At 37.3% G+C, this 72089-nt stretch overlaps 1 protein-coding gene and 1 long non-coding RNA gene across 2 annotated transcripts; one reads left to right on the top strand and one right to left on the bottom strand.

Annotated features, from left to right (window-relative positions):
• Positions 1–18229: 18229 nt before the first annotated feature.
• Positions 18230–22106, bottom strand: LOC149227374 (uncharacterized). Its single transcript, XM_089380476.1, has 5 exons — positions 21321–22106; positions 20665–21213; positions 20417–20425; positions 18483–20319; positions 18230–18348 (listed from the first exon to the last, which is right to left on the bottom strand). The coding sequence occupies exons 1-5, from the start codon at positions 22104–22106 to the stop codon at positions 18230–18232; spliced, it is 3300 nt and encodes a 1099-aa protein (XP_089236602.1).
• Positions 22107–48642: 26536 nt separating this feature from the next.
• Positions 48643–50367, top strand: LOC149227373 (uncharacterized). The gene is made up of 3 exons (XR_016247786.1): positions 48643–49264; positions 49361–49478; positions 49679–50367. It is a non-coding gene; the product is annotated as an uncharacterized LOC149227373 (long non-coding RNA).
• Positions 50368–72089: the final 21722 nt, after the last annotated feature.

Genomic DNA, 72089 nt, shown 5'->3' with positions numbered 1-72089 from the left:
TTGGTTGCATATGTGTTCCTTATGCATGTAGTCCATGTGCATGTTGCATTTGCATGGTGCTCATCATGGTTGTAGTGATGTCGCCATGTGAAGGTTGAAGGTGTTGTCGTGGAGTATGTATTCATGTGTGTATGGTTGGTTATGCATTGTTATGAATGTGAGTGTTCACATGTTATCAAATGCACGTGAAGTGGTTTTTGTTGTCATGCATGAGGTCATGGTTTGTGTAGTTGATATGGGCATGCATTAATGACTAGACTCAAGCTAGAATGGTGTGTATATGGTTTTTCACTCGTGTTACATGTCTATATGTAGTTGTTATGCATGTATAGTTTTGGTTATAGTTATGCATGAATAGTAGGTCAAAAATACCTTGTGCAGTCATTCTATGAAAATTTAGGTCATCATTGTGCTATTGGTTGTTATGATGCTAATGTGTTAGCTAAAATAGAATAGGAGATGCATATCATTAAAGTGAAGTTACAAAATTGGACCTCGAGGCAAGAGCATATCGTCATACAGGTATTGTATGTTTGGCAGGCGGGTATGTAAGTTAAGGGTTGTCATATTCATTAGGTTTATATACATTAGGTTATGTATGTGTTTTTGATGTTATGGTTACATACATGATAGATGATAGTTGATTAGTATAGTCACATGCACATGTGTCATGAATGATAGTAACTTGTGGTTGTATGCATTGCTATTTTTTATTTATGTTGATAACTTGATGATCATATTATATGTTGTTGATGAGTATGCTATAGGTTAACTTGTTATTGTTATATGATAGTTATCTTGATGATTAGGTTATATGTTGTTGATGAGCATGTTATATGTTAATTGCTTATTGTTATATGCTAGTTAACTTGATGATTAATGTTATAACATTAATATCTTGATGTTATATGTATCATGCTAAATTGGATTGGACTATGTAGATGGTTATGGTTACGATATTCAGGTATGAGCTGACATATTTGTGATGAATTTGCACATGTGGTTGTTCTACATGAACGATAAATGGTTATGATTTTATGATGAGAACATGATTAGTCAGTTAGTGTTATGGATATCATCATCTTATTTATGTTTGAGTTGGCATGTTGTAAAGTTATATCTTTCTAACTAGATTGATTGTGCAAACAAGATAGCGTCCCTTGAGGTACACTAAGGTATGAATTTTGTTATGTAGTATACTTGGTGCTTTATTCTTGATTATGTTGCCTATTTGATGTTGAGTGTTTGGTGTATATCATGTCATCTAGTTGATTTATTTAACATGGCATGTTTGCAAGTTGGTTGAATCTTTGATGAGTTGCATAATACGAGTATGTGTTCCAATGATCTTGTTTTGAGATGATTGTACTAACACATATGTGTTGAGACAGTTGATATGTACTTGAGTATAGTAGGTGAAAATTATAGCATTATGTCTGATGATTATGAGTTGAATATGGATTATGACATGATTATTTGTAAAGGTTGATTTCAAATTGATAGATATGATTGCCTTGATATTTGGAATGCGTGATTGATATGGGTAAATGAACATGATTGGTAATAGTATGAAAAGGTAATAGTTGATATGTTTATATAACTAATAGTTGGGTGATATGACAATGCATAGTAAGAACCAATTGCAACAAAGTAAAAAGGTAAAAGAAATGAATTGGGCAAGATTTCCTTTGGCTATGTTTGGAAACCCCAATTCCAAATGAATGGGTGCCTTACATACAACAAGTCTTCTTAACCTTGATTTTGTCTGACATTATGTGGATATGTGCTATAGTCATGAACATGTACTTGACAGGTATATCACCAGTCTCTAGTTGCAGGTGGTATTAGAGCTGAAGTTTGTATCGAGCAGATTTGTAATCTGTAAGGAGAAATTTTGAAGTTTTGGAAGACTGTATCATTCCAGCATAGGCTTGGAGTAAATAGGAACAGAGAATTCCTTAAAGGAAAGAAAAAGCAAGATTGCTTAATGGAAGTTCTAAAGGAAAGAGGACTTGGAAACCAAATAGAGGACAATCCATTCAAAGTGCAGAAGAATGGGTGAAACAAGATTGTGCTAAGATCTTGAGGGTGAGGTAATATTTTCTGTTTTAAATTGAGAATGTGTGTTTTTATACTAATGCACAGGTGACAGCAAGAGAAGCTGTGAGAAGAGAACATATGAGTTCTTGAAGACAAAGTAAGGAGAATACTCTAAAGAAGAAGTGGCAATGAACTTGAAGAATCCAATAAGAGATTGGACAGAGAGGACAGCTGAAGTGTTCTCAAGAGGAAGTGAGAGATTGCAGAAGCCTAGAAGGAGCAAAGGTGTTGCTCAAGGGGAGGCTCCAGACAGAGGACGTATGCTTACCAAAAGACTGAGTGAGGAGAGCTTAGTGAGGTAAGATTGCAGCCAGGAGGACTAGTTGTTGCAAAGGTTGTTGCAAAGGATCTCATGAAGAAAGAAGAGAAGAAGATGACTATTGATAGTCATAGCAGAGGTTCAGAGAGAAGCCACGGCAGAGGATATAAGAAAGAGGATGTCAAAGCAAACGGAAAGAGGATGAGTCAAGAAGAAATTGACAAGGAAGTTGCTGAATTAAAAGAAAAACTCAATGCATTAAGGAGAATGCTTGAGGAAAGCCAGAGACTAGGTTGGGTCTTGAGGAAGAAGCTAGTGGAATGGCATGAGATGCAGAGAAGGCTACAACAAAAGCAAGTGAATTGGTTGAAGGAAAAACTCAAGGAAGTTGAGTTAGAAATGGAAGAATCCATTTGTGAACCAGAACAAGGAGAATTTTTGGGAGAAAGTGAAGATAAAGACTTGAAGACTGAAACTTCAAGTGAGACCAAAAGGTCTGATGATTTTAAATCTGACAATTTGTGTATGTTTGCAGGTGAAGGACAATTGGATGATATTGTCATGAAGAAGGAAAAAGACCAACAGAATCAAAATTCTGTTCTGGAAGAAGATGAGGTAGATAGATCTCATATACAGCTGGAGAAAGATGTCAAGCAACCAAGTGAAGGGCTTAAGGAGATTGAAGAAGAGACTATCAAAGAATTTTTGAATCATATAAATGATTTAGAACAACAAGGAGATATGATGGCTGAACCATCAAGTGAGACCATAGGGTCTTATATTTTTAAAACTGATAGTTTGTGTATGATGGCAGATATTGCAAGAGAAAAACAACCATTTGAAGATATCTTCAGTGGAGATAAACAACAAGGGACTGAAGGCAAACTTGAGGAAGAGACTATGTTAGCTGAAAACATAGTAAAGGATCATCAATTCACTATGATGATAGGCACAATGGAGATAGCCATGGAAACTGTTGAGACAGACAGTAGGGAAGAAGGATATCTACTGAAAGATGTTAAGAAGGAGGAACCCTATGCAAAGGATTTAACCTTGGGGAAAGGAACACTAACAAAGGAGTGTTTTGAAGAGGATGGACAGTCTTTTGAAGATGTCGAAAGTCTGGAGGAATACTCTAGGAGAACAGAGTATGATGGAGAAGACCTCTTGAGTGAGGGAAGTAGTGATTTTCTACAGTAGAAAGACCTTGAGATTACAAGGGTCGAAGGAAGATAATATTTTAATACTGTAACACAGCATGTAAAGGATCAAGCTGGAAGAAGAGATCATTGTGATGAAGTCCTTGCTAAGTGTGAAGAGGAGATTAAACTGCTGGAGAAATTGATGAGAGAACTTGACGGTATAACAGAAGCTGCAGTTACAGTTTCTGAAGAAGAAGATGTGTCTCAAATAGCCATGGAGACAGGAAGATGCAATAATTTGTTTGCAGGTTCATTAAAAAACATGAATGAGTATGAGTATGTGATCAGAGAGATTGAGCAGAGGTTGTTTGAAGATGGTAAAGAGGCGGTGGGAATCAAACAATTTCAAAGTGAAGATAACCAACAACAGGTTAAAGGAGGAGAAGTTCACTACTGTGAATGCAAGCAGGAAGACATCATTAGAACAGATGGTGTGAAAAAGAGACTAAATAATAATTTCATGAATTCTCCTGAGAATTCGAATCAGCATACTGATGTGGCGACAGAGGAAAAGGAAGAAACTAAGCAGCAAACTGAATTGTTGCCAAAGGGAAATAAGGCACAACAACCTTATGTTTTTTATTTTAACAAGTGTTTTGAGTGTGCAGGTTTCGTTGCAAATGCTGGAGGAGATTTGGCACAAGTGAACAACCAAATAAAGATGGAAGAAGGAGATTCTGTGGAAGAATTCAATCCGTGGAATGGAGAAATTAATTTGCTGGAAAGAATGTTTAATAGTCATGATTTAATCATGAAAGAGGGTAAGGATGATAGGGAGGCAGCAAGTAAACCAAAGAATGAAGCAGGTAAACCAAAAGTTGGAGCAAGCAAAGAAAAATTCAGCATAGAAGACATCAACAGTAACCTGAAACAAAGAGAAAGAGACAGAAATACAAAGCAGAAAATGGACCAGTTCAAAGATATGCTGGACATAGAAATTGAAGAAATGTGGGATTTGATGATGAAGCAGACCAAATGGAGAAAAATGGTAACAACAACAAGCAAGATCAATCAGAAGTTGAACCTGATTGACAGGAAGAAGAAGAACATGGAGCAAAAGACAGCAGACATACAACAGCAACAAAGGAACAAAGCATTTGGACAGTTACAGAACAAAGTATGGGATCCAGGAAGACCAAGATCAGAAGACACATGATCAAGAGATCATGAATATTTTCTACTTTGGGAGTCTAATGCAGGAGCATTCAGCCCAAGGAAAATCGTTGTAAATAGTAGACATAGGGGGTCATGCATTTTAGGAAATAGTTTTCCTAAGTCTCAAGTCAATGTAAAAATGTAGGCTTTTAAGTGTGATTAGATAATGGGAGAATATGTAAATGCTCTCAAAATAAATAAATGAGAACACGAGTGGTAGAAGTCAAATCCAACTCTCTAGGAGCAAGAGAGATCTTTTAGGAATTAATAGAGTAGATATGGACCATTGAGATGATAAGGAGACTTTTTTGCTTTAAAACAAAGGGAAAATATGGAGTGGATAAATTCTGCCACATATGTATGCATGCAGAGAGCTTTAGGGATTTTCTTAGAGTGGTGATCGTATCCTCCAATGATCCAATCCAATGCATTCTTATAAATAAGTGAGCCCGCGCGTTCATTAAGGGGAGGCCACGAATAGTAGAAATTAGTCCTGTGTGTGTGTGTGAGATCGAGGTGTCTTGGGTGTATCTGTGCCTTTATATTAATGTATGCAAAGTTTTCCTGACTATGTCAGAACGTATGAAATGAATGTTCTATAATTGTTTATGATGTGAAATTGTAGGTTTGCAATAATTGTAATCAATCACAGTCGAGGCGAAGCATAGAGAGAGAGGAGAATGATTCAGAAGAATCGAAATGGACCATCGAGTCTAATTGAAGTAACAGAGCGAAGCTATAGAGAAGCAACGAAACAGAGAGTTATAATGGACCTTTGAATCCATTCAAGGGAGCGATTAAAGTCCCAAAGGACAGTGATTGAAGTATTCCGCAGAGCTAAGCTCAATCAAGAATGAATTGAGCAGCAGAAGAACAGAAAGTTGGAACCTCGTGAAAGCCCAGAAACCACAAGAACCATTGGAAATGGCGGAGAATTTCTAAGTAAAAGGAATTTTAGAGAAGTGAAGTATGGACGCTCAGTAACCGTTGGATCAGTTAGATCAATGATTGAGAATCAATCGCATCGGCGGGAATCCCTTTTAAGTTAGCAGAATAAGAGTGAGTAGCGATTAATCGTGGATCGTTGGATCGTGGCCAGATCAATGGTCACGATTTAATCGCATATCGGCAATCAGAGGTGCCAAGGGTCAATTGCTTATGAATGTTGCAATATCACCGATAACAATATATCGGCGATCGGCGTCGAGGCTTATCGGCGTTTGGCGTGGGGGCTTATCAGCGATCGAAAGTGGATGGTAAGGGCGGACCCGATATTAATATAGACGCAATTGTATATGTCTTGAAATCTGGTATTGCGTTAATCGCATATCGAAGCAGAGGAGGCATGTGTTAACAATACCCGTGACAAAGTGAGGAGCGAATGCTGGTAGCGATCAAGGTAGCCTCGAAAGATGTGAAAAGGTTGTATTAAGGCAAAACGGGTTGTTTGCGGAGTTTCCCTTGTAAATGTATGTTTCCTTTGTAAATGAGTTAATAAGGGAAAAAACGCCAATAGTACAATTCGTGAGATATAGCATATATTAACCAAGATTTAGAGGGGGGAGGTTATATATGCGTGGATAAAAGGATTTAAAAGGTTTTGAAGGGTTTTAATTTTGATAGGAGGTTTCAAGTGCGGTGGTTGAAGTTCCGTTACAAAGGTTTCAGCCAGGGTGATTGAAGTTTCGTTACAAAGGAACTGTATAAGAGGGCCACTTGACCATTTATGGTCTGAAGATTTAACTCCATTGTAGAGTTAAATGACCTAGGACAGTTGTGGATGCATTACTGATAAATGCATACTGTGGGTATGTGCGGGTGGTTTACCCTGCACCACTTGCCCACCATTTAGCTTGGAATACGTGTCCCATCAATAGTGGTCATATATATTTTTACATGGAATTTTTACCAGGGCTGTTACAAGCGTAATGAAAGCAATGTGCTTTGCGGCATGCTAGGACAAGCATGAATAAGACAATAGAAGCAGGGTGTTGTGTACATGTAGCATATGTAGTATTGTGTACATATGATGTTGTGTGTCTATTGCATATATGGTGTTGTGTGTATATTGCATATGCAGTGTTGGGTATAGATGGTACTATGTACATGTTGTACATGTGGTATTAGTGTATATGTGTTATTGTGTGCATGTCATACATGATGTGTTGTGTACATGCATTACTACGTATGTGTATCGTGTAGTCGTTGTATCATGACATGTATTCGTTGTGTTGTGCTCTGTGTACGTATATGTATTGTGTTGTACACCAGGTGTAAGTGTATGTATTGTGTTGTGTTGTACATCGAGTGTAGGTGTATGTATGGTGTGGTGTTGTATGCTATGTGTGAGTGTAAGTATTTTGATGTATACTGTGTGTATGTGTACGTGATTGAAGAGGAGAGAATGCACTAGGTGCTTTCTAGGTGTGGCAACCAATATGGTGTGTGTACAAAAGAACAAAGGACAAAGGTAGAAGAAAAGGACCAATTAAAGGATAAGTATGAATATTTCATTTCATTTTTATTATGTATGTAATCTATGATTTTGATTTATGATGGTTACATGTGATCTATGATTCTGGATTATGATAATTGCATGTGATTCATGATTTTGATCGTTATATTTTGAGCTAACCGGAGGTGATATGTTTACACATGATGATTTGGTAAAGAGCTACTTTGGCTTGTTGTGACAAGAAGTGAACATAAGTGCAAGTGTACCTTATTGACGGGCCACCAATGAGGTATGATTTGGATTTATTCCAATTCGTTTTGAATCTAATGGGAATTATGTGCTTGGTATAAGAAAGCATGGAAATGCCTGGATTTGGTGGTTGAAACCAACTGCACGAATTACCAAAAAAAACAAAAGGAATTAGAATAGACAATAGTATGCTGGTAAATCACTTAAGGAGAAGGGCCATTATGGGACACTGGTACCCAATAGTGTCCATTGATTGCCATGAGCATGCTATGACCAGTATGATGGTTTTGAGGCAGGGATATGCCTTGGTTTTTGGATCTGCTGATGCGAGGAAACCTTGCCAAGGGAGGGGTCGACCGAGGGACTGTGTAGCAGAGAAGGGGATACCCGCGGATTCACTTGGAAGGTGTGTGATTGCACGAAAGGGGGTGACCAGATTGCCCAAGGGAACGTGTAGCAGAGAAGGGAAGGGTGAGGAATGAAATTGTTTTGGTCATTAGCATTGCCAGACGGAATCATAAGCATATTGGGAGTGTGCCCTGAAACAATGAGCTGGTAACTGTTCACTGAAAGGATAGTAGCAGGGGATTGTAGCGTTGGACATTGGATGCAGATTTTAATTTTGCATTGGATTCTGGACTTCCAGGGAAGGAGGTGAATCTTGGTACTACTTTTGAGGGTGGAGGTGTGAGCCTTTGGATTCCGTTGTTGTGGATGCAGACATCGTATCCTTTTATTTTCTGGTTGAAGCAAATGTGTATAAGAGTATATGTGGTTGTTATTGTAAATACTGTAATGAGTTCTTTTATAAAGCTCTAATAAACGGTATTTTTGTCATGTTTTCAGCAAGGTGTCATTGTAAATACTGCAACAAGCTATGTCATAAAGCTCCATGGGTAGTATGTTTTGGTTTTCAACAGTCTTGTTGGTTGTAGGTGTAATTGAACATCGAGGACAGTGTTCCCCCAAGGGGGAGGGTTCTGTAATAGCCATGGTTAAACATTCATGTAAAATAATATAAGACCAAGGTCATGAGACATATATTCCAAGCTGAATGGTGGGAAAAAAATCCTAGTGGGTGTTCATTTGGATTATGATGGCTAAGAAAATTGGCAAAGGCAAAGGCTTTGGAAAGGCATGAGGCATTAATTGACATTTTATTTATGAAATTAATGGAAATTAGAAGAAAATGAAGTTGAAAGGTCACATGTTGCATGTGAGGAGGAAAATGAAGGAAAATAATGGAAAATGAAGAAAATAGAGGCCTCAATGATAAAAATGCTTCTAAGGATCAGTTTAAGGACTTTTTTTAGTTTTAGCTTAGACCTCTCTTTCTATTCTCTCTCTCTCATACTCTTGGACACTTAGAGTTTTATTGGAGCACTCTTGTAGGAGTGTGGCATACTTGGGATTTGGAGCAAGAAGGAAAAAGAAGAATAGGAAAACACAAGAGGACATCGAGATCAACAACTACAACTATTTTTGCTTGTAGTTACCAAGTTGCATGTATGATTTCCTTGCTAGTTTTGGCATGCATGACACATGCATATGGTTTCTTGGTTATGATATGTCATTGGCATGGAGGATTTCCTGGATTGACGATATATTTTCCTAGCCTTGCCATTTCGTGGATATCCATGGTGTTGTGGGTGTCTTTCCTTTTATTTTCTGGTTGGTTCTCATGCTCTTTATGGTTGTGGGTTGAGTTACTAGTTCCTAGAAGCCTTGGTTGGACAAACCCTACGAAATCCCTGTAACAGCTTGGGTTGAGTTACTAATCCTAGAAGCCTTGGTTGGACAAATTCTCTAGAAGCCCTTGGTGGGTTGAGTTACTAGTCCTGAAAGCCCCTGTTGGACAAACACTCTGAAAGCCCTACAAGAGTTGTGGGTTGAATTAATAGTCCTTGAAGCCCTGGTTGGAACAAACGTTAAGGAGTGTTGGATAGCTTGGGTAGAGACCAATCTAGTGATGTTTAGTGATGTCTAACCATGAGGTGGAATCATTGGTTGAGGATTGAGGTGGTTTGGCCTCTGAAATCCCTAGTTTGGTTTTGTTTGATTTGTTCCATGAGATCCCACATTCATGCTTGGAATATGACACGAGGGTGATTGGCTGAAAGAAATATTTGGTTCAGCCAATCTATGGTTGGGTGGTACATGGAAGTCCCAGACCTAGTTGCATTTTTCATATGTTAATAAGAGCTCATTTCCTCTTGTATTTTATGGGTAAACATACTTATTCATATGAAGATTTTATTGTTGTTATCTCTTTGTTATTTCTGTTGAATATATGTTGGTTAAGAGGATGTTTTATGACAATCTTGATGTATGGCTTTCATCATGTTTTGATTTGAAAATGAATGTACAGTGAACATATGACCTAATAGATGATAATGCATCTATTGTGATAAGGCATCAATGCTTCCTTACGAATCTTAGATAAGTCTGAGACCCCAGTGCTCAGATAGGTTGTTATGACTTGTAGATTTCATATTTGTGACATGTTTGACTAAATGCATGTCATGGCTAGTAGGGGTAAAATCACATACTTGTACCAATGATTGCATTAGTAGCCTTATTCCATTGTTATTTATCATCTCTAAAAATTTCAATAAGTTCATGGTAGTGGCCTGAGCCTTGTTCCTGAAAAAGTGGCACATAATTTGGGGTCGTTGGCTCAGAACTAGCTGGAAAAGTCCACAGTTGTTGGCATACCTTTTTGTGGGAGCGACTAGAAGGCATCATTTGCATGTAGGGCTTGTCATGGGAGTTGTTGAGGGTCCATATCAGTGAAATGTCAAGTTGTCTCATGGGTTGGTCACCTGGAAGCGTTGGTTGGCTCTTGAAGATTCTGTATCATGTGTGGAAGGTCAGAATGGTTTTGTTTTTTTGGTTCCACTTCCTTAACTATACACGGGGAGTTGAATCATGTCATATTAGCCTCTTGTCACATGTTTAGCCCAGCGGACCCGTTAACTTGGGTAAATGTGGGAGGAAGGGTGGTTACACCACATAAGAATACATCATCTTAATTAATCATCAATTTTAATCCCAATAACTAAATCAATAAATGGGACTACATTAAACTTCATATGGACAGTAAATAACAACCTTTTTTTGGCATTACAGGCATTAAACGATTATGTGATTCCTTGAGAAGCACTTTCATTCTTCAACTTTCAAAGCGTAACTTTTGTAGGGAAATGCACACTTGCAGTTTAAAGGCATGTGAATAATTCAAGAACTTAAATGACAACAATTGAAATAATAATCTATGAAGAAAAATAGAGGTATAAATCTATCTAATATAACTAATCTAACTAAGAAAGGAAATAGTTGCAATGCAAACCAGATAGGGGGGATTTCCTAACTAAAATGTGATACAACGAAAGAGATACAACACCACTAATCTACTCCATAATAAATCTCATAATAGTGTCACTTATATTAAAATTAAATATAAAATTTCACATTAAAATCATGAAGAGGATTTGCACAAACTCAGTATGGACCTACATAAGCTTTGTCTTTGAGCTAAAACATGCACTACTATACAACCATCACATAAAATCGATTAACCAACTTTGAGATAAACAAACTAACTATTTCATTGAACGATCTCTTACTCTCACAAACACCAATTCACTTCCTTTTACATTACATGAAGTTTAAATAAAATAGAGGAGAGCATGGTAAGCCACAACAAGCTCCCTATTTCTGCAAACATATAGACTCCCAAAAAATCCCAATTGATCCCTTTCTTTACATTATGCACCATTTATATAAGATGCGGGGAGGTTGTATTGCAACCACAACCAACTCCCTATTTTGGAGAGTCATTTGAAGCATTTCCATTATAAACAAATATATGGTGTTACCTCATAAGAAGACAATCCCTTGTTTCTCAATTCTAACAGAATGACCATGACCAATGAATATAACACAAATTTCATTTTTGTGATGTTCTCATGACATGAAATGCATGAGAATATAGTCATCACTAAGCCACAATATCTTTTGTTGTTGGATGACTATTGTTTCATTGTATGTGTATAATAGCCTACATTTAACCAAGGCATTGACCACGAGCTCATATCTTCTTCATTTGACCTGGGAGGTATCCAACTAACTTTGATCCATATTGGGCCACCTAGCAACAAAACCCATATGGTGGATTTCACCTAGGATGCACACAGATATGACAACAAATGATTTGGGTTACTAAATTTGCATAGAGGTTATCAAATCTATGTTAACATAACTATCATTAGCAATAATCAAGATTAATTATATTAATTCATTAGAAACAATGAAAATCATTAAAATTTAGCAAATTAATACCTTATAAGCTTGAAATGACATTTCTCTTGAAGAATCGAGAGAATACTATGGTAAAAAGGATAATAGAGAGCTGAAATGAAGGGGTAAAATGGTGAAAAAGGGATGTTTTTGATAGTGGACAAGGCATCAAAGTGAAGGCCCAACAATTTCCCTCATTGTATGTCTTGAAGACTTTCCAGTGAGATGCACCAAAGGTTTGGCAATGGGTTCACCCACATTTTTTTCATGTTGTTGTCTCAATTCTACTTATCTTTGTCTCATCCTCTCTTTATCCTTCTCTTGTACCTCATCTTTGTCAACTAGTTGGTGTTCGTAGTCCCTTTTGTAGTTTGTCATATTCCCCATCTTGATCATTGATTGACGCAAATTGATTTTAGATTTCACATAAATTTCTTGTTTTTTGCCTTTTGACAATGACAATAATATAGCCAGGTGTGACTTAGTTCACATATATTTTCCTTTTTTATTTCATTTTTTTTGAAGATTTATTTTTGATGATTACAACAATACATTGATCAAGTCATTTCATAAACTCAAAATAAACCTTGATCCAAGGTTTACTAAACTATCATCGAGGTTTTCTAAAATCCTATAAGAGGTTGTCAATTAAGAGCCTAAATACCATAAATCACAACCCCTTTCTATAAGAGCTTTTGCGACTGAAACTTTCATGGTGTGAAACCCTTTCAAGTCTTCCATCTCATGTGGTGGACTTGATGCCAATAAAATCATAATTGAATACTCTATCCAATGTTATAACATTTTTACACTTCTAGTCTCACATGATATTTTAAATTTATTTTCTTTTAAACTTATATTTTAAAAAAAAATCCCATTAGTATGATATCATTCAGAGAAAAAATAACAGTCTAAAAACTATACAACGAAATAATTATAAAACATGTGTGTTCTATTAGGATGTTTCCAATTCAAAAGCGTATTTTAGTTTTTCAATTTACATAAGCAAGAGGAAAAATTATGTTGGGAACATGAAGGTGTATAAAATGAGATTTAAATATTAATTTATCGCCTTCAAAAAATAATAAAAGATATAATTTTACCAAAAAAAAATCTTTTAAAAGATAGGTCGAATAAACTACATCTTTTATAGATAGAGCTCATTTTATTTTATTTTTTGAAAAATATGCATTGAGCACTCAATTAATTGATGAGAACAAGTCACTTGTTAACTTTCTCCAAAAGAATGCAGAGACAAACATATAATTAAATGCAAATTTGACACATAACACACACACAGATGTTAGAAAGATAACATAATTTTTTACAAATTTATTTTTTGTTACATTTCAAAATCCACAAGGTGTATAAGAGTTTTGAGGGCTTCAATTTAAAAAATATGTTAAATGTCAAATTTTTTGCCACATGTTATTAAGAAGCGGGATACATCTTCGTGGATTCACCCTCTTGCATTACAATTAGGGAACATATCTTACATGCCTTCTTTTATCAATGACAGTACAAGGAATCCTCAACTTGGACTTCACCATCAATAGGCTACAACTTTCTCGAAGGGAGGGATAGTGGTAGGGGATTTGAGAAGAAGCCTAGGGAGGGTTAACAACTAGCAGATATTGAGCATTGCCTCCTAGTTTATTTTACAAAGTTGCCATCAACAAGAAGAATGAGTAGATGATCACATTACATGTCAAAAGCGTTGATGGGGCTTCCACCTACACAAGCAACGAGAAAATCTATTTGAGCATTGAGTACATGGTTAATTGTTAGGACAATGTAAATGAGATTGCAATAATTCTAAACCATGAAATGACACATGTTTGGAAGTGGAGCAACAATAATGCTTATATGTTATCAAATTAATTAAATTCATCATGGATTGTAATTTCCTCACCCATAACCTCACCCCTTCAAACTATGTTAATACCAATAATAATAATAATAATAATAATAGAAGATTGAACTATGGCCACAATGTCACTAATTACTTTCTCTAGGGCTATGACACACTTAGCTTTGACTTCATTTCCAACATGAATTCAAACATTGTGAGATGGATGACACTTGGGATTCTTCAATGATCTCAAAGGTCAAATTGTCGATAAAGTAAATTCAACAAACCTAAGGGATAATGGCCCCAATAATAATAATAGATTGAACTATGGCTACAATGTCGCTAACTACTTTTTTTAGTACTATGACACACTTAGCTTTGACTTCCTTGCCAACATGAATTTCAATGTTGTGAGATGGATGAAACTAAACATCCTTCCATGATTTCATAGGTCAAATTGTTGATAAAGTAAATCCAATAGCCCTAAGGGATATTAATCCAAATAATAATAATAAATTGAATTATGGCTACAATGTCACTGACTACTTTCTCTAGTACTATGACACACTTAATTTCGACCTCATTGCCAACATAAATTTAAACATTCTGAGATGGATAGAACTTGAAGTTCTTCAATCATCTCATAGGTCAAATTGTTGATATAGTAAATCCAATAACTTAATAGACAATGACAAGTTAGAATTCACACTAAAAATCATCATTCATCTAACAAATACACTTTTTAATTCCATCCATACACTTTTTATATATTCTTAACCCTGGGCTCTATAAAATTTAAACAAAAACCAATATCACCATGGAAACTAAATCCCATATAAACTAACATATTTAAAATATCTTAAATATTTCCGAAACATCTTTTATTTACATTGATATATACGAGTGTAATCCCTCAAACGCAATAGATTTATATTTGGGACTTCAAAGCATTGATTACTCTATTGTTACGTCTTTTGGCGTGCTTCATAATGACAACGAAATCATGTTAATTTACTTTGTAATGACATCCAATGACGCTGTTCTCAACCATTGAATGTATTTTTTAACAAGTGGTAGTTGCCTTCCCTGAGTAGTGGCCGGTAGGCTGTAACCCCACTGGAGCTGAACATCTTTGGCTGAGTTTGTACCGCAGATTACTTTTACAAATGTTAATACCAAGTAAATTGCTTTCATGGCCATGTGCCCCCAATGAACCATGTTGATAGTTGGGTCATTGGATGGATCACGGTGCTAAGAATGTTAGTTGCAAAAGCAAAAGTAGTGGTTGGCGTTCAAGGAGTCTAGGGTTGGAAATTGACGTCGTATTTTAAGTTTCAGCAAGTATTTTACGGTTGGTGAAAATTTGTGCACCTGAAATTTGATGTCTAAAATATATTGGGGTCATGTCATTTTAATGTTTAATTAAAAATCTAAATCCAAAATTTAAAAATCTATTGTACCGGAATTTACTAATCCCTAAAATTATTTATTATAACTAAGGTTGAGTTTACAAAAATCTAATTATAATGTACATATTACATCGATGATCCAATTGGATTGCTTTGTAGGATTGCTTTGTTCCTACCGACTACAGGGCTATGGCTAGCTTGCTATATTTTTTCAAGATCTAGTTGTTGAGAATTAATGGAACATTATGGGGACTAGAGGGCTATGGCTAACATGCTCTATTTTTGGCTATGGCTAGCTTGTTATATTCTTTCAAGCTCTCGTTGTTGAGAATTAATGAGACATTATGGGGACTAGAGGGCTATGGCTAACATGCTATATTTTTGGCTATGGCTAGCTTGTTATATTCTTTCAAGCTCTCGTTGTTGAGAATTAATGAGACATTATGGAGACTACAAGGCTATGGCTAACCTGCTATATTCTTTCAAGATCTGGTTGTTGAGAATTAATGGGACATTATGGGAGTAACCTTCAGCCATATGAATATTGATGACATAATTTAATGACCTATTTACTAGCATTGGAATTGATTTTCTTGCAAAACAACTTTCAAATTTACCACTTTTGCCTTTGGCATCTAACCATATGTGGTTTGATGAATTATGTGTTTTATGGTCTTACATTTTCCTCTACCATTGTTCTTTCTTGCTAATTGAGAAAAGCAATAACATCCCTGCAATCTTTTAATTTACCCTAGTGCACTATTGAATTTGTTAGCGTCTGAATATTGCATGCTTTCTCATTCAAAACTGCTAGACTGGTGGTATCATCCTATGAGATATGTACTCTTTATTTACTTATGCCATGAGTTTATTGTAAAACCTGTAAAATACTTACAAGTTATATAAAATTTGATGTGGTATACAACCCTTAGGAAATTTTGAAGTAAATTAAGAGGTGGTTGTTTTATTTACTTATGTCGTTAGTTATTGTAAAACCTCAAAATTACTTACAAGTTCTATGTAAATTTTAATATGGTAAACAACCTTTCAGGAAATTTTGAAGTAAATTAAGGCATGATTTCTTCCAACCAGCTTAGGGAGCCTCTAAGGAAATTTTGAAGTAAATTAAAGCGTGAATTCATTTTGAAGTAAATTAAGGCATGATTTCTTCCAACCAGCTTAGGGAGCCTCTAAGGAAATTTTGAAGTAAATTAAAGCGTGATTTCATTTTGAAGTAAATTAAGGCATGATTTCTTCCAACCAGCTTAGGGAGCCTCTAAGGAAATTTTGAAGTAAATTAAAGCGTGATTTCTTCCAAACAGCTTGGGGAGCAGCTCAAACTCAGGGTGGTAGCCTGATACACCCTCAAATTCAAGAAAAAAAAGTGTGTGTATTTTATTTTTTGTATTCTAATCTATTATTGTTTTATGGTTTTATGTTATTTGGTAGTTTTCGGAAAGTTGAGGATTTTGAATTTTCAAAATTGGAATAGATAAGAGGTTTAATGTTATTTGGTAGTTTTCTAGAATGGAAAGTTGAAGATTTTGAATTTTCAAAATTGGAATAGATAAAAGATTTTTAAGGTATTAGATTGATTTATGAATCAAAATTTCAAAAACATTTTCTTCGATTTCTCTCCAATTTTTTGTATGATGTTCTGGCAATTGTTTTAAGAAGATTTTAAGGTTGGAAACCTTGTTAAATAAGGAACTTCATAACTAAGGAGCCTTCCCAATGCCCACGACTTAGTAATATATCCAATACTCATCCAAATAAAGTTTAAGTAATTAACTAAATGTAGCGTGCTTAGAATGTTCAGTGTTTAAAGTTTAAGTAATTAACTAAATGTAGCGTAAAATTTTCGGTATCTAAAGTTTGTTCTTCTTGTATAACGATCTCTAATGTTATTTGGTAGTTTTATAGAATTAGAAGTTGAGGATTTTGAATTTTCAAAATTGGAGTGGATAAGAAGTTTAATGCTATTGGGTATTTTTTCTGGAATTGGAAGTTGAAGATTTTGAATTTTCAAAATTGGAATAGATAAGAGGTTTTTAAAGTATTAGATTTATTTATGAATCAAAATTTCAAAATCAACATTTTTGTCGATTTCTCCCCAGTTTTGTGCATGATGTTTTGAAAATTGTTTTACAAAATTTTTAAGGTTGGCAACCTTGTTAAATAAGGAATTTCATAAGTAAGGAGCCTATCCACGACTTAGTAATCTATCCAACACTAATCCAAATAAATTTTAAGTAATTCACTGAAGCCTAGAATTTTCAGTATAACAGTCTTTAATGCTATTTGGTAATTTTCTAGAAATGAAAGGTGAGGATTTTAAATTTTCAAAATTGGAGTGGATAAGATGTTTAATGCTATTTGGTAGTTTTCTGGAATACAAAATTGAGGATTTTGAATTTTCAAAATTGGAGTAGATAAGAGGTTTTTAACCAATTTAACTAAAATATAACCAATTTATTTCTATTTCAAATATCACTAGACATTAAATATATTTATGTATTTAAAAATATATTTTAAAAATCACTACAAACCATCATGTTTGGCAATTTCCGTATACTTTGAAATTACATGCTATTGATAGGTCGCCAATTTCATGGTGAAAATTTTAAGAAATCATGGTTTGGCTTTTGGAATTTTTTTTTTTCAAATGCATACAGGAATTCCCATAAAGAAGAACAAGAAATAATACAGATTTCTTAATTCAAACTTCACTAAAAAAATTAAACTTTTTTTTTTAAGAAATCATGATTTACTTGTTGGATTTTTTTATTTTTTTTCCAAATACATATAGGAATTCCTATATATATATATATATATATATATATATATATATATATATATTTCTTAACTCAAACTTCAAATTATGAATCTTTTTTTGGAAATTAAAAAAATAGAAATCAAAAATAAAAAATTAAATTGAATTTTAGATCATTCATATATCCTAACCTTTTTCAGAACGAAAAAGCATAATTGTATTTATATCAGAAATATAAACATAGCATATATGTACAAATACATTAGAGGATATATGTCTCATATAGGTCAAACTATGCAAAGGGATGGCGAGAACTTGCCACAAAAAAAATAAGCAAAATCCATACAGATGGGCATCAACAACGCATGCCAGAAAAAACTGACAGCCATGAGAGATATGTGTCTAAAATAGTATAACTGTGCATAAAGAAGACAAGATCTAGCTGCTAAGCCAAAAGAGACCATAACTATTGGCCATCAGCAAAAAGCCATCCCGAAAGCCAGATATACAGACATCAAGCTTGGAGAACCTGCGCCCACTGGAAACAGCACCATTAGAAGATTAAGACCATCAACATCTAGAGAGAACAGCTGAACTGAAGGGAAAAAAAACCAAAAGATAATGAGAAAAACCAGAACCGAAGCAAAGGAAAGGTTTAAAAGTCGGGAGGGAAGAAGTCCTGAATGGAGAAGATTTTCCCCTCATGAGAAACCTGCAAAAACCATAAACCTCGAACCGCCTGAAGACCCTTTTTTGATAAACCATCTGCCTGCTGATTTAGGGTCCTCTTGATGTGATGAATGGAGGCTCCCTCTGATCTATTCCATAAAAATTTGATCCTGTCTAACCACCCAATGAGCTGTGGCTTAATAATGTTATTCTTACCAAGCACACAATCCACCATGTCCTTCGAATCGCCAAAGATGGAGACATCCTGTAGATTAAGAAAGAGACAGAAATGTAGAAGGCCAGCAAGGGCCATCACCTCAGCTTTGCTGTTGGATCCTCTCCCCCCATTCCAGTAAATGAGAAATTGGTTATTTTCATTTACCCAGATGATGACCCCACATCCACATTGACCACCCTGTTCAGCTCCATCGAAAAAAGCCCTTGGCATAGACGACAACTTCTGAGGGATCTCATTACCATTCTGTTTCGGCTGCTTGGAAGGGCTCTGCTGGATTGATTCATAGATGGAAGTAATGATGGAGAAGATTTCTAGAAAAGGGGAAGCTTTATTATTGAAAATAAAATTATTTCGCCACTTCCAGATACTCCAAAAAGTTATGATGAAAACTGATCTCCATGACTTTTTTTGAATACTGCTCCATAAGAACGCTTCCGAAATAGAGGTGTGAGACATATGCTGGATTCCATAGCATTCCTCCAGCGCTTTCCAAAGTTGACGAGTTTTCTTGCAATCTAGAAAAAGGTGGAAGTTGTTCTCTTCTGCAGACCTGCAAATGGGGCAGACACCAGGACCCTGCCATCCACGTTTCCTTAAGTTTTCCCAAGAGAAATTTCTATTGTGGAAAGACAACCAAGAGAAAAGAATCATTTTTGAAGGGCAGCTCGATTTCCAAAAGATGTGCGGGAATGAAGGCCTAAGGAGAGGTTGCTTAAGGCCGATCAAGTCTTGATAAACATCTTTTACATGAACAGAAGACAACCCTTTCGAGTTTTTCCACATGAGACAGTTCTGATCCTCCGAGCGAAAGATTCCGCAATTTCTAAGACGGATTCTGATATGATCCCATTGTATAGCAATGTCAATCGGCATCCCCAGACTATTAGCTTCCTTCCAGAGAGGGATCAGACCCTGCCAACCTGCTATTAGGCTGTCCCAATAAAACAAACCTTTCCTGTGAAGAAAATTCAGTAATGGATCATGAACCTTGATCACCTCAGCACCACTCATAAATTGATCTCTCCCAATGAGAATTCTTTTTCCGGATTGGAATCGCCAGGTTAAATTTCCCAGGAAAAATTTTCCGATCTTTCGGAGGCTTAACCAAATTGGAGACCCTATAGAAGAGCCGATCTTTTCTTTTCTGAGCCAGAATGACAAATCCTTCCTTCTCAAATATTTCTTCCGAACTATATTGCTCCACGAACCATTTTCGAAGATGCCTCTCCACAAGGTTTTACAAAGCAGAGCCCTTCTGAAAATTCTCAAGTCTAAAAGCCCCCACCCTCCGCAGCACTTCGGCATGGAGATATTGGATAATGTTGAGAGATGATATTTCTTTTTTCCAGCTTGACCGCCCCAAATGAAATTTGCCGTAAGCTTGTTCATTGACTGAATTATGCTTGCTGGGAGGTAATATAAATGAGCCCAGTATACTACAAGTTGGTTTAACACCGATTGAGCGAGGATCACTCTTCCTGCAAGTGAAAGGCACCTAAATTGCCAAGCCGATATCTTCTTGTAATATCTATCTAATATCCACAACCAGTCCGCCTTTTTGTAACCATAAGCTTTTAACTGAAAGCCCAAATATTTTATTCCGAGACTGATAGATTGAGCTTTGATTCCAAACAGAGTCGATAACCATTCAACCTCAACCTGGCATATATCATTATGGAAGATGACAGACTTTGCGTAATTTATTTGAAGACTTGTTGCCCTTTGAAAATTAATTAGAATTTCATAGAAACATAACCATGTAAGTCTGCACAGAATTCCGAACATTATAATATCATCAACAAATAGATTATGGGAGATCTAAATGCTCCTGCAAATTTTTAGCGGATAACATCTGAATTCCTTTACGGCCTTGTTGATATGGAGGCTGAGAGTATTCATCGCCAGTATGAATAAAAGCGGGGATAAGGGGCATCCTTGACGGAGACCTCTGGAGGCAGGGAAAAATGAAGAAGGAATCCCATTAATGATCACCGCATAATTCACCTTCTCGACGCATGCCATTATCCAGTTTGTCATGCTAGCTCTTAAGCCAACCTTTGCCAGTAAACACCTTAGGAAACCCCAGTCGAGGCAGTCGTATGCCTTATGAAGGTCGATCTTAAGAATGATTGCATCCCTTTTTTTGGAAAGAATAGCAAATAGACCTTCCTGTGTACTTGCCACCGCGTCCTGAATGTTTCTCCCTTTAAGAAAAGCATGTTGATCTGAGGTTAAGTATTTGGATAATGTTTCTTTTATTCTCTCTGCAATAACTTTTGCAATAATTTTGTAAGAAATATTACACAGAGAGATCGGTCGGAAGTCCATGAATGACTCCGCCTTTTCTTTCTTCGGAATGAGCGTGATGTTGGTGGAAGTGATCTTTGGATTGATACTACCCGACATTCTTGAACCTTCTATCATTTTTAACAAATCAACTTTGAAGAGGTCGAAGAAGTGAACAAAAAACTCTATTGTCCAGCCGTCCGGCCCTGGACATTTATCTCTTTTAAAAGATTTCATATTTCTAAGCAGCTCTTCCTCAGAAACTGGCTGAAAGATTTTATCATTTGTATCCTCATCAAACATCTATGGAAAAACTTCAATGCCCCATAGAATGTCCTGAAACCTGCAGACTTCAGATCTTTGGTACTGTTTACCAAATAGTTTACTGCCTCATTTGATATTTCCTGTTGAGAATATAGGAAACGACCTCTTCCATCTCTTATCTTCCATATGGAGTTCTTTTCACGCCTGGCATTTGCAAAATTGTGAAAAAACTTTGTGTTCTTATCCCCTTCTTTTAACCATATCGCCCTACTTTTCAATCTCCAAAAGGATTCCTCTTGTTCTAAAATTTTTATTTTCTTATTTTGCAGCTCCTTTATAAGACACCTCGTTTTAAAGGATAGTTGATGAGCACCCATCACCTCCGAGGCCATGTCCAAAGCCCTTTGAATATTCCTGAGCTCTTTTCTGTTGGATTGCCTTTTCTCATATTGCCACTCTTTCACCACCTTACGCATATGAACCATTTTGTCTCTGAATGTCATCAAAAGCGAGGAAGGATTATTAGATGCCAACTCATTCCATGTTTTTTTAATAAGGTCGTTAAATCCCAGATCCTCCAGGAAAGACCTATTAAATTTGAATGAGTATCCTTTCCTGAAACTTTTTTCCTTCCAGCCTAATAAGATCGACCTATGATCTGAAATGAAGACATTTTCAATTGATGAGAATGGCATACCCATACTGTCAATCAAACTAGCATGAAGAAGAAACCTATCCAGCCTTTTTGCAATATAAGCTTTCTCAATTCTGCCATTTTCCCATGTCGGGAGCATTCGAGTAGGGAGAATGTCAACAAAATTCCTCCTCAGCAATTCATTTTTAATTCTTTCAGCAAGAGGGTCCTTCTTCTTGTTACTGCCCCAAATCTCGTCCATATTTAAAGTGACATTTAAATCCCCTGCAATCAATAAATTTTCCACATCAAGCATTTCAAAGTCAAAAAGATTCTCCTAGAATAGCATTCTATTCTTGTAGGGAGCATATACATTCAAGATATTTATAGGAAATTTATGTCCTCTCATTTTTGCCGAGATCAGGATCCCTGCCAAACAACTATATGTTTTTGCCTTGATCCAGGTTGGATCCCATAAGACCACTAACCCCCCCGAAAGACCGATCGCTTCCATAGTAGAGATGTGCCAGGAAGGAAACATCTTTCTGAAGTAAGAGATTGCAACAGAGGAGGAATGCATTGTTTCCTGTATTAAAATAATTTTCGGACTTACTGAGTAAAAGAGATTTTTTAAGGCCAAAAACTTGGGTCCTGCTCCCAAGCCCCTTATATTCATGGAGATGATGAAATTCATTTTGGAGATTTTCCGGCCATGCTTGATCTAAGAGGCCTGTCTTCTGTCATGTCTATGATTGGGACATCTATAAGAGATAAATTTCGGATTCCTCTGCCCACGCCCTCTCCTCTCCCCCTGAAGTGCCTGCTTCCCCCTTTTGTTTTCCTCCTCACCGTGATATTTCTAGCAGACTTTGGACTAATTTGAGGGGACAATTAGGTAGAGGGTTTATGAATTGTGAGCTCCCTGAGCTGTAAAGATTTTTTACTTAGCAGGAAATCCAAGTCACTGCCTACAGAATTTGTGGGCGAAGATGTAGGCGAGTTTACAGGGGTAGCAGTAATCAAAATCTCTTTCCCTCTTTCAATTGAAGAGCTGATTTTAATTAGAGATGGAGTAGAGGAATAGATCGATTGAATTTCATTACTGAGCTTTTTAAGAGGATGCAGAGACGGATGAGGGCATGGGATCTCATGATCCGAGGCGGGCTCCAACGGGGGCATAGAGGGAGATATAGGCTCCACCGGGATATGGGTATCGATAGGAGCCTCGTGGTCCGAGGCAGGCTCCAAAGGGGGCATAGAGGGAGATATAGGCTCGACAGGAACGTGAGAATCAATCGAATGAGGAGAAAGCTGTTGGTCTTTAGAAAAAAACTCCCGGTGAGCTTCTGACCCTGAGAGAGACAGGTTCTTTGAGGATGTGGATCGCTCTGAATCCTGGCATGATGATTTAACTTTGTAGGGCTTTGCTGAAAAACGATGGTGACCATGATGCTTTCGGTTATTAGAAAGGCATCTTGAACAGTTCTTAATTAGATGCCCAGTGCGATGGAAAGCTGTACATCTAAAGGGAATCCCCCAGAAGTCGAGCCTTTGCCTGATTTTTAAATCCCTCCAGTGAATGTCTATATGGGCCGGGAATCCTCCTCTGAAAGGTTTATCTATCAAAATCCAAGCTAATCATTTGTCTTTCTCTCCTAAAACCCAAGGATCCACATATACACATCTTCCGATGGCATTACCGATTTCAGCTAAAGTTTCCTTAACTCTAATGGCAAACCGGGAAGTTTGACCCAAATTAAATTATTGGATGGAATGTTCTTTAATGGATTATAGCCCATATACCATCTATGTAATGCCAGAAAGCTTCTGTTATAAACCCATTGTTGTTTTAGGATGATTTCCAGGTCATTGGAACTCAGAAAGTGAAAGCAGTACCATTCTTTCAGTAACCTGGCGACAATTGGAACATATCCAATTAGCGGCTTCTATTGCTGCTCGAGCCAGCATCTCATCTTCGAGTCATCTAGTTCCGGGAAATGCCATCTCCCGACCAAGGCCTTAGCTTGGAGACTTTCAATACGATCTGCTAGATGACTGCTATCTATTCTAATAGCAGCGGGAGGGGGGATAGTCTTAACAGGTTTTTGATTTCCCTGAAGATAGTCTTCATGCCAGGCTTTCTGAATAAGATCTTTTACGGACTGACTGATAGTGCGTAAAGGTTTATCTTTTAAAAGACCTTTCATCTCATTTTGTGGGACCGAGGGGTGAATCAATATTTTCTCCAAAGTGGATTGCCACTCACTATGCAACTTGGCATTCTTGTGTACTGACTCAGCCTGGATGGTCGCTTGAATCATCGCCTCCAAGTCAGATGTATCGGTCATTCTTAAATCGACCACCTAATTCTGAGTATGAAGGGATCATAAAAATCCAGGGAAGATATGGGCCAGGGGCTACGAACAATAGAATTAGATGGTTCTGAACAAAAGGCCCGGAGAGAGAAGGCTTAAACCTCGAATTTTAAAACTACAGTACTGTCCTGTGAAACCTCGGGAAAGATTTTACCCCTATTTGAAGAGAAAGGGAGTTAATTATAGTCCATCAACCCCTCTGCCTATAAATAGGATGACTATATCATTAACTGGATTCTGACAGCCACATAGAATTTTGAATTTTTGACGGCTTGGCTTAATTCGGAAAACCTGTTCTGTCCCACAGAAGATTTAAAAATCTAGAGAAATACTTTTCTTTACTCTGCCCGAAAATCTTAGTCAGAGAAAGAAATTAAGGCTTGTACTTATGAAGGCATACTAGCTTCCCGGAGAAAAACACCCGGCCCGGAAAAAAACCAGGAGGATTCAGGTAGGTGGACGTAATGAGCCAAAGTTGCAGGGATCAGGAGGTTTCGACAGGCTGAGCCTTCATGATGATTCCTTCAGGGCAGACTATATAGCAGCAGAAAAACTGACAGACACACCACCAATGGCCAACCTTAAACCGGAAATCCGAGCATGGCTTTGAAATGACAAAATATTTCTGAAACTTGAGAAGTGATACCCATGATCGGCTTGAAAACGATTTCGCAGACATGGGAAAAAGACTAGAATCTAAGGCAATCCTTGAGGCTATAACAAAACATCTATGCTAATTCCATCATTTTCTTCCTTATCTCTAAATCAGAAAAACAGCTTCAAGCTATCATAGACCTACAGAATCTAACTAAAATCCAAAGTGTTGCAGGTGCTTAAATCTTTCCTTTCAAAACGCCATCATAAAACACATATAAAATTTAAAGCCGAGAGATACTGACCTGGAGCCGCAGGCGAGCTGAGAGGAGAGTGCAAGAGCGAGATGCAAATTTGAGTCATGACCAAAGAAGAAAACAGAAGGTTCTCATCCAACACAGAGCAATTAATGTGATTCAGGACAATGATAAGCATACCACCCATGAAATTGAGCCTACAGAGGTCATGGAAGGCGACAGAGGAAGCTAGTGCAACGGGTTCAGAGAAATTGAAACTATTCAGGCAACGAAAAGCTTATGCCACCCATGAAAAAATGAGGCCGCCAGTATCATAAGGATTGTAGCACTACAGAATGTCGAAAAACTTACCAGAATGTCACCCCTGAACATATGAAACAGAGGTCATTGATAGCGAGGACAGAGGCCAAGTGTCGTAAGAAAGCTAGTGCAAAGAGTCCTGGAAAGAGTATGCATTGCCGCAAGAGACCAACATGCATTGGCTGCAGCTCCACCTGTTCTTAGCTTATAGGATCTCCCTCCTTCTCGAGCTCTGGTTGGCCACAAGTCTCTGCACTCCACCACTCAGCTGTCGCGCTCCCTGTAATGTTAGGATCTTTATGTCTGATGATCATTCATATATCCTAACCTTATCATTGCTGAAATTTACACAAGCTGAAATTTACCTGAAATTGTGTTGTATTTTTATTTTTATTTAATTAAGTTAAAAGAAAAAAAATGAAAACAAGTATTTCTTTTCTATTTTTAGTCAGGTATCTTATTTTTTTGGATCTGGAAATTATAATAAAACTAGATTGAAAACCAACTAGTCTCGATTGTATTTTTATTTTTATTTAATTGAGTTAAAGAAATGAAAAACAAATATTTCTTTTTAATTTTAGTGAAAAAGATCCTATTTTTTTGGATCAAGAAATTGTAATAAAACTAGAATTAAACTAGAATTCGAGTCTGTTAGTGAAGGAAGATTGAAAACTTTCATATATAATATATGTATAAACCAGAATATATTAAAAATAATGTTTTCGGCTGACAAATGTTTGAACATTTTGTCCTCTGTACATTGTTGCAGATGTGTTGCTAATGGTAAAACTACATAAAATATTACGGAAGAATGATAAAATGTGAGTGATCAGAATTTTATGAGCCTTTTTAGAAGAATGAAAAAGGTTTGTGATTAGAATTTTCTAAGCCTTTTTAGAAGAATGAAAAGGGTTTATGAGTAGACTTTTTCCTTCCTTGTTTTGGAGTTTATGAGGAAAATAGCTTCAATCTGGTTTGGACATGCATGAGAAGGATCTGTGTATGTTGAAGGTCGTTTATGAATTGAACTATAGTCTTGATCTATTTAAAAAAAAAAACCTAAATTAATGTTCTAGCAACGTTTGGGATAATCGAATTGTCAACCCAAAGATAAATTTACGAGAACGATTTGTAATTATTCAATCCTCTTGCTTTAATGGTGAAAATTTATAGTTGAAAGGTCAACTAACAGTCCACGCTGTCCATATTTGTTTTCAAGTGTTATGTTGCTTGAAGATTGTCCAGATTGGGGATCCTGTTGATATTCCAGCGATTTTTTTTTGTTAGAGATGGATATATCTATGTGAAGTCTGGAAGTTTGAAATTATAAGCACAACTTTGGTAATTTGGTTTAAAGAATGTTGTGTTAAGCATGAATAAATGCTGGTAGCTGTTACTTTTAGTAAATTTCCATAATTCCACTATATTTTCAACATCATATAGTGTAAGATGATTAGTATTATACTCACATTGGAGGCTTGGATGACCATGCTCGGATGTTATACACTGCTCACTAGCATTTATGTGAAAACTATATGATTCTACCTTGAAGCTTTATGAACAAACATAAAATTATTTCTTGATTATTACATAGAAGAGTTAAATGCGGGAAGATCCAATGCTACTAGTTTATTTTATTAACATGAAAAGTGATTTATTAACGTAAAACGTAAAGTGAAGGGCATGTAAAATGTAAAAATGTCATTAAATTCTCATTTGAAGGGGGAATGGAATTTGAAATTCCAGGCTTGGTCAACACTATTGGTTCAGAAAGGACCTCATCACAATTCACAAGCTGTAAAGCAATAAACGGTTGTATGTTCGCAACCTACCTAAAGAATCTTTATGTGGTGGGATGTCTCCCATCCAAGGCGTAGGTCAAGGTTGTTGCGTGCAGTTCCACATATGTATGTTGGGCTAAGCTTCATTTATCTTGTTATCTAGATCTTTCCCTGCCTCAGCTTCGTTCTCTTTGGATTTGCCTGTCTGTCTATGTCTGAGCTTCATCTTTCTATTCATCAATGGCAACCGCTCTCCATCACAATAACAAAGCTTTTTCCCTCTTCCCTCCTCGGCCTCCTACTCAGCCTGGACTTATAATTCCTTTTACGACTTTTTCACATGCCCCGTGGTCTGTATGTCAAATTTTTTTATCTTTACACCTCTAGCATCACTTAGTACGATGTGTTTATCAATCATAGGTGGTCCAAAGGTCAAGAACATTTTACCCTCCCATCTTTAGAGGCACTTGGCAGATAATGGATTGGATTTAGCTGGAAATGGCGGAAGGAGGAAACATGTTGCTTCTAGGGTAGAAGCCAATATTCAAATAGTCTCCGTTCATATTGCCATTTTATATGCAAACTATGAGCAATTCATTTGGTGCTTGGATGAACTCGACCTTGTCGTGCAGTCAAAGGGTGCAGTCAAGGGGTTACCATTCTTCCGATCTTTTATGATTCAAGCCACATCCAGCGGATATATTTGGTAGATCGGCTTATCAAACCTTGTGATGGATTGCCATTATTATTGAAACTGTTTGGAGCGCTTGTTAGAAGAAAATTACACATCACTGGTAAGTGAATCTATGAATCTCTCTGTATATTGTTTGTTTTTTCATTAAAAAAAAATAGGGTACAAGAATATGGGGTTTCCAAATTTAAATTACATATGCCAATCCACGACAAAGATCTTGGGAGAAATATTGTTTAGGACAAATGGATGCTCTATAGTAGTTTGCAGCACATGACCAACAACACAAATTGAAGTTTTCTTGGAGCTATCGTCTTGCGTAAGTGCTTCAATCATTTCAAACTTTGTCTTCTATTTAAAATGAATATTTCAAGTTTGTTCATTCCAAGCGCGACAGATCTGCCTGGTGTACATTTTTCCTCCTTGAATTAGTTGATAATGAAGAGTGATAGATTTGTACACTTCTCAAGTTTGTTTAAGGGCGGAATGATAAATCTGTATATTTTTCTTCAATGAATAGGTAATAAGCGAAGTTCACGGAGGTCAATACATACATATCTCATATCCAAGGGGATTCATTCAAAAATATTATAATAGGAAAGATAAGGGATCAGGTCCTCGGTGTCTTTCTGACATCTTGTTGCAACCAAAGATGGTTCTTTAGGAGGAAGATTGTGAAGACTGGGGTTACCACATCTTATAATTCCTTATATTCCCGAATTCATGTGGATAAATTCAATGTTACAAGTGACTGGGAGGAAATTACAACCATTGTGCCAACATGAATTATGGTAGACAAAAGTATCAGGACTATCTTTTTTATTCATATAAAGAAAAAACCTTGATATCTTTGGAGGTGATTGATGTTTCTTGGTGTCGGAAGCTGCCTGCGTAATGTTCGTAATTGTTCCATACTGCAAAAGGGGAGGTGGAATTATTGATCAGTCGCACCAACAATTGAATGAAAACCTCTACAGAAGATGCAGTGTTGTGTTACAAAGAACACAGAAAAGACAACGGTTTCGATTGTTTAAGTTATGACGAAAGTTGAGATTGTTTAATCCTTGTCAAAATAGTATAGTAGCACAGTGTAGTCTTGGGTTATAAACAACACAGCGAAAGTAGCAGTGTCTAGTGCTTATGTAATGCTGATCTTTGAGATTGTTTCATGGTTGTAAAAATAGTACAGGTATAGGCACCGAATCGATAGTTTTATTATGTTTTATTTGTAATAGTAAAGTGATGGCTTATTGGGTATGATAAAGAGAGATGTTTCCAAGTTTGTTGTGGATATTTTCTCTCAATTTGTGGTTTGTTTTCAATTCTTGCTAGGTTAGTGATGATGCCATGGTATTAGAGGTTCGTGACACTTTCCAAGAGAGAGGAGAGTGGAGACATTAAGATGAATTTAACGGAAAAGTTTGCAGCTCTATAGAATAGTTCCAACTTTTGTTACCAAATAATTACTTGGGAAATATAAAAACCGTTTAATTAGTTGATTTTATTAACAAAGTAATTTGTGTTAGTGGCTAGTAGTATAATTGGCAAAAATGTATTTGGTAAGTCCTGGTATATTTAAGTGATTGAAAGTTAAAATTTCCTGATATATATATATATATATATATATATATATATATATATATATATATATAATTTTCTTGTATATCTAGGTAATCAGAAGTTCAATTTCCTAAACTTAAAAAAATAAAAAATTATAATTTTCTCGAATGCCTTATTTTTTGCCATCTGTCTCAAATTGCGGCTGCGGTTCCAATGAACTTTTAGTAACAATAGAAAACTGTTGGTTGTTCATGATAAACCCATAAAGAAAGTAACTCTAACATCCAACTGCAAACCCCTCCTTTAGTGGCTTTCAACCAGATCGACCTCATCAAACAACATCTTTCATAGCATATTGTTGGTTGTTCATGATAAACGCGTAAAGAAGGTAACTCTAACATCCAACGCAAACCCCTCCTTTAGTGGCTTTCCACTAGATTGACCTCATCAAACGACATCTTTCATAGCATACTCTTGGAAGGGAATAAACCATGCATGTCTGCTTCATATAGGAAACCTACCGCTACAGCCAATCAAAACCCTCTAAATAAATCAAATAAGACGACTTCTTTGAACAAAGAAACCTTTCCAACTATAGCGCTACTTTGATGAATTGAATTTATGGTTAGCAAAACCACTTCCAAATTCTCATATTGTTCAGAATTGCATGTCTTCAGTGAGATGTTTCAACCGAACCCCTATGAAGAACCTGCACATTTCACTTGAGACCACTTTGAATCGTCACTTCTTTTGAAATTTTGTTGAATCGTCATTCTTTTTTGAATTTTATTTTTTAATTGAAGAAATCATGTTTTGAAGCAGTTTTCAAATATACGTAGTCCTGTCCAGAATTAGACCAAAAAACCTATAAAAACCAAACCTCCCCTCCTAATTATTAGACCACGTCTCTAAAAATCTCATAAAAATTTGTTATTCAGTAATATTAATATTAAATCTTTCCACTCAAACCCTCACAATGCTAATTCTTATTAGCATCTTGCTGTTGTTCCTATAAGTAATCCGACAATCTCTCATTAAGTGTTGTTGTCTCATCTGGCAATCTCTCATTAAGTGTTGTTGTCTCATTAATCTATGTCCTGTAGGAACACTCAGCCAAAAGATGGGTCATAACATAAATACTATTAATTTCCAAGTATTAATTTCCTCAGAAAGTAGATTCTGACAATACTTCTCGTGCTAACAATGGTTTAGGAAAAGGTTTTAAAACCATTAGTCAAACCCATGTCCTCTATTTGGCAAAAGCAACAAAAACATCAATAAGAAAACTTAGAGTGCTATTGATGTGTTGGCAAAAGCAACAAAAACATCAGTAAGAAAACTTAGATTGCTATTCCACATATCAATTACACTGAAATCACTACTTCATTCTGGTATTTAACTGGATAGTTTGTTTGGATTTTGGTTGGTACATCAGTCAACTGACACAGGAAACAATTGTTTCAAGGAAATCTCAACAATCGGCCCTGCGTTTGCTATTTCCTTTACTCACTTCCCCTCTACTACGAATCTCTCATTTCCACCCTTTTAAGTAGCCAACACTTATATTTCCCCTTTGTAATTAGAACTGCTCGCGATTCTCCATAGATTGTAACACATTAGATCCAACGGTCCAGATTATATCGCAATCGCAAATCGCTATGGGTAAGCATTCAGGTCTCGGCCCTTACATACAGAGTGTTGTGATGTGATATAGTCAATGGTCCCACTTCCATCGCATATCGCGTTGTTCCGCGGCCGAGGTCCGATAACATACACAAGATTTCTTGCAATGCGATATTTCGCGATCGTACTTCGCAATTTCTTAAGGCCGCGGTCCGATCGCACTCCACTGTTTGTTTGCGATGCGATATGGGTGATCCAATGGTTGGCGGGGTTTCGTACCGTTGGTTCGAACTTGGATCAACGGTTCAGATCTTAAGCGGCCTCAACACTGTTAATAATGCTAAAGACCTGCGATTTCCATTGAACTCTGTGTTTTATAACATAAGACACGAAAACAAAGAAATATTGATGTTGTCTCGAATATGAATAATCAGAAGTGAAACGAGAGTTTCCCTAGTATCAATATATAAACATACACACAACATCAATTATTCATTCTAAAAAATGGTTACAGAGTCTCGGCCTTTGGCTCTATTACTACGATTAAAAGACCTTTGTTTCAATCTGAATCCTCGCTCTATTACTTAACTCTTGCTTCACTCAATCCTCTCTCATCTCTGTCAATCCTTCTACATTACATTTTTCTCCTTTTTATTAATCAAATCCCACTCTAACTACTCAATCCCTATTTTAAACATTCTAACAGTCAAATATTTATTTTCTAGCTCTATCACACACTTATGCTAACAACTTATCTTTGGATCTAAAATAAGACAATTTCTACTTATTACAATAATGAAATATAGCTCATTTCTTGAGAGATGCAACCCTCTCGGTAAAAACTAACTTTTGACCACTCAGGTCAGTGAAATTCAACTTGTTTAGCCACAACATGTGAACAAACTTTCACATTGTTGGCTAAGTCCAGATGCTCCTGCATCAGACTCCCAGGGAAGAAAAGGATCATCTTTCAAACTTTCAGGGCTTACTCCATACTTCTACAACTCTGTTGTAGTCAACCAGCTAGCATCCTCCACTGGCTATCCTTTCCATTTGACTAGATATTGAAAATAAATTTGTCCTCTGGTTCTTTTGGATACTCTTTTCTCCAAAACAGCTTCCACTTCTTTCTTAACAGTCTTTGGCATTTGTTCTTCCCAGTTCAAGGTTTGAACTTCATCTTCTATAGTTTCCTCCTGTAGCTCTGTCTCTATCCCTTTGCATGGATACAAATCTACAATATTGAAAATAGGTTATATTCCAATCCCTTCTAGCAATTCAATTTCATATGCATTAGCTGAAAACTTTCTTACAATTCTACATGGTCCTATCTTTTTCATCTTTAGTTTAAATTAAGTCTTAGCAGGAAATATTTCTTTTCTCAAATATACCATCACTAGATCTCCCACTTGGAATTCTTTCTCTCTTCTTTTCATATCCACTCTCTGTTTGTATTTACCACTGCTTTCCTGCAATTTTCATTTGACATCTTCTTGTAGTCTTTGCATCTGTTCTGCAAACTCTTCAGCTTTTGCACTTCTTGTCTCCTGTTTACCCAAATTTCTGAGCTCATACACACCTCTTGGATTCATTCCAAAAACAATCTGAAATGGACTCATTCCAGTACTTTGGTTTGGAGTGTCATTATAAGCAAATTCAGCCTGAGCTAGTGCTAAATCCCACTGCTTAGGATTTTGATACACTAAACTTCTCAATATGTTTCCCAAGCTCCTGTTTACTACTTCGGTCTGTCCATCTGTTTGAGGATGGTATGCTGAACTGAAACTGAGATTAGCTTCTAGTTTCTTCCAAAGAGTTCTCTAGAAATGCCCTACAAACTTTGTATCTCTATCAGACACAATACTTATAGGCAATCCATGTAATCTTACAATTTCTGAAAAAGATAGATTAGCTATATGTGTTGCATCACTAGTCTTCTTACAAGCAATGAAATGTGCCATCTTGGAAAATATGTCTACCACAACATAAATGGAATCATTCCCTCTTTGAGTTTTTGGTAATCCCAAAACAAAATCCATGCTAACTGCATCCCACGGTCGGCCTGGTATTGGCAATGGCTAATACAATCATGTATTCTGGCTTCTCCCTTTAGCATGCTAACATATCCTGCACTTCTCAACAAATCTCTTAACATCCGTTTGCATTTTTGGCCAATAATAAAAAGCATTCACCTGAGCAAAGGTTTTATCTTGTCCAAAGTGACCAGATAATCCTCCACTATGTTTCTCCTTTATTATGTTTTCCCTCATAGAACATTTGGGAATAGAAAACTTGTTTCCTTTAAACAATAAGTCTCCTTGGATGAGATAATCTAACTACTGAATTCTGTTATGAACTATTGGATTTTGAACTGCTGTATAGATATCTTTGGAATCTACATCATCTTTGTACATTTCAATCATTTCTTCAAATCCTACAACACCAACTTTAAATTCTTGCACAATAAAACTTACCCTGCTCAATGCATCATCGACTTTATTCAACTTACCACTTGTGTGCTTTATCACAAAATTAAAGCTTTGCAAAAATTCTACCCACTTGGCATGTTTTTGGTTCGATTTCGGCTGGTTATTTATGAATTGTAAAGCATGATTGTCCGAATACAATATGAATTCCTTTGGCAGCAAATAATGTCTCCATTTTTTCAAGGCTTGTACAATAGCGTAAAACTATTTATCGTAAGAAGAATACTTCTTCTTCGCTTCATTCAATTTCTCACTGAAGTACGCTATTGGTCTTTGTTCCTGACTCAGAACTGCACCAACTGCAAATCCGCAAGCATCTATTTCAACTTGAAATATTTTTTCAAAATCAAGTAAAGCTAAAATCGGTTCCTCTGTGATTTTCCTCTTCAGAAATTTAAAATTCTTGTCTGTTGCTTCTGTCCACTTGAATGGCTGATTGGTCTCCTTAATTGTTTCAAGAATTGGTGCACAAATCTGACTAAAACCTCTGATAAACGTCCTGTAAAAACTTGCAAGACCATGAAAGCTTCTTACCTCAAATATATTTCTGGGAATAGGCTAGTTCCAAATTGCTTGGACTTTCTCTGGATCCATTTTCAATCCTTCTTTAGAAACTACAAATCCCAAGTAAATTAATTCTTCTTTCATGAAACTACATTTCTTCAGATTTATTAGTAGTTTCTCTTTCTGCAAAGTTCTTAAAACCAATTTAAGATGCTCTAGATGTTCTTCCTTACTTTTACTAAAAACTAGAATATCATCAAGATAAACAATAACAAACTTGCCTGCATATTCCTTCAAGACTTCATTCATCAATCTCATGAACATGCTAGGTGCATTAGTGAGTCCAAAAGGCATCACTAACCACTCATACAACCCACTGTTTGTTTTAAATGTAGTTTTCCACTCATCTCTGTTAGCGCTCGAATCTGCCTCAGGCTGAGGAAGGCAAAACTCAAGGCAACATCAAACCACGCTCATCCTCGTAGCTAGCCCTACGAGGACAGGAGAGGGCTCTCTCCGGGTCTATCTCGGCAAAAGGTTTTCAAAATGGCTGAGATGACTCCAAATTAATACTGATTTTAGGCTAGTAAAGAGATAGGAAGTTTTGTTTTAGATTTTTGAGTTTTTTGCTGGAGAAATGGGAAAACCAATTTTGGGTGCGGGGATTGAGGTCAGATTTTTGCAGAGATCGAGTTGGGGCGAGGTAGGCAATAGTTTTGATGCCTTTTAATCAGGTGAATGGACGGATCATAATGACAAGGAGTTGAAGAGGGCAAAAGAGAATATGGATCCTCTTCAAACTGACGAAAACATGGAAAATCAAACAAACTTAAAGGCAGAGCATAAAAATCTATGGATTCTACCTTAACACTTCATTTGTTCAATTGCAGAAGATGAAAGAAGGAGGATGATACACATTAACAACTTACAAATTACAGAAGGAAGCACACCATCAACACACAAAGCCACAAGGATCCCAACAGGTGCTGCAAAATCTCTGATCTTTCCTTAGCCAAAATATGAAAAATATGTACAATAATGTCCAAAATCTTCCCAAGAGTCCAACCTCTGTTACTGAATGAAAATTTACATATATAGACCAAGCTAACCTCATTCCCTAACCTCTAGGGGTCGAGCTCCTCCTTCTGAGAGTGGTTTCAACAAACTCTAAACATGGAGCAGGAATCTAGGTGACCAAAACAACCTGCTTCTAAAAAGAAGGAAACTGATTCATTACATTAATTGTTTGCTAATTTGTAAATGAATCATCTAGAAGAAGGTAGATAAGTGCCATGTTATCTTACATATATCAATTTACATCATGGTGGGTCAAAAATTTACATCAAGGAGTAAAACTGGTGAAAACTGGCCGAATTCCTGAGCTGGAAGGTGAAAAATTGGCCAAAATCCTCAATGCGCAGCGCCCTGATCTCTACGCGCAGCGCACTTTTCAGGCTGATTTTGAGGCACTTCCCAGCATCCAAATTGAGCTCACAATAGCTCGTTGGAAAGCCCTGGATGTCTACTTTCCAACCCAAGTGGAATTTTCCCATTTGGAGCTCATTTTCCCCCTCAAAACTGCATTCTCCCAGAGGTACTTCCTGCTGTTGCAAAAGGTGGCAGCAAGGTGGTTTTCATGGTGTTTTTGTGCCTTTTGACCGTCCAGAACTTGATGAAATGCTTCGGAAATAACTGAGCATGTATAATTCACCATGAAAAACCCAAAAATATAAGGTTTTTCTCCAGCAAGTGTCCCAATCAAAAGCGAGCGCGCATGCGCGCTGCGCGTACAACCCAAAAACCTGTTTTTGGAAACCAAAATTTTCAAAATGACAAAATTTTCTTCGAATTCGCTCAAATTCGAAGTGAAGACCCTCCATCATGTGTCATGCTCAGCTAGCGAAGCCTCGGCCAAAACGCGAAGTGGATCTAGCCTCTTTCGCCGTTTTAGTGCTTTGCTCAACCTCCTTTGCAAAATCTTCATTTTTGCTTTGCCAACATGCATGCGGGCCCAATAATGATTTTTCATGTGTCGGAGCATATCTCTATCTCTATTAGCCTTTGCCAACAGCTTCTCTAAGTGAATGTTGACCCTCTCGAGCCAAGTCTCCCAGTCAGTTTCTACCTCCTGCTCATAAACTGAATCTGTGTCTGACATGGCTTTGGTGTCAAGATGTCTATGATATATAGAGTGATATAAGTGTGGCGGAGTCAATTTCAATGTATACTCAAAACTTTAGTATGTTTACCACATCATCAAACAAACCATGCCATAATAATAATGCTCTGTTTTCAATGAATTGGCACAAAACGGTCACTGCTTGACAAATGAACAAAATATAATGCGTGCCCTTTTGAAATGTTGACTAGGGTTTACAAATGAGCATGGAGCTGGTTTTCATCAATAGAGGATGAGGGACATCTTACTAAACCACCCACATATTTTTAAAACAACTCAAGGGATGCCTTTGTTATGAACCTAGGGTTTCATTTTCCCAAAACCCAATACATCAAATCCCATCTTTGAAACATATATCAAACACCCTAACATTACTAGGCAGCAATAACATACCTATTTGCAAGCTTGGAATGAATTTGGTTGTGTTCCGGGCGCATATACCAAATTTCTGTGTTGCTGATATTCAATGCGCAGCGTGCAAACCCAGTGCGCAGCGCACACTCCTATGCGCAGCGCCTATGTAAATTTACACTGGCCCAAACTGCCCAATGCGCAGCGCACTTTTGCAGGAGGCTTTTGGAGGCCTTCCCGATGTCCAAATTAGGCGTGTGATAGCTCGTTGGAAATATATTTGAGTCTAATTTCCAAAACAATTGGAATTTTTCAATTTGGAGTTCATTTGCCTTGTCAAAAATCAAATCTCTCAAGACTGGTCAAAATGTGCCAAATGAGGCTGCCTCAAGGCAGAGTGTTGTTGCAGTCAACTTTTGCATGCCTTCCTCAACTCCAAATTGAGCTCATGATAGCTCATTGGAAAGATATTTTCGCCTAGTTATCCTTTGACTCATCAAGAAAGTTATTTGACCAACCAAGCTAGGAGAAAAATTGATTTTCCCAAGGTCACTTCATAGGTGCATCAATTCTCCCGAGGCGATTGTATTTTTGACATTTCTCCAAAACCATTATACCTGTGTAAAACGTGAAGGAGGTTTTTTTTCCTTGGCATGTTGTGGACAAAAACCTCTCTCATTTTTCCAAAATTCATCTTTGATTGCTCAGAAACATCATTTGAGTGAAACCTATCCCGATGTGTGAAACAAGGGATTTTGTCGAAATGAAGCGAAATGAAGGGGATAAGGGGCTTCTAAATTCTTGGGGAAATTTTTGGAAGTAGGGAGGGATGTTAGGAAGTAGGGGAAAGTGGAATCTCAAAGATCGAGTGAGGGGAAGGGGTCCAAAAGGGCAAAACACAGGCCCAACCTAGAAAATTGCCAGGTTGTAGCAAGAAACTAGGGTTTGTGCGAAAATGAAGAATTTGGGGGATCTCAGTGATGGGAAGTGTTTAATAAGGTACATTAAGGATAGGGGAAGGTGTATGAACATCAGGATGCAAGTTTTGCTAATGATTTGACCATTCAAGAGAAATTGCCTTCAAAACCCTAGGAGAGGGAAATGAACCTTGCCTAGGCGCAACTGAAGCATGAACAAGGTGTAAAATGACCCAATGGAATTTGACATGATGATGGAAACCCTTTGAATGATGATACACTCAGCTGAATGATGACATGGACTGCCATTTGGACAACTTTGAAAAGATTGAAAACAAACCCTAGACCTAATGCCTAGTGACCAAATTTTGCTTGAAGACTCTTTGAAATGACAAAATTTGACCTTGACACCTTAAAATCACTTTGTAAGAGCATATTTGATCACTGGAGGAAGGCTACAAAGGCTGACACTAACAATCTCCTTCTCTGATTCTTATTTGATGATATCCACTCTTCAGATCTATTTTAGTAAAATACTTTGATCCACTCAGACAATCCATCAAATCATCCATGTGTGGAAAAGGAAATCTATACCTGATTGTGATCTTGTTTATGGCTTTGGAATCTGTGCACATACGCCATTCACCTCCTTTAGTTGGACTAAGTACTGTTGGTACAGCACATGGACTAAGACTCTCTCTGATTAGTCCCTTATCCACCAGTTCTTGCACTTGTCTTCCAACTTCTGCATTTTGTTGAGGAGTTAATCTGTACACTGCTTTATTTGACAAACTCGCTCCTAGTATTAGATCAATATGATGACTAATACTCCTGATCGGTGGCAATGCATTTGGAAATTCATCCACAATAATATCAGTGAAATCATTTAACAGAGTTTTGATTTCTTCAAGTAAATCATCTAATTTTGTGGAAGTTAAAATTACCTTCGGTCTCCCTATGACAACAAAATGCATTTCTTCACCTTTTCCAATCTCTTGCAACAATTCCTTTCCGCTCATCAGCATAACACTATTTCTCGGTGCTCCTTTATTAGTGTCATCCTTCAATGGCAATAATGTATGTTTATTTCCATCCTTCTCCAGAGTATAAGTGTTTTTTCTCCCATCATGAATAGCTTTCCGATCAAACTGCCACGGTCTTCCCAGCAATACATGGCATACATCCATTGGCATTACATCGCATAATATTACATCCTTATACATACCAATCTGTATTTCAACCTTGCATTGTTCTGTCACAATAATCTGATGTCCCTTTTGCAACCACGACACTTTGTAAGGGTTAGGGTGTACTATCTTCGCTAGTCCAAGCTTATCCACCATCTCTGTAGAAACAAGGTTATCAGTGCTTCCACTGTCAATTATTACTTTACAACACTTACCTTTGGATTCACAGGTAGTTCTGAATAAACTCTTCCTCTACGCTAGTTCTTCAATCTCTTTCTCAATCTTAAGCAATGTCCTTCTCAACAACAGGGATTCTCCTACTTCAAGGGGTTCTTCCTTCTCCATAAGTCAAGGTGTTTCTGGCTTTGCCTCATCCACATTCGCATTACTCTGACTTGCTGGTTTATTATGAGGACAGTCACACGACACATGTCCCCATTCTCCACATGTGTAGCACTGAATATCTCTTCCTCAACCTCTTCCTCTAGGTGCAAATCTTCCTCTATTAAAATCCCCTCTCTATGGTGATCCGCTACTTGAATTGCCTACTTCATGCTGATGTTGCTCTCCCCTTGGTTTGGTAGTTCCTCTACCTCTTACTGAGCTTCTTCCTCTATTCCTCTGATTCTGTTTTCTCAACATCTTCTCTTTTGCCTTCAAAATCGCTTGATAGGCATCCTCAATAGTCTTCAGACTTAACAGGCTAATCTCATCTTGTATGTCATATCTTAAGCCATTGATATATCTAGCTACCTTCTCTATGTCATCCTCTGCATGTCCTGCTCTAATAATCAATCTATAAAACTCTTATGTGTATTCTTTTACAGACATTCCTTTTTGCCTTAAATTCTGCAACTGTTTAAAAAGATTTAACTGATAATCTTTAGGCATAAATTTGGCTTTCATCTTACTCACCATTTTGTCCCATTACTTGATCTTGGACTTTCCTTTCCTTGATTTGGATGTTTGAGCTCATTCCACCAAATAGCTGCATGAGCCTTTAATCTCGTAATAGCAAATTTCACCTTCTTCTTGTCATCAACTTCCTCTTCATAGTCAAATATTTGTCTAATGACCTGATCCAATCCATTAGCTCTTCTGCATTGAGACTCCCTTCATACGTAGTAATTTCCACCTTTGGTTTTCCTCCTACTTTCGCCAACGTCTTAATAACTCTGGTAGTTTCATTTTCCTCCTCTTCTTCTTCCTCAGAAGATTCTTCTTTAGCACTGTGATCCAGATTTAAACAGGAACGCAATAAATTATAGAGATAACCATAAACACAGATATGCAGCGGAAATAATACTTCATTTCATTAATGAAAAATACTGAAATATTATTACAAACAGAAATGGAAATAAACCAGCTAGGGTGATGGTAGCTTATCTCTGAGAAGAGATGTGGCGGCTACATGCCTCTGAAATATGTTACAATGAGGCTCGATGGCCTGTTTATTGTTGAGAAACAATGGAAAACCCTAAACATCCAAAAACCTAACCCTAGAGGATGAAACGCCAAACTATGGGCCCCGTTTGGGTAAATTGGTACATCAACTAACTTTGGCATCCGATCTCCATTTGACGCGTACAATGGCTCGTTAGAAAGATCTCTTCGAGGACTATAACTTTGGGTAGAGCAATATTGGTCTATAACCCATGTTGTTCTCAGTTTTCCCAAAAAACATCGTTTAGGGCCTCAAAATGGCTCCAGAAGTTCAGGACACGAAAAACTGCTAAAAATAGTAAATTGTGCTACAATTAAGGAAACTGAAAAACTGAAAGAAACAATGGTGGGGGTCCAAGTGGACTTGGCGAGTGGCCACCAATATCCACCTGGATCATTCCCCCCCCCCCTTAGGAAGCAATGGTCCCCATTGCGTTGAGTTCCTCCCTGAGATGAGGAAGCTTCTGCTGAGCTGGGTCCCTGGTGAGCTGTTCTGCAATCTCTGTTGTGTCCAGTAATGGTGGGAAGCATGGTCGACGACAGTCCACATTGAACACTCGATGCAAGCGAAGGAATGGGGGAATGTTGTGCTCCAAAGCATTGTTTCCCATAGCCTTGGTAATGGTGTAAGGACCATGTCAGAGTGGTCAGAGCTTCAGATGGGTTCTTGCAAGGCGTTCTTTCTGTAGATGCAACCAGACTTTGTTGCCCACCTGAAACTTGTGTCATACCCCTGTGGGTGAGGAGAAGTTGTTTCTGTGTTCTTTCATGATGGTATCCCTTTGCTATTGCTGCTGCATGGAGGAACCCTTCACGGGGGTCATGGATGTGGCAATGATCTTCCCCTTACTTTGGGAGCGAACCAAACAGAAAATGAATTTCCTAGTCTAGGAGATGAGCTCGCTGCCTTTCTTAGCAGCGATCAAAGAGGTGGTGGTAGGTGGGGCTACCTCCTGTATCCTGTATAATGAATTACCCAAAGAAATAATAATAGCGCGAGGCCTTAACTCATACACAACATGTCGCCTCCACAAGTATGGCTAGCCTAATAATACATCACAAACATCTAGAGGTGTAACATCACATAATGCCTCGTCTGTGAAGGGTTTGATGTTGTAGGGAAGGCGGCATTGCTGGCGAACTCGGAGATCTCGTCCTTGGTGAAGCCACCCGATATTGTACGGTTGTGGGTGTGGTGTAGTTGGTAGGCCCAACCGCTTCATGACCTCTACTGAAATGAGGTTCATTTGGCTGCCACTATCGACAATGAATTGCAGCGGCGAACCCTTCACCCACAATTGTGAGTGGAAAAGTCGCCCCCCCTCCTCTAGATCTTCGGGCTCATTCTTCTGGATCTTGGTGGTGGAAACAGTGGTGCTGGGCTCTGCATCAATGATCTACTTCCCTTTTCCATTCCCCTTGTCGGGTTCTAATTCAGGGTCAGAACATGCATCTGATTCGGAATCCTTCAACTCAGCCACCAGAGATTACTTGGTCCGACACTCACTTATGTTATGAGTGGGGCTCTTGTGGAACTCACACCACTTTCCTGTGTCCTTCTTCAACTTCGTGGTGTTGTTCTTTTCTTGCGGCTTCGACGGGTTGTCTTGGGCCACCCGATCCAAAGTCTCGCTTCTTTTGTTTCAACTTCTGCTCGATTTTGACAGTGTATCGGTATGCCGCGCTGAGCAAGGAGATGTTCAGGAACTCCATCTCTTCCTGGATGTATCTATGTAGGCAACCACATCATTTGAGTACCAGATGTAGCTTAGAATCTTTGATACCCAACTATGTGCGAAGGGTATGAAAAATGTTGGTGAACTCCGGCACATCTTGATCCCTTCCCTGCCGCAGCGTGTCCACTTTATGTATTTGTCCTCATAGCTTTTGACAGGGTAGTACTGCTCCTTGATGGCATCTCGGAATGAATTACAAGTGGGTGCAACTGAAAATAGTGAGCCTGTGCTTTCATCCTTCTACTCGCAGTAGGTTTTCCACCAGTCCTTGATGTGGTGGGCTACTTTGAGAAGAGCGAAAACAATCTTTTCCCGACTCGAAAATTCATGAACAAAAAGATACCCTTCCAGCAGATTTAACCATTTATCTACGACATCTGCGTCTATTTGACCCTCAAAGATGGGGATTTCAAAGTTAACTTGTACCTTAAAGGGCGTGGCGTTTCCAGAGTAGCTGCTGGAAGCCGATGCGTCGCCTCTGGGTAGCCGCTGAAGGATTTGCGCAAAGTTGTCCATCATCACGTTCCTTTACCGCTCGAGGGCTTCTTCGAGCAAGATTTTGATAGGATCTCCTACCCCCTCATGTTTCTTTTCATCTGCCACGAGAGGCTGTCGGGATTTGCGAGGCTGGTTTTGCAAAGGTTCGACCAGTTCAAGCCCTAACTCCTTATATCCCGACCTTGTTGGGGACATGCAAAGAAAAATAGAGAAAAAGCAAACCGCTCTAATACCACTGATCTAGATTTAAACAGGAACGCATTAAATTACAGAGATAACCATAGACACAGATATGCAGGGGAAATAATACTTCATTTCATTAATGTAAAATACTAAAATATGCTTACAAACATAAATGGAAATAAACCAGCTAGGGCGATGGTAGCTTATCTCTGAGAAGAGATGTGGCGGCTACATGCCTCTGAATTGTGTTACAATGAGGCTCGAAGGCCTATTTATTGTTGAGAAACAATGGAAAATCATAAACATCCAAAAACATAACCCTAGAAGATGAAACGCCAAACTATGGGCCCCGTTTGGGTAAATTGGTACATCAACTTCCCGGGATCGTAACTTTGGCATCTGATCTCCGTTTAACGCGTACAATAGCTCGTTAGAAAGATCTATCCGAGGACTATAACTTTGGGAAGAGAAACATCAATCTATAAGCTATGTTGCTCCCTGTTTTCCCAAAAAACGTCTTTTAGGGCCTCAAAACGGCTCCAGAAGTTCAAGACCCAAAAAACTGTTAAAAATAGTAAATTGTGCTACAATTAAGGAAACTAAAAAACTGAAAGAAACAATGGTGGGGTCTAAGTGGACTTGGCGGGTGGCCACCAATATCCACCTGGATCACACTGTCATCCCCTTCATCAGGTGTTCTTCTCTGAGTAGTCTCAATTGTTTCCATTCTCGCATGCAGACTTCAGATCTCCTCTAGCAGAACTGCATTTGCTTTCGGTCTTCCTCGACCAATGCCAGCTCCTCTCCTTGGCAGCATGTTTACTGTAATCAACCTTAATCTTTGCTTCGATACCACAAATGATGCAGGAAACAATTGTTTCAAGGAAATATCAACAATCGGCCCTGCGTTTGCTATTTCCTTTACTCACTTCACCTCTACTGCAAATCTCTAATTTCCACCCTTTTAAGTAGCCAACACTGATATTTCCCCTTTGTAATTAGAACTGCTTGCGATTCTCTGTAGATCGTAACACATTAGATCCAACGGTACAGATTATATCGCAATCGCAAATCGCTATGGGTAAGCATTCAGGTCTCGGCCCTTACGTACAGAGTGTTGCGATGCGATATAGTCAATGGTCCCACTTCCATTGCATATCGCGCTATTCTGCGGTCGAGGTCCGGTAACATACACAAGACTTCTTGCGATGCGATATTTTGCCATCACACTTCACAATTTCTTAAGGCTGCGGTCCGATCACACTCCACTATTTGTTTGCGATGCGATATGGGTGATCCAACAGTTGGCGAGGTTTCACACTGTTGGTTCGAACTTGGATCAACGACTGAACTTAAGCGGCCTCAACACTGTTAATAACGCTAAAGACCTGCGATTTCCGTTGAACTTTGTGTTTTATAACATAAAACATGAAAATAGAGAAATATTGGTGTTGCCCTGAATATGAATAATCAGAGGTGAAACGAGAGTTTCCCCAGTATCAATATATAAACATACACATGGCATCAATTATTCATTATAAAAAACAGTTACAAAGTCTCGGCCTTTGGCTCTATTACGACGATTAAAAGACCTATGTTTCAATCTAAATCCTTGCTCTATTACTTAACTCCTGCTTCACTCAATCCTCTCTCATCCCTGCCCATCCTTTTACATTACATTTTTCTCCTTTTAATCAATCGAATCCCACTCTAACTACTCAATCCCTATTTTAAACATTCTAATAGTCAAATCTCTATTTTTCAGCTCTATCACACACTTATGGTAACAACTTATCTTTGGATCTAAAATAAGACAATTTATACTTATTATAATAATGAAATACAACTCATTTCTTGAGAGATCCAACCTTCTCAGTAAAAATTGACTTTTGACCACTTAGGTCAATGAAATTCAACTTGTTTAGCCACAACATGTGAACAGACTTTCACATTGTTGGCTAAGTCCAGATGCTCCTGCATCATCAACTAAGGTAACACCGTGGAATTTCTTGAATATATTTCTCTGTCCATACTTTTATATATGCCACATATTCAATCCAAATATCTTAAGAAATAATATGACGTTTATATTATATAAGATGTATATTTTATTCTAGCATAGGATATGGAGTAAGTTTGAATCTTGAGATCAAACCTAGAAGTGCCTAATTCATCCATTTTATTTGGTTTCTTCTTTGCACCAGTGATTTGGGTTGTCATGAGAGTCCTCCCCTTATGAATTCCATTGTTGTTGAAAAACAACCGCATATAAACATGAGGGAGACTTTAGCGTGAAATGGGTATTTATCTCATGAGTTTATTCTGGCGAATTTTCACACTTTCAAAGCTTGCATATGTGCTAAAAATCATAGGTAAACACAGACTTGGAAGAGAACTCAAAGTTGTTATGTAGTTACTGAATCTAATTCCAATCTTAGAGGTACAAAACTCGATTCCATAGAAATGGAGATCTCAACAAGTTAAAAATCAGTTTATGGATTATTGAAGACTTAAATTGATAGCTTCAATAATACTAAAGCATTCAAAGCATTCATTATTGCAATGAGAATATATCAGATACACCAACCTTATTTATGCATTCAAAAGCAACATCTAACAAATATATTTAGCATCTAGCTTTTAGTGTTTTACTAGAAATGCATGAAGCATTATATAAACAGAGTGTGGCCTTTTGAAAAATCTATTCAATGCTTTTACTTGTGTAAAAAATAGACCGACATATCAATATAGGAATCAGGATTATAACTATGTTACCATAAATGAAATGGGAGTTTTTGTTTCAAGAAGAAAACAGAATAACATGGAAAACATCATTTTGTATTATCGTTCTGGTTTATCCATCCAAGAAACCAATTTCTCTAGAAATGGATGGCTTCTTGAAACCGTTTTTTGAGAAATATGATCTTATTTCTCCTTAAACTAGTTCATTTCTCCCGTGTCTCCAATTGATTCCATTTTTAACTTGCACATAAATTTAATAGATTTAGATTGTATATTGATAAGTTCACGTCTGGAGTTTTAGTAAACAATAATTAAATAGTACATGAATTTTGTTTGAAGATTTATTTTTGATGATTACAACAATATATTGATCAAGTTATTTCATAAACTCAAAATAAATCTTGATCCAAGGTTTACTAAATTATCATCTAGGTTTTCTAAAATCCTATTAGAGGTTGTCAATTAAGAGCCTAAATACCATAAATTATAACCCCTTTCTATAAGAGCTTTTGCGACTGAAACTTCCATGGTGTGAAACCCTTTCATGTCTTCCATCTCATGTGGTGGACTCAATGCCAATAAAATCATTATTGAATACTCTATCCAATGTTATAACATTTTCACACTTCTAGTCTCATATGATGTTTTAAATGTATTTTCTTTTAAACTTATATTTCAAAAAAAATCCCATTAGTATGATATCGTTCAAAGAAAAAATAACAGTATAAAAACTATACAACGAAATAATTATAAAACATATGTGTTCTATTAGGATGTTTCCACTTCAAAAGCGTATTTTAGTTTTTCAATTTAAGTAAGCAAGAGGAAAAAATTATGTTGGGAACATGAAGGTGTATAAAATGAGATTTAAATATTAATTTATCGCCTTCAAAAAATAATAGAAATGATTTCACCAAAAAAGATCTTTTAAAAGATAGGTGGAATAAACTACATCTTGTATAGATAGAGCTCATTTTATTTTATTTTTTGAAAAATATGCATTAAGCACTAAATTAATTAATGAGAACAAGTCACTGGTTAATTTTTTCCAAAAGACTACAGAGAAAAACATATAATTAAATGCAAAGTTGACACATAACACACACACATATGTTAGAAAGATAACATAATTTATTACAAATTTATTTTTAATTACATTTCAAAATTCACAAGGTGTATATGAGTTTTGAGGGCTTCAATTTAAAAAATATGTAAAATGTCAAATTTTCATTGCCACATGTTACTAAGAAGTGGGATACATCTTAGTGGATTCACCCTCTTGCATTACAATTAGGGAACATATTTTATATGCCTTTTTTTATCAATGATAGTACAAGGAATCCTAAACTTGGACTTCACCATCAACAACTTTGTCGAAGGGAGGGATAGTGGTAGGGGATTTAAGAACAAGCCTAGGGAGGGTTAACAACTAACAGATATTGAGAATTGTCTCCTATCTTATTTTACAAAGTTGCCATCAACAAGAAGAATGAGTAGATGATCACATTGCATGTCAAAAGTGTTGATGGCGCTTCCACCTACACAAGCAACGAGAAAATCTATTTGACTATTGAGCACACAGTAAATTGTTATGACGATGTAAATGAGATTGCAATAATCCTAAACCATAAGATGACACATGTTTGGAAGTGGAGCAACAATAATGCTTATATGTTATCAAATTAATTAAATTCATCATGGATTGTGCTTTCCTCATCCATAATCTCACCCCTTCAAACTATGTTAATCCCAATAATAATAATAATAATAGAAGATTGAATTATGAACACAATGTCACTAATTACTTTCTCTAGGGCTATGACACTTCTCTTTGACTCTGTTGCCAACATGAATTCAATCATTGTGGGATGGATGACACTTGGGATTCTTCAATGATCTCATAGGTCAAATTGTTAATAAAGTAAATCCAACAACCCTAAGGGATAATGGTCCCAATAATGATAATAGATTGAACTATGGCTACAATGTCACTAACTACTTTCTTTAGTACTATGACACACTTAGTTTTGACTTCCTTGCCAACATGAACTTTAATGTTGTGAGTTGGATGGAACTAGACATCATTCCATGATTTCATAGGTCAAATTGTTGATAAAGTAAATCCAATAGCCCTAAGGGATACTAATCCAAATAATAATAAAACTATGGCTACAATGTCACTAACTACTTTTTCTAGTACTACGGCACTTAACTTTCGCTTCATTGCAAACTTAAATTTAAACGGTCTGAAATGGACAAAACTTGAGGTTCTTCAATAATCTCATAGGTCAGATTGTTGATATAGTAAATCCAATAGCCTAGTAAACCATGACAAGTTTGAATTGACACTAAAAGTCATCATTTATCGAGCAAATACACTTTTTATATTCCTAAATTCATACACATTATATATCTCTTTGTGGTCAACTTCACTCACCATATAGAAAAAATTGAAACTAACTCCATTGTTAAATTAAAAATATTTTACCTACCTATAAAATGCCTCCTATTCTCACCCCTCTCCATAAAATTTAAACCAATACCATAATAAAAACTAAATCCCACGAAAACTAACACATTTACTAACCATAAATATTTCCTAAGCATCTTTTATATATATATAGAGACAAACAATAGATTTATATTTGGGACTTATCAACCTTCTTTCCAAAGCATTGATTACCTATTGTTACCTCTTTTGGCGTGCTTCATAATCATCCAGGATTATGAATGCTTTTTAAATTTGTACTCTACATCCAATGGGTTGTATGGATGACGCTAATTCTCTACTATGTAAGTCTTTTTTAACGAGAGGGAGTAGACATTCTTGCGTAGTGGCTGGTAGGCTATAGGCCTAGTGGAGCCGAGCTTTTTGGCGGAATTCGTAGTGGCTGGTAGGCTATAGACCTAGTGGAGCCCAACTTTTTGGCGGAATTCGTACAGGAGATTTTTCAGAAGTTTTTTTGGTGGGTTTTTCTAGTCAAATTTTTCTAAAATCCTGAGTAATTTATTGAAATCGCAAGGTTGATAAGTAATTTCTGCACAATCAAAGCGTCCTAGTGATTTTTCAGGTTAAAAAACCATTTTAAATAATACAAATCAAGATTTAACCTCAATTTTTTCTGCCAAAAATCTCCAAAAAATCACACTAAAGACAATTCCCTTTTACCAATATTAATACCAAGTAAATTGCTTTCATGACCATTTGCCCCAACGAACCATGTTGGTAGTTGGGTCATTGGATAGATTACTGTGCTAAGAATATTAATTGCAAAAGCAAAACTAGTAGTTGGCGTTCAGGGAGTCATGGTCAGCACTATTGGTTCAGAAAGGACCACATCACAATTCACAAGCTGTCGAGCACTAAGCACGTGTCTGTTCGCAACCAACCCCAAGAATCTTTATGTGGTGGGATGTCTCAGGTTCAAGGCGTAGGTCAAGATTGCTGCGTGCAGTTCCAGCTAATCAGCGATCGTATGTATGTTGAGCTTAGCTTCATTTATCTTGTTATCTAGATCTTTACCTGCCTCGGCTTCATCCTCTTTGCATTTGCATGTCTGTCTATGTCTGAGCTTCATCTTTCTGTTCATCAATGGCAACCGATCTCCATCACAATATCAAAACTTTTTCCCTCTTTACTTCTTCGGCCTCCTAGTCAGTCCCTGTTACCACATTTTCACACAGCACGTGGTCTGGATGTCAAGAACATGTTATATTTACACTTTCAGCGTGGCTTCGTACCATGTGTATCATCGGTGGTCCGGAGGTCAAGAACATTTCACCCTCTTATCTTTAATCATCTGGCAGATAATAGATTGCGAGTTGGAAATGGTGGAAGCCGATGTTCAAACAGCATCCGTTCATATTGCCATTTTATATGCAAACAATGAGCAATTCACTTGGTGCTTGGATGAACTCGACCTTGTCGTGCAGTCAAGGGGTTAACATTCTTCCGATCTTTTCAGATTCAAGCCACATCCAGCCTGTATATCTGGAAAAACTACACATTACTGGTAAGTGAATCTATGAATCTCTCTGTATACTGTTTGTTTTTTCATTAAAAAAAAAATAAGGTACAGAAATATGAGGTTTCCAAATTTAAATTACAGATGCCAATCCACCACAAAGATCTTGGGAGAAATATTGCAGAGGACAAATGGATGCTCTGTAGTCGTTTGCAGCAGACGACCAACACAGATTGAAGTTTTCTTGGAGCTATCGTCTTGTGTAAGTGCTTCAATCATTTCAAACTTTGTCTTCTATTGAAAATGAATATTTCAAGTTTGTTTATGCCAAGCGTGATAGATCTGCCTGGTGTATATTTTTCCTCTTGAATTAGTAGATAATGAAGAATGATAGATCTGTACACTTCTCAAGTTTGTTGAAGGGCAGAATGATAAATCTGTATATTTTTCTTCAATGAATAGGTAATAAGCGAAGTTCCCGGAGGTCAATACATACATATCTGGGATTCGTTCAAAAATATTATAACAGGAAAGATCAGGGATCAGGTCCTCGTGTCTGTCTGACGCCTCTATTCACTGTTTCCCAATTTTGAGTTATGAGGAACTGACATCTTGTTGCAACCAAAGACTGGGGTTACTACATCTTATAATCCCTTGTCTTCCCGGATTCATGTGGAGAAATTCAGTGTTACAAGTGAGTGGGAGGAAATTACAATCATTGTGGCAGCATGAATTTATGGTAGACAAAGGTATCTTGCTTCAGCTACTATCTTTTTAAGTTGTGCCAACAATTCCATGGGAGGTGGAATTCTTGATCAGTTGTGCCAACAATTGAATGAAAACCTCTGCTGAAGATGGCAGTGCTGTGTTACAAAGAACACAGAAAAAAGAGCAGTTTCGATTGTTTAAGTTATGACGAGCGTTGAGATTGATTAATCCTTGTCAAAATAGTACAGTAGCACAGCGTAGTCTAGCGAAAGCAGCAGTGTCTAGCGCTTATGTAATGCTGATCGTTGAGATTGTTTCATGGTTGTAAAAATAGTACAGGTACAGGCACCGAATCGGTAGTTTTATTATGTTTTATTTGTAATAGTAAAGTGATGGCTTATTGGGTATGATAAAGAGAGATGTTGCCAAGTTTGTTGTGGATATTTGCTTTCAATTTGTGGTTTGCTTTCATATTCTTGATAGGTTAGTGGTGATGACATGGTATCAGAGGTATCAGGTGGAGACATTAAGATGAATTTAACGGACAAGTTTGCAGCTCTGTAGAATAGTTCCAACTTTTGTTACCAGATAATTACTTGGTAAATATAAAAACCTTTTAATTATTTGGTTTCATTTATATTAACAAAATAATTTGTTACTGGCTAGTAGTATAATTGGCAAATTTTATGTTAGCGAGTCTCTATATATAAGTGATTGGAAGTTCAATTTCCGGAACTTGAAAAAATAAAAAATTTATAATTTTCTCGCGTTCCTGTTCGTTGCTGTCTCAAATTGCGGTTCCAATGAACTTCTGGTAACAAAAGAAAACTGTTGGTTGTTCATAATAAACCCCATAAAGAGGGTAACTCTAACATCCAACTGCAAACCCCTCCTTTAGTGGTTTTCAACCGGATCGACCTCATCAAACAGCATCTTTCATAGCATACTCTTGGAAGGGAATAAATCATGCATGTCTGCTTCATAGGCAACCTAGAGCTACAGCTAATCAAAACCCTCTAAATAAATCAAATAACGCGACTTCTTTGAACAAAGAAACCTCTCCAGTTATAGCGCTACTCTCATGAATTGAATTTCTGGTTAGCATAATCACTTCCAAATTCTCATATTGTTCAGAACTACATGTCTTCAATGAGATGTTTCAACCGAGCCACTCTAAAGAACCTGCACATACTTGAGATCACTCTGAATCATCACTTCTTCTTTTGAAATTTGGTTGAATCGTAACTTTCTCTTTTGAAAATTTGTTTTTCTAAATTTAAGCAATCATGCTTAGTGCTCAAGATTGGACCAAAAAATTTATAAAAACTAAATCCTTCCACCTAATTATGTCTTAACGCGTTTCCTCCGAGATTAACTCCCTTCCCAGGGCACCTGTGCTTTCGTGAACTGTTGATTGGAATGTTAGACGATTAAAATAATTCAGACCATTGGATTGATTTTTTTTACAGGTATTAGTTTGTTACGATACTCCAAACCCTGTTGCTTTAACAAAGATCTTTGATATAAACATCGACATGACCGAGCAGAAAAGCTTTGTCCATTTTCGACACATTAGGACCACTGCACGAAGCTCATAGGTTCTTCACGGCCATTTGCAGGCTTTTTCCTACGTTTCCGTGGCTTTCTCTCGACTACAACAGACCTTCAACCTTTAATTGAGGCAGAGGGTTTTACTACAGCAGAGGTTGAGTCTTTAATTGAGACAGGGGGTTCTACAAGAGAAAACTTTTGATTCAATGCTAGAGCGCAGGGTTTAATGGGTTTCCGTGGCTTTCTCTCGACTACAACAGACCTTCAATCTTTAATTGAGGCAGAGGGTTTTACTACAGCAGAGGTTGAGTCTTTAATTGAGACAGAGGGTTCTCCAAGAGAAAACTTTTGATTCAACGTCAGAGCGCAGGGTTTAATGGATTAGAGGGTAAACCTATGGTCCCCTCTTTTATTGCTATAAACAGGGAAATTCCAAGGTTTTGAGTTTTGTATGATTGCTATTTTTTTAAGTAATTTTAATCTGTATTAGTAAACCAATGGTCCCCTCTTTTATTGCTATAAACAGCTAAATTTCAAGGTTTTGAATTTTGTATGATCGTTTTTTTTCAAATAATTTTAGTGTGTATCTGGTTTGAACTCGGAAACCACTTCCGTTTTAAAATATATTATAGACGTTTGAAGATTTTTTACCTCCAAACTACAGCGAGATTTAAGGATTTTGAGTTTTATAGCATTGCATTTTACTTTAAATAACTTATTTTGTGTCTGGTTTGCATTGGAAACCCCCTGACAATTACGCTGGCCAGCATTGATGTTGTCGCTGCTGAGATGGAACCCTGAGAACAACGAAAGGGATTTTTGAAGGCCTGTATATCAGAGTTACTTTAAATAACTTTATAGTATCTGGTTTGCAGTGGAAACCACCTGATAATTACACTGGCAAGCATTGATGTTGTAGCTGCTGAGATGGAACCCTGAGAACAACGAAAGAGATTTTTATTGTATCTGGTTTTCAGTGGAAACCACCTGATAATTACACTGGCTAGCATTGATGTTGTAGCTGCTGAGATGGAACCCTAAGCACAAGGAAAGAGATTTTTGAAGGCCTGTTTATCACCCAGGTGAGCAAATGAGAATGGTGGCCAGAACCCTGAGAACAAAACCAGCGTCTTTTCAGTAAGCCTGGTGAGAAAGAATCTCCAGTCACACAAGAAAGACTAAATTTTTAGGTTCATATTTTTCAGACCTGATTCATATTTAGTTCTAATACAAACTAGAACTCAATGTTAAAAGACAAATCTGTTCCTAAACTGAATGGAAAATGGTTTCCTGCTTGCACCCTCATATCAAGAAAAAAATTAGAAACGCTGAAAACTGAACTTCATATAAAGACAAACAAGGAAGCAATTGCATTTGAAGAGGCAGTTGTTTCAAATGCGAATGGCAACCAGAAGCTTGGGAACAACAAAAGGGATTTTGAAGACCCGGTTATATCAAGGGTAAGCGAAACTAGCTTCTATTTAGGATGCCTAATGAGAAAAAATGCAGTGGTCAGACATTAAAGACATTGAATGGCAAAATGTTTTATGCATGCAACCTGAGACTAAGAGTAGATTAGAAATGTTCAAGATTGAACTTCAACATACGTTGGAGACTTATACGGAAGCAATTGCATTTGAAGAGCCCATTGTTGCAAGTGCGAATGGCAGCCGGAGCCTTGAGAAGAATAGAAGAATTCGGAAGGGTTATTTATATCCGAGGAAAGCAAAAGTAGTGTTTTTTGCGTCCTTTGACACACTAATGATTGAATTTTGGAATTTATATTTTTTTTGGGATCTGATTCAATGGAGGAAATGTAGAACGAAAATCTAAAAATGGGGTTTTAGCTTGTAGAAAAGGACACTCCACAAAGCGATGTTGGTTGTTCGTTGTTTAACAATGAGATTTAGATTTTAAAATTAACTCCTTAAAATTTTCCCATATTTATTTTTCAGGATGAATATTTCATAGTTGTAGATTTATAGTGAATTATTTAAAGCAAGGGAAAACACAAAACCTGACATTTTTCAGCCGCTGGTTTTTATAAATGATGCCCGGAGAAAAAGGGATCAGAGAATTCAGAGTGAGATGAGATGGCTACCCAAAATTTTGGATATTCACACACAATACCGCTTTTGGAATCTATGGGCAGCATCGGCACTGAACTTTGAACTCTGAAATCACCGATGGTTTTTGGGCGGGACCGTTAGAACCTGAAATCTTCTATTTTTAGCTGGATATTGAAACGCTCTGTGAGTTTCCAATACAACCATCTAATCTTTAACTGAATGTTTGGCAAAATTCGTAGTTTAGTAGCTTCGCTAAATTTGGGGATTTCTAAATATATCCACGTCCGCGCGTACCTGGGTTTTAATTTAATTTTTATTTTTGTGAAAACATTTCTCCATTTGTGATTTGTGAGATATGTAGTTGGATTTTAGATGAATTGATATAATCTTTTTTCGCATTGTTGTGATCGGTAGATATTGTTTTGAACGGTTAAAAATTTTGTTAGGTTGTTTTCAATTTTCTTATTTCATATTTATTATAAATTTATTATTATCAATAATAAGATATTTTTTATTTTTTTCAAAAAAATATTATATTTTATAAAAATTTAATAATAATATATTATACAATATTTTAGTATATAAAAAAATTAATTTAAATAAATACAAAATATATTTTGTTAGATAAAAGACATATAAATATAAAACATATTTTTATTAGCAATTATAAATAATATATAAATAAATAGTATATCAAATATTGAATAAGTTCAACATATTTCCAATTATTACTTGTTCTTTAATTTATTTAAAAGTAGATATTTCTCTAAATTATTCTTAAAGTAAAATACTTTCATTTTTTAAACCAATGGTTTTTACCTCTAGATGTCTTTTCATTAATGCCTTGTAGTTTGCTGATTTTTTTTGGTGACAACATTGTTGCTATTATCTTTGTATTAAATATAACTTATTAGAAAAATAAGTTTTTATTTTTTCAAATGTTATTTCTATAATAAAATAAGATAAAAATGATAATATCAATATCATTTATATTTATTATTAGTTAATAAATTTATATTAACTTTAAATTAGATTATATTGAAAATATTTTAAAGATGTTTATTAATGGTTTTGAATCAAGATGTGATTTAAAGATGTTTATTAATAGTTTTGAATCAAGAGTTGTTTTACAATATGGGTTAGATCATTGGATGGAATGTTAGAAGATTGAAGATTTTTAGGCATAAAAAAAAACTAATATTTATGGTGTTTAAAGTAATCAAACAACTGATTTAGTTAAGAGAAAACAAATAATTATGGTGTTTAATGTAATCAAACAATTGATTCTTGTTGAACAATTTCTTGATGGCTTAATGTTGAGGCTTCTTCCGCTTTCGTTTCTCCTGGTCTATTTGTTCATCAACCCTTCCAACCTCAAGTTCTTGCAGTAAATTTTTCATTCATGTTTGGTCAGTATATTATTGTTTCATTTTAATTAAATTTTCCATGAACATTTATGTTTGGTCAGTATATCATTGTTTCATTTTAATTAAAATTTCCATGAACATTTATGTTTGTTCAATGTATTACTTTTTGTTGCAATTGACATTAAGTATATGAGCGTGTAGAAATTCTACAAATTCTCTACAAATCTCGCTTTGAGACCTATGTAGAAAATCTGCCTGTAGATTAACCCGATAATGCAATATAACCAAAGCAAAATACTATAACCTACTTCTACTCACAATTTGTGGAAGCTTAAAAGATCGAGCAAGATCGAGCTGAACACATATAACCAAAAGAATAAGAATCAATGCACAATACACATGAAAATACTTTGGGGAAAGCCTCAGCTAAAAACCCCACTAGTTGTATTATCATACAAGGTGGAAATACATAGAGATTATACAAAGCCTTAGCTCTCGTAGCTAGCCAGCTCTCAGTACAGTCCTCACTGATGCTCACAAGAAATCCTGGCTTCTCTCCAGCCTTCTCCTCTGCCCTCCAAGCTCCTATTTCCTTGCACTGTTCCTCTGGGATGATCTTCTCCAACGAAGTGGAAAATTGATCTCACACACTGATCTAACACCCTGTATGAACTGCGCAATCCTCAAGGAATGATTCCTTCTGCATGCATGAGTTTTCTTTATAGGAAAACATATGCAACTAATAGTACATTGTCCTTGACTTTAATCTCAACTCGGTCTTTCTCAGAATAGACATGCATGAGTTTTTGATGAGAGAATCTTCAGTTAACTGGAGTACACTATTTGAGTGCATGCATGCATCAACTCACTGATAACTCACCATTAGTTTCCCAAACAGTTGGAACTAATTTAACTAGACTTCACTCAGTAAACTGAGTTAACTAATTATAACTCAAATATAACTCAATCTTATCTCCTTAATTTAAGAGATAACTCTTGCATGACTTCAGAAAGACTTCTAACTTGAATTTCTCCAACTAATTAATCCATAATGAATGTGAGACTAAATTCAATTTTTAATTCACAATTTTAATTCAAGGACAAATTAAAATTAGAATATTCTTGATTCTATTTTTATCATTTCTTGTTGCTATTTTCAACACTCCCTCTCAACAAGAAAGGAATTCAACTTGATCTCGATCGTGAACCTTTGGAATGTTATGCATTCAACACTTCTCTCTAGTGTTGTTGCTCCAACAACTCTAGAAACAAAAAAAACATCCAACCTGAATCAATATGATGCATCTGTCATCAAAGTCTCTGACTGCTATTGCCTCTGTCAACTGAAAACTTTGCGTTTTTGCTGACTCTGCCTTTCTGCACTATTGTCAATCCTTATCTACACTCTTCAATATTTAACTGCTTTAGCCTCTGTCACTTTGATCTCTGACTGCATCAATCCCACTAATTCCTCCCGCTACTATGTACTTTGGGCTCTCGTAGCAACGTATGATCCATGAGATAAAACCTCTCAATGGACCCTGCCCAATTTCAGCCTTTTTGGGACTATCGCTTCACATTGCCCCAACAAGGGCCTTGTATCCAGTGTACCTCTCAGGTGACCTCCTCTGTCTGCGCTGAGAAGATGGTTCTCCCACATTCTCTCTCACATCCTTCAACAATCTGTCAGCTTCTCTTGTGTGCTTCCGTCCATCTCTGGAAAACTCTGCTTGAGTAGATGTCTTCACTCGGTCTCCTCTCTGCTTCTCCAATTGTGGCTCCTCCACAATTGTCTGAGACTTCTTTTGGAACTGCATGTTGAGAAGTAATTTACTCTCCCTCTCAACCCCCAAGTCTCTAACATTTGCCTTGCTCTTGAAGGCTTCACATGCATCTTGAACCTCAAGAGCATACAAGTTCTTAACTCGTGAACTGATCTGTTTCACTTGTCTCGTGGTGATGTGTCTAAGGAAAACCTTTCCCTTACTAAAAAACACATCATAGCCACGGTCTTCCAATACCGTGACCGATACCAAGTTCTTCTTCAGTCCCGACACATACTTCACATCTGTCAAGGTGATAGGCGCTCCATGCTCCCTCTAAAAAGCAACTATGCCCACTCTTGAAACACTGTACCTTCCGTCGTCGCCCATGTTTATGTGCATCTTGAGGTCTTTCTCCTCCAAGGCACTGAATAAACTTTTATCGCCGGTCATGTGGAATGAGGCTCCACTGTCAAGATACAGACACAACCCACCATCGATGACACCATGCATGCGATGAGTGTAAAGTCCATTTTGAACTGAGAGGCCAATGCCTCACCTTCCAATCCTTTTGAGGCTCCCTTCTTGGACTCCTTCAATGGGAAATTAGTAGCATAATGTCCCATCTCGTGACAGTTAAAAAATCTCACTTTAGAGTTGTCACCCTTCTTCCCTCCATCAGAAGAATTCGATTTGGAATGGAAGCCTTCCCCTTTCCTTTCCTTACCTTACTTGCTAAGGCCAAATTTTCTTCATCATCATCCTTGGATGAAGAACCATCTCGTGTGCTCCTCCTGATCTCCTCTTGCATCAGATTCGACCATAGTAGTTCCCAATCCGGCAGTTTCTCCCTTCCATTCACAGAGTCCTGGTAGCTATTCCAGCTCTTTGGAAGGCCAAGGAGAGCGAGGCTCGCCATATCATCATCGGCATTCCCACACTACTAAGCTCATCTCTACAGGTGTTGAGCTTGTTCAGATATGTGGAAATAATATCGCCCTTTTCCATCTTGATTCTTCAAAGCTTATCCTTGAGCGCCAATTTCCTCTGGTCACTATTGTTCTGGTAGAGGTCCTTCAATGCCTTCCACATTGAAAATGGAGTATCCTTCCCATGGAGACTCGAGACAATATGGTCTCAAACTCCCTCAAGGATGATTCGTCTCGCCTTCGCCACACACTTCTTCCACTCAGCCAACTCTTGTGCATTAGTTGAAGCTCGTTTTTGGATTTCTTGATCAATAAATTTCTTCAAGCCATTGTCTTCTAATACAACCTCCATTCTATCTTTCCATGCTATGTAATTCGAGCTACCTTCCAAGGCACACTCGATTCTCAAGCCATAGAACGCCATTGGCCAACCTTGAAGTATGATAAGAATTTGATATGCACCTACAACCTAAACTTCAAACTTCAAATTCTCTTCTCAGTATACTGTTCACAGCTCCGATAAACTTAGCTCTGATACCATGTAGAAATTCTGCAAATTCTCTACAAATCTCACTCTGAAACCTATGTAGAAAATATGTCTGTAGATTAACCTGATAATGCAATATAACCAAAGCAAAACACTATAACCTACTTCTACTCACAATTTGCGGAAGCTTAAAAGATTATGCAAGATCGAGCTGAAAACATATAACCATAAGAAGAAGAATCAATGCATAATACACATGAAAATACTTTGGGAAAAGCCTAAGCTAAAAACCCCATTATCTGTATTATCATACAAGGTGGAAATACATGAAGATTATACAAAACCTTAGCTCTCACAGCTAGCTAGCTCTCAGTACAATCCTCACAGATTCTCATAGGCAATCCTGGCTTCTCTCCAACCTTCTCCTCTGCCCTCCAAGCTCCTATTTCCTTGCGTTGTTCCTCTGGGATGATCTTCTCCAACCAAGTGGAAAACTAATCTCACACACTGATCTCACACCCTGTATGAACTACGCAATCCTCAAGGAATGATTCCTTCTGCATGCATGAGTTTTCTTTATAGGAAAACACATGCAACTGATAGTACCCTATCCTTGAATTTAATCTCAACTGGGTCTTTCTCAAAATAGACATGCATGAGTTTCTAATGAGAGAATCTTCAGTTAACTGGAGTACACTAGTTGAGTACATGCATGCATCAACTGACTGATAACTCACCATTAGTTCCTCAAAAAGTTTGGAACTAATTTAACTCGACTTAACTCAGTAAACTGAGTTAACTAATTAAAACTCAAATATAACTCAATATTATCTCCTTAATTTAAGGGATAACTCTTGCATGACTTCAGAAAGACGTCTAACTTGAATTTCTCCAGCTAATTAATCCATAATGAATTAATTAATTATTTCCAAGCAACTGGTGAGACTAAATTCGATTTTTAATTCACAATTTTAATTCAAGGACAAATTAAAATTGGAATCTTCTTGATTCTATTTTTATCATTTCTTGTTTCTATTTTCAACACTCCCTCTCAACAAGAATGGAATTCAACTCGATCCCGATCGTGAACCTTTGAAATGTTATGCATGCAACACTTCTCTCTAGTGTTGTTGCTCCAACAACTCCAGAAAAAAAAAAAAAAAAAAAAACCATCCAACCTGAATCAGTATGATGCATCTGTCATTAAAGTCTCTGACTATTATTGCCTTTGTCAACTGAAAACTTTGCGCTTCTAATAACTCTACCTTTCTGCACTGTTGTCAATCCTTCTCTATGCACTTCAGTATATGACTACTCTAGCTTCTATCACTTTGATCTCTGACTGCATCAATCCCATTGATTCCTCCCGCTACTATGTACTTTGGGCTCCCGTAGCAAGGTACGATCCATGAGATAAAACCTCTCAATGGACCCTACCCAATTTCAGCCTTCTTGGGACTATCACTTCACATCGCCCCATCAAGGGTCATGTATCCAGTGTACCTCTCAAGTGACCTCCTCTGTCTGTGCTGAGAAGATGGTGCTCCCACATTCTCTCTCGCGTCCTTCAACAATCTATCAACTTCTCTTGTGCGCTTCCATCCATCTCTGGAAGACTCTGCTTGAGTGGATGTCTTCACTCGGCCTCCTCTCTGCTTCTCCAATTATGGCTCCTCCACAATTGTCTGAGACTTCTTCTGGGACTACATGTTGAGAGGTAATTTACTCTCCCTCTCAACCACCAAGTCTCTAACATTTGCCTTGCTCCTCAAGGCTTTGCATGCATCTTGAACCTCAAGAGCATACAGGTTCTTAACTCGTGAACCGATCTGTTTCACCTGTCTTGTGGTGATGTGTCTAAGGAAAACCTTTCCCTTACTAAAAAACACATCATAGCCACGGTCTTCTAATACCGTGACTGAGACCAAGTTCTTCTTCAGTCCAGGCACATACTTCACATCTGTCAAGGTGATAGGAGCTCCATGCTCCCTCTGAAAAGCAACCATGCCCACTCCCGAAACACTATACCTTCCGTCGTCACCCATCTCTTTGTGCATCTTGAGGTCTTTCTCCTCCAAGGCATTGAATAAACTTTTATTGCCTGTCATGTGGAATGAAGCTACACTATCAAGATACCAAACACAACCCATCATCAATGACACCATGCATGCGATGAGGGTAAAGTCCATTTCAAATTGAGAGGCCAATGACTCACCTTCCGATCCTTCTGAGGATACCTTCTTGTACTTCTTCTATGGGAAATTAATCACATAATTTCCCATCTCGTGAAAATTAAAGCATCTCACTTTAGACTTCTCACCCTTCTTCCCTCCATTAGAAGAATTTGATTTGGAATGGGAAGCCTTCCCCTTTTGTTTCCTTGCCTTACTTGCTAAGGCCAGATTTTCTTCATCATCATCCTTGAATGAAGAACCATCTCATGTGCTCCTCCTGATCTCCTCCTACATCAGATCCGACCACAGTTGTTCCCAATCCGGCAGTTTCTCCCTTCCATTCACAGAGTCTTGGTAGCTATTCCAGCTCTTTGGAAGGCCAAGGAGAGCGAGGCTCGCCATATCATCATCGGAAATAGTTATTCCCACACTTCTAAGCTCATCTCTGTAGGTGGTGAGCTTGCTCAGATATGTGGAAATAGTATTGCCCTTCTCCATCTTGATTCTTTGAAGCTTATCCTTGAGCGCCAATTTCCTCTGGTCACTACTGTTCTGGTAGAGGTCCTTCAATGTCTTCCACATTGAAAATGGAGTATCCTTCCCATGGAGATTCGAGACAATATGGTCTCGAACTCCCTCAAGGATGATCCATCTCGCCTTCGCCACACACTTCTTCCACTCAACCAACTCTTGTGCATTAGTTGAAGCTAGATTTTGGATTTCTTGATTAATGAATTCCTTCAAGCCATTGTCTTCTAATATAGCCTCCATTCTATCTTTCCATGCTATGTAATTCGAGCTACCTTCCAAGGCATACTGGAGTTTCAAGCCATAGAACGCCATTGGCCAACCTTGAAGTATGATAAGAATTCAATTTGCACTTGCAACCCCGAACTTCAAACTTCGAATTCTCTTCTTAGTATACTGTTCATAGCTCTAATAAACTTAGCTATGATACCATTTAGAAATTCTGTAAATTCTCTACAAATCTCGCTATGAGACCTATGTAGAAAAAATGCCTGTAGATTAACCTGATAATGCAATATAACCAAATTAAAATACTATAACCTACTTCTACTCACAATTTGTGGAAGCTTAAAATATCGAGCAAGATTGAGTTGAACACGTATAACCAGAAGAAGAATAATCAATGCACAAGACACATGAAAATACTTTGGGGAAAGCCTCAGCTAAAAACCCCACTATCTATATTATCAAATAGGGTGGAAATACATAGAGATTCTACAAAGCCTTAGCTCTCACAGCTATCCAACTCTCAGTACAATCCTCACAAATGCTCACAAGAAATCATGGCTTCTCTCCAGCTTTCTCCTCTGCCCTCCAAGCTCTTATTTCCTTGCATTGTTCCTCTAGGATGATCTTCTCCAACCAAGTGGAACACTGATCTCACACACTGGTCTCACACCCTGTATGAACTATGCAATCCTCAAGGAATGATTCCTTCTGCATGCATGAGTTTTCTTTATAGGAAAACACATGCAACTAATAGTACATTTTCCTTGACTTTAATATCCACTAGGTCTTTCTCAGAATAGACATGCATGAGTTTCTGATGAGAGAATCTTCAGTTAATTGGAGTACACTAGTTGAGTGCATGCATGCATCAACTGACTGATAACTCACCATTAGTTCCTCAAACAATTTGGAACTAATTTAACTCGACTTAACTCAGTAAACTAAGTTAACTAATTACAACTCAAATATAACTCAATCTTGTCTCCTTAATTTAAGGGATAAGTCTTGCATGACTTCAAAAAGACTTCTAACTTGAATTTCTCCAACTAATTAATCCATAATGAATTAATTAATTATTTCCAAGCAGCTGGTGAGACTAAATTTGTTTTTTAATTCACAATTTTAATTCAAGGACAAATTAAAACTGGAATATTCTTGATTCTATTTTTATCATTTCTTGTTGCTATTTTCAATGCTCCCTCTCAACAAGAAAGGAATTCAACTCGATCCCGATTGTGAACCTATGGAATGTTATGCATGCAACACTTCTCTCTAGTGTTGTTGCTCCAACAACTCCAGAAACAAAAAAAAATAAAAATAAATAAATAAATCTAATCTGAATCAGTATGATGCATCTGTCATCAAAGTCTTTGACTATTATTTCCTCTGTCAACTGAAAACTTTGCGCTTCTGCTAACTCTACCTTTATGCACTATTGTCAATCCTTATCTACGCTCTTCAGTATCTGACTACTCTAGCCTTTGCCACTTTGATCTCTGACTGCATCAATCCCACTAATTCGTCTCGCTACTATGTACTTTGGCCTCCCATAGCAAGGTACGATCCATGAGATAAAACATCTCAATAGACCCTACCCAATTTCAGCCTTCTTGGGACTATCACTTCACATCGCCCCAACAAGGGCCATGTATCCAGTGTACCTCTCAGGTGACCTCCTCTGTCTGCACTGAGAAGATGGTGCTCCCACATTATCTCTCACATCCTTCAACAATCTGTTAACTTCTCTTGTGCTCTTTCGTCCATCTCTGGAAGACTCTGCTTGAGTGGATGTCTTCACTCGGTCTCCTCTCTACTTCTCCAATTGTGGCTCCTCCACAATTGTCTGAGACTTATTTTGGGACTGCATGTTGATAGGTAATTTACTCTCCCTCTCAAACACCCAGTCTTTAACATTTGCCTTGCTCCTCAAGGCTTTGCATGCATCTTGAACCTCAAGAGCATACAGGTTCCTAACTCGTGAACTAATATGTTTCACCTGTCTCGTGGTAATGTGTCTAAGGAAAACCTTTCCCTTATTAAAAAACACATCATAACCATGGTCTTCCAATACCACGACCGATACCAAGTTCTTCTTCAGTCCAGGTACATACTTCACCTCTGTTAAGGTGATAGGAGCTCCATGCTCCATCTAAAAAGAAACTGTGCCCACTCCTAAAACACTATACCTTCCATCGTCATCCATATCTATGCGCATCTTGAGGTCTTTCTCCTCCAAGGCACTGAATAAACTTTTATCACCTGTCATGTGGAATGAGGCTGCACTGTCAAGATACTAGACACAACCCATCATCGATGACACCATGCATGCGATGAGGGTAAAGTCCATTTCGAATTGAGAGGCCGATACCTCACCTTCCGATCCTTCCGAGGATTCCTTCTTGGACTTCTTCGATGGAAAATTAGTCACATAATGTCCCATCTTGTGACAATTAAGGCATCTCACTTTAGACTTCTCACCTTCTTCCCTCCATCAGAAGAATTCGATTTGGAATGGGAAGCATTCCCCTTTCCTTTCCTTGCCTTACTTGCTAAGGCCAGATTTTCTTCATCATCATCCTTGGATGAAGAACCATCTCGTGTGCTCCTCCTGATCTACTCCTGCATTAGATCCGACCACAGTCGTTCCCAATCTGGCAGTTACTCCCTTCCATTCATAGAGTCCTGGTAGTTATTCTAGCTCTTTGGAAGGCCAAGGAGAGAAAGGCTCACCATATCATCATCGACAATAGTTATTCCCACACTGCTAAGCTCATCTCTGCAAGTGGTGAGCTTGTTCATATATCTGGAAATAGTATCGCCCTTCTCCATCTTGATTCTTTGAAGCTTATCCTTAAGCACCAATTTCCTCTGGTTGCTACTATTCTGGTAGAGGTCCTTCATTTTCTTCCACATTGAAAATGGAGTATCCTTCCCATGGAGACTCGAGACAATATGGTCTTGAATTCCCTCAAGGATGATCCGTCTTGCCTTTGCCACACACTTCTTCCACTCAGCCAACTCTTGTGCATTAGTTGAAGCTGGCTTTTGGATTTATTGATCAATGAATTCCTTCAAGCCATTGTCTTCTAATATAGCCTCCATTCTATCTTTCCAGGCTATGTAATTCGAGCTATCTTCCAAGGCATACTCGAGTCTCAATCCATAGAACACCATTGGCCAACCTTGAAGTATGATAAGAATTCGATTTGCACCTACAACCCCGAACTTCAAACTTCGAATTCTCTTCTCAATTTACTGTTCACAGCTCCTATAAACTTAGCTCTGATACCATTTATAAATTCTGCAAATTCTTTACAAATCTCGCTTTGAGACCTATGTAGAAAATCTGCCTGTAGATTAACCTGATAATGCAATATAACCAAAGCAAAATACTATAACCTACTTCTACTCACAATTTGTGGAAGCTTAAAATATCGAGCAAGATCGAGCTGAACACATATAACCAAAAGAAGAATAATTAATGCACAATACAATAATTAATTTACCCTGGCCTCTCTGGAATCTAAACTATTTGTACTGATCCACAACCTAGAAGAACAATTATGATAAGTTCAGTTACTCTCCTGATGAGGTCCACAACCAGGGATATTTTCACTGAAGCAGTTCGCTATGATTAGAAACTTATGTGGATAATTTGTATCTCTTGTAGTAATTCGTTTGTCCTAGAAGGATCTAATACCCGTTGACTGTGCTCAGGCAGAGCTCATTCATGTGCTAATTTCCTGTAGCAAGAAGGCTAGGTTCTATAGGTTTTAGCCAATGTGAAAGGCTAGCATCCACATAGACAACACCACTAGGTGGAGCCTCCCCAGGCATGGCATTTGAGTGACTTTTCATTGCCAATGAGATGTTTTCTTGATCTATAAAGTTTCCCTGTTGGGATGAAATGGGACTAGAGATCTAAATTTCCCTTCTTTAATCAGTGTCAGCAAATAGTCTCTTATTTGTCCACTATCTCCGTAGGAAGATGAGCTTGCTGTGATGAAGAAACCACCATTTTAGAAGACTCCCCCGAGATTTTGTATGGCCCCTGAATGGTACTAGTTAGGGGATTATTTTGCCATATTAAGCGGTATCAAGTGTTGGAGTTTTCCAAAACTGTCTGGTATAACTAAATGGAAATTGACTACTACAACACAAATAGAGTTCATTGAGGTGTTAGACATACTTGATGGTAGCTATATACAAACATTTGAAATCTTCTCAGAATTGATGGAAGCAATAGATGTTACTATTGAAAAAATAGATGAGTCCAAATTAATATCACATTGATCTTTTGATGAACTAGTACTTGTACCTAAGCTAACCTTAACTGACAACACCTACAAGGTCATCTCATCTTTAATAGTGGTGTGAATGATAATTCACTCTCGTACCTTCTGCCCTTATTATTTTTCACCATCGAAAGTTAGCCTTGCTAGATTAGTTTCCGCATTCTCATCACATCTTTCTTTACTAGACTTTTTTGCTGTGGTGATTTGATGAATTACAGGTACTACTATCACGGAAAAAGAATCCCTCTGTTAATATTATGGAGCCAGCCTTGACTACAAATGCCATACCTTTGTTGCTGAATGGTTCCACTGAGATTCAACCACTACTCCAGATAATCGATATTGGTTCTGTTACATCATTAAAAACAACATCCTCACACTTCTGCACTACTCTATCTGATGGAACACATCAACACAAGACTTTGCTACCATCAACATATAGCCCACAAGTTGCATCTGAAGACATCCAAATTGGCTTAATAATTCTGCTTAAAAAAGCAACTTGCATGGTGCTTCAAAACTCCTTGTAAGGCCCAACATTTGAATTTACCCTTTTTTATTTTTTGTCTTCTATATGCTTCCTGCATTAAAAAAAAATAATAATCAATCCTTCATTAATTCATTTCTCATGTGTTTACATAAGGTCCATCCGAGTGGTTGAGCTTGAAGTTGTAATGCGTACAATAGCATTGACCAAGGACTCATCAACACTAATACATGCAAAGGCAGGTACATCCCAGTATAGCTCTTCATCAGTAGAAGATACCTTGCCCTCTGTAGTTACTCCACTAATTACGATGAAAATTACAACTATTCCATTCAAGGCGCTCAATCCTTACCAAAAGTATTGGTCAATCCAAGGTAGAGCATCTGCAAAAACAGCATTGAAGACTTACAATAATGTGCAAGGCTCAGGAAAAGTTTTTGGAATTGACCTTATCAATCATGATAATGAAGATATCCACCTTTTTGCATTTGCTGAATTGGCTGAATCTCTTTACAGTCTTGTTCAAGTTGGCCAGCTATACATTGTTTCAAATGGCACAGTCAAAGAAGTAAACCCAAACTACAATCACCTCAAGAACAAATGGGAAATTTACTTGTTTGTTGCTTCCACTATCAACCCATGTCCCATAGATGATCCTACGTTTCCTTTCCAGAGCTTTCACTTCAAAACTATTGCTGAAATAAAAAATGCAAGTCCAAATACGAATGTGGATGTGACTGGTGTTGTTAACTCCACCTCACCTGCATCAACAATTCGATGAAAAGACGGAAGTGAAACATTAAGGAAAAAACTCATATTAAAATACAAGTCAGGTTTTAGCATTGATGTAACATTATGGAGAGACCATTGTGACTCTATAGGACAAAACTTTGAGAATACTACTCTTTTGACAACCCACCAATCCTTGCAATCAAAGGAGGTCATGTATCTGAATTTAATTGCACCACAATAGGGACGATATCAACGAGCACTCTCATCATAAATCCACAAGTTGAAGAAACTCGTCAACTACATGCATGGTTCCATGAAACAGGTTATAGCTCTTCTTCTCCATGTTTGAGTAGAAACTATGGTGTTGCTTTGAAATGTGCCCTACCACGAAAGATGTTTAATGAAATTGCTTACATGCAAACCTCCGAGAAAGCAATATGGGTTTCAGTTCATGCGACGATAACTGCTCTTCACATGGATGACTTTTACTCTCTAGCATGTAACAATCTTTAGCATTGTACAAAATGTAATGGCGACTTCCCAGAATGTAACTACCATTACAAACTTAAAATTGAGCTACATGACCACACCGAGAACCTACAGAACATCACAACTTTCAATGACGTAGGAAACGAGCTCATGGGCATCACGACAAAAGACCCGTTCCTTCTTTCTATCGAACCAATTGATCTACAAGAAATTTGTGGCCGAATTATAGGACACCGCTTCCTGCTAACACTTTCCATTAAAACAGATTACTTCAACGGTGTTGGGCGCTTGCAACCAATACTGATAAATTCAAAAGAAATTCAATATGCCTCTGCATGCAAAGAAGCCCTTAATGACATTCAAGCAATGTCCATTTCAAAACGGCCTGTTGTTTTTCGCCTTTGAAAGTTTTTTATGGTCTCTTCAAACACTACTGCTTGTACATAAACTGGCATTTCTGAATTATGCCCATGCTATTGTAATGCACACTTTTGCTGCAAATACTCTTTTCCAGTTATTCCAAAATATGTATGTTTACCCTTCGCATTTTACAAAATATAGATATCAACATTTGTAAAGACTTACTACATGAGTTTTCCATTCATTGTTTACATGGCTATACATTGATCTCTTGTTTGCTAAGCTATTCATGCTATTGTTCAATCTTGTCAAAAAAAAATGGAGCAGAAAAAAGAAAAATAATGGTTATCTTGCTCTTCTCCTCTCAATAATAGATGCCATAATAACTTATGTTTTTGTAATACTGTTAATTGCATGTTTTTCCTTTTACCTATTCTACCTACACTTCACCGATGTTCAAATAAAAAAAGTAATTCTAAAACATGTAATACATTCTCCAAACATGCAATACTCGTTTATGAAAACTAACAATAATTATCTGTACTTTTTTAGATATGCCAAAATACACTCAAAAGGCGGATAAAAACGAGCGGCGCCGTCTTCTTTATACACATCACAAGGATACAATAAATGCACGTCAGCAACTTCTTTATAAAAACTTATACAACCCTACTACTTCCTCTACATCCCTTCCCACCTCAAATGCTCTCCAAACTATACAAACAAACCCACCTCACCTTCATCAAACCCAATATAACCCTCCCCTTAATGAAGAAATCGTCGCTTTCGACAAATGATAGATGAACTTTCTACATGCATGTTTGCACAATATGCAAAGAATCATACCCAGGAATGAAAACAAAACTTCTACACGGTAGCCTTTCTTGCTTTCATTGTGCATCATCTAATTCTACCAATCGTTTTTTTTGAACTGAACAACATGAACCCTGGTGAACAACCCTATGTCCTTCAACATTTAACACAAGCTGAATAAATGCTCATTGCATGTGTAAACCCCATTCTACAAGTCACTCATGCCCATGGTGGTCAATACAAATATAGCGGCCATAGAATTAGCTTCCCTCAAGACATAACTACTATTTCCAACTACTTACCTCGAATGATTTCTAACTTAGACATCCTCATTGTGAAAAGGCACAATCCATCTGAAAAGGCTTATGAATTCTTTGTTTGAAAATCACGTGTCCTTGCAGCACTTGAATACAAAATAAAAAATGACCCTTACTACAGTGATGTTCAATTCAGTTCATCTGCAATTTCTGCACTACCAGATCACCCTACTATTATTTCTTCTCTTCTCCATAATGTAATCACCTCCTCTTTTGAACCCCATCAAACCACTACTGATTCTACTTATGATACTGATGTCATGCTACTTCCATTAGAAATCCAACCCTCTTCTTTCGTTCCAATACTCCCAAATTCATCTACTGAACTTGAACACATTTGTGATTATTTTCACTTGCCCCATGCAAATTCAACAAGCTATATTGATTGGCCTCCACTATCTTTAACATCTATGAATGAATACAACACCGTAGGCCTCTTTTCCATGGCATTCCCCACACTCTTCCCTACAGGAATTTCCATGATCATGCAACCAAGACTTACAAAAGTTGAGATGCATGAATATGCTTTGCACTTGCTGCACTACCATGATAACTGATTTGGCCAACACCCAAGATTCCGCTACTATCTTTATAACATTCTAATGCGCCACCGTAGCCAAACAACTGCTAGTGTTTTCGTGAAGAAGTACATTGAGAACAACTTGCCAACAACAGTTTTGGACCTGCGACAGTGTCTCCATGACTCTCCAGATTCAAAACTGCCAGAGCAAATAATGCGATTCGGTTGAGGCCTATGAGGAACACGGTCTTTCTGGAACAAATGACGCTCTGAAATGACTGACATGATCATGCAAATAGGAAGCCCGACATTCTTTTTCACTCTCAATGCAGCTGATACTAAATGGCATGACTTGCACATGATCATGCCTACCAGTGTTCGTTCTAGTTCAGACAACGACTTCCAATGGAGAATTCAAAACATAATTAAAAACCCACATCTAACATCCCAATATATGCACTGCAGATTTACAATTTTCCTCAAAGAAATCCTGCAAAAAGGCCTCCATGCAATAGACTACTGGTGCAGGTATTTTTTAATATCCATTTCCCTCTACATTAATTTCTACGTTTCGTATATGTTTTAACCAAATTTTACCTTCATATTATATTCAAATACGAATGGCAACATAGAGGATCCGCACACATTCATGGCTTCCTCTGGTTGCAAAATGCACCAAATATGGACATAATTGACTGGAACAATGCAGTGGAAGTTGCTAATGCACAGAATTATTTCGACCACTACGTAACTGCCTGGAATCCATGTTAGGCAAAATACCGAAATATTCCGCTTCACCAATCAACAATTCATAACCCATGTATTCTTGACACAGAATCAATATTCAAGTCCAAATAGTCTGAAGACTATACAGAGCTCGTCAACTACGTTCAATGTCATACAAAGTGTCATGAATCTTCTTGTCTCCGCAAGAAAGACAATGTACTTAGCTGTTGATATGGAGTGTCGTGGGAATTAAACTCCACATCTTCAATTTTCTTTGATGATAAAGGGCATAACACTACGTCCTTGCTCGCAATGATGAAAGATTGAATATTCATAATGCCGATCTACTCTCTATCTGGAGAGAAAATGTTGATTGTCAACCAGTCCTATCTCACCATGTTGTGTTAAAGTATATTGCAAAGTATGCAGCAAAAGCAGAAACAAGATCTGAGAGCTACTGTCAAATGCTATCATGACTTTCACAAAGTGCCATTCCAGAAGCACCTACTATTGTTGTTATCCGAAAACTCCTCACAGAAACCATTGCAAATAGAGACATTGGAGTGCAAGAAATATGCCATATGTTACACAAGCTACCTCTCTCTCTGTGTAGCCGTACATTTCATTCTTTGAATGTCAACAAGGTTGTTTTCAAACGTGTTTTGCAAGATACTGAGAATCCCCGTTCGACACCAAATTTTATCCTTGCATACATGAATAGGCTTGTTTCATTAGAATCACTGCCCCTCCTTGAATCTGCACGCTCATGGTCATATTCTGCCCAATGGAAAAAAAACCAATGGAAACACATATTCCCTCCAATGATTGTACATGTCTTGCCCCACTATAATGTCATTACTTTCTCTGATGATCCTTCTTATGCCACTTTTTGTTGGAGTGAATTACTATTGTATTTCCCCTTCCGCACGCACCCCAATGATATTGGTTCAACTGATGCAGAAATAATTGCACACTGGGAACAAATAAAGGGTACATATACACCATGGAATGTCCATCAAGAAATTGAAAACCCACAAACCCCACATATTAAAGATCAAACTACTCCCCACACCCCTCCTGATTCCATGCAGATGAATGAATGGCAAATCCTCTCTCAGTTGCACCTAGGTTACAATATTGCAGTTGATTACCTCGACATGATTGGCTACCGCGACTTCGATGCCAACCACAATTGGTCGCATACTACTATCCGTCTCCACTTGCAAGAAACTGCGATAAATTTCGTTGAATTCAATCGCTCAACTATTCAAAACCAACATCATTCTTTTTCCAACCTTCCCCAAGATCACACATTATCTCCTACCCAAAACATAGCTTTTACCACTATTTTTTCACACTTTAAAACCCCTTCGCCAAAATTCCCAGGTAGAATCATCATACAAGGAACAACTGGGGCAGTAAAATCCCATTTGATTAACTGCCTGCACCATGCATTTGTGGAAAACTCACCAACAAACAAAAACCCTTTACTGTTACTTGCACCAACCGGCATTGCAGCTTTCAACATAAATGCCCTCACAATTCACTCTGCCCTTCATATCCCTATCCAAACAATGCATCCTCCTGAAGGCCAACCACTCCTACAACTGCAAGAGCAACTTCGTTATGTAGAATACATTCTCATTGATGAAATGAGCTTCATTGGTCCAAAAATGCTTTCTCGCATTGACGATCGTCTAAGAGAGGCATTCCCTCTTCACCAAAATGCACCATTTGGCAATCGCTCAATTATCCTTGTCGGAGATTTAGGCCAGCTACCACCTGTAAAAGACATTCCTTTATACGCTGGGACATCACGTGGCACTACACTTTGGCGCAGCTTTGACACATCCATAACACTTTCAACTGTTTTTCGTCAATAAGGAGCTAGCCCATCCCAGGTTGCTTTCCGGCAAATACTCACAAATCTCAGAAATGGAATATCTATACTTGAAGATTGGCAACTCCTAATGTCAAGGACAAATTATTATCTAACACATAAAGAGCAACACAGGTTTGAAGAATCCATGCACCTATATGCAACGAACAACGCAGTTGTGTTTCATAATAATAAAATTCTTAAAAAATTGAACATCCCAGTTGCGCTTTGCTCTGCATAACAAAAAAGACAGAAAACTTCTACTACAGCAGAAGATGAGCATTTGCCTGCAAAAGTGCTCTTATGCAACGAACAAAAATTTTTGCTCACCAACAACTTATGGGTGAATGCAGGCCTTGTCAATGGTGCACTTGGGAAAGTCATCTCGATATTTTATTCAATTGACTCAAAGCCCCCAGAATTACCATCCTTCGTGATTGTCGACTTTCAA

This window comes from Pinus tabuliformis, chromosome J, assembly GCF_031772625.1.
Source record: "Pinus tabuliformis cultivar Carrire ecotype Pingquan chromosome J, CPIR1, whole genome shotgun sequence".
Classification (NCBI taxonomy): Eukaryota; Viridiplantae; Streptophyta; class Pinopsida; order Pinales; family Pinaceae; genus Pinus; species Pinus tabuliformis.
This window is presented reverse-complemented; position numbering and strand designations above follow the sequence as displayed.

Coding starts and splice junctions, on each gene's coding strand:
- LOC149227374 (XM_089380476.1), bottom strand. CDS start 22,106: ATGGACGAGATTTGGGGCAGTAACAAGAAGAAGGACCCTCTTGCTGAA. Junction 21,214..21,320: donor ATGAGGCAGTAAACTATTTG/GTAAACAGTACC, acceptor AAAATCTTTCAG/CCAGTTTCTGAGGAAGAGCT. Junction 18,349..18,482: donor GGGTCTTCAGGCGGTTCGAG/GTTTATGGTTTT, acceptor TTTTCCCTTCAG/TTCAGCTGTTCTCTCTAGAT.